The sequence below is a fragment of the Macrobrachium rosenbergii genome, chromosome 45, assembly GCF_040412425.1.
Source record: "Macrobrachium rosenbergii isolate ZJJX-2024 chromosome 45, ASM4041242v1, whole genome shotgun sequence".
NCBI lineage: Eukaryota > Metazoa > Arthropoda > Malacostraca > Decapoda > Palaemonidae > Macrobrachium > Macrobrachium rosenbergii.
In genome coordinates, this window is record NC_089785.1 from 29342232 (window position 1) to 29414161 (window position 71930).

At 38.9% G+C, this 71930-nt stretch overlaps 5 protein-coding genes and 2 pseudogenes across 7 annotated transcripts in view; 1 reads left to right on the forward strand and 6 right to left on the reverse strand.

The window, feature by feature from the left end:
- Positions 1–6443: 6443 nt before the first annotated feature.
- Positions 6444–13123, forward strand: LOC136829833 (ipis-1-like). 3 transcript variants are annotated; one of them, XM_067088809.1, is made up of 6 exons: positions 6444–6569; positions 8669–9004; positions 9492–9630; positions 10064–10307; positions 10569–10813; positions 11850–13123. In XM_067088809.1, exons 2-6 carry the CDS (start codon positions 8685–8687, stop codon positions 12147–12149), a joined length of 1248 nt encoding a protein of 415 aa, XP_066944910.1. In that variant the 5' UTR covers positions 6444–6569; positions 8669–8684; the 3' UTR covers positions 12150–13123. The 3 variants fall into 3 exon arrangements, with proteins under 3 accessions (XP_066944910.1, XP_066944911.1, XP_066944912.1); XM_067088810.1 differs by lacking the exon at positions 6444–6569 and adding an exon at positions 6590–6961; XM_067088811.1 differs by lacking the exon at positions 6444–6569 and adding an exon at positions 6594–6932.
- Positions 13124–14831: 1708 nt separating this feature from the next.
- LOC136829990 (uncharacterized) lies at positions 14832–36283 on the reverse strand. The gene is made up of 13 exons (XM_067089166.1): positions 35914–36283; positions 35660–35792; positions 35041–35284; positions 34354–34598; positions 33657–33964; positions 32424–32492; positions 31037–31292; positions 30187–30332; positions 21339–21674; positions 19918–20056; positions 17750–17993; positions 16773–17017; positions 14832–15268 (listed from the first exon to the last, which is right to left on the reverse strand). Exons 1-13 carry the CDS (start codon positions 36231–36233, stop codon positions 14975–14977), a joined length of 2979 nt encoding a protein of 992 aa, XP_066945267.1. The 5' UTR covers positions 36234–36283; the 3' UTR covers positions 14832–14974.
- Positions 36284–37731: 1448 nt separating this feature from the next.
- On the reverse strand, positions 37732–41105 carry LOC136829832 (leukocyte elastase inhibitor A-like; annotated as a pseudogene).
- Positions 41106–42102: 997 nt separating this feature from the next.
- LOC136829834 (leukocyte elastase inhibitor-like) lies at positions 42103–45047 on the reverse strand. Its single transcript, XM_067088813.1, has 5 exons — positions 44705–45047; positions 44451–44583; positions 43833–44075; positions 43149–43393; positions 42103–42758 (listed from the first exon to the last, which is right to left on the reverse strand). The coding sequence occupies exons 3-5, from the start codon at positions 43861–43863 to the stop codon at positions 42426–42428; spliced, it is 609 nt and encodes a 202-aa protein (XP_066944914.1). The 5' UTR covers positions 43864–44075; positions 44451–44583; positions 44705–45047; the 3' UTR covers positions 42103–42425.
- LOC136829991 (serine protease inhibitor 88Ea-like) lies at positions 43965–50701 on the reverse strand (annotated as a pseudogene).
- A 4568-nt stretch (positions 50702–55269) lies between these two features.
- On the reverse strand, positions 55270–58379 carry LOC136829992 (leukocyte elastase inhibitor-like). Its single transcript, XM_067089167.1, is given in 7 exon segments — positions 55270–55438; positions 55796–56040; positions 56565–56721; positions 56723–56809; positions 57196–57328; positions 57450–57779; positions 58249–58379. Coding segments are annotated over 6 exon segments (993 nt in total). The 5' UTR covers positions 57770–57779; positions 58249–58379; the 3' UTR covers positions 55270–55387.
- A 3821-nt stretch (positions 58380–62200) lies between these two features.
- The window catches only part of LOC136829993 (uncharacterized), a 10438-nt gene continuing 708 nt past the window's right edge, over positions 62201–71930 (reverse strand). The window contains exons 2-12 of the mRNA XM_067089168.1: positions 71554–71883; positions 71296–71428; positions 70682–70925; positions 69917–70161; positions 69262–69566; positions 65160–65177; positions 64353–64682; positions 64099–64231; positions 63470–63713; positions 62963–63207; positions 62201–62608 (exon numbers count right to left, since the gene is read on the reverse strand). Coding sequence (XP_066945269.1) covers positions 62303–62608; positions 62963–63207; positions 63470–63713; positions 64099–64231; positions 64353–64682; positions 65160–65177; positions 69262–69566; positions 69917–70161; positions 70682–70925; positions 71296–71428; positions 71554–71883 — 2533 coding nt within the window. The 3' untranslated portion in view covers positions 62201–62302. The remainder of the gene's footprint in view (positions 62609–62962; positions 63208–63469; positions 63714–64098; positions 64232–64352; positions 64683–65159; positions 65178–69261; positions 69567–69916; positions 70162–70681; positions 70926–71295; positions 71429–71553; positions 71884–71930) is intronic.

Sequence of the window (71930 nt, forward strand, 5' to 3'; positions counted from 1 at the left end):
ACAAGAGGAATAGAAAGGTTTGAAAGGTGTGACAGGAGGAATAGAAAGGTTTGAAAGGTGTAACAGGAGGAATAGAAAGGATTGAAAGGTGTAACAGGAGAACAGAAAGATTTGAAAGGTGTAACAGGAGAAGGTATGAAAGGTGTAACAGGAGGAATAGAAAGGTTTGAAAGGTGTAACAGGAGGAACAGAAAGGTTTGAAAGGTGTAACAGGAGAATAGAAACAGACAGGAGGAATAGAAAAGATTGAAAGGTTAACAGGAGGAACAGAAAGGTTTTTGTCAGGAGGAACAGAAAGGTTTGAAAATTGAAACAATTGTCAGTAGAGGTTTAAGGAGAGTAAGACGGAAGAAAGGGAATATGAAAGGAGGTGTAATAAAAGGAATGCAAGGGGTTTTAGCAGCTAGGGGCCTCAGGAAGGGACGATTGAAAGAGCCTTTAGAATATAATGCTGCAGTGCACTGACGGCTCTAACCCCCCTACGTGGGAGAAGAGTTGTAGTTTCACATTCACAACTGATCCCTGATCCCCTTTCCCTGCCGAGAGAGAGAGAGAGAGAGAGAGAGAGAGAGAGAGAGAGAGAGAGAGAGAGAGAGAGAGCGACCAGATTTGCTGAACAGCAGAAACACCAATATGCAGCAATTTTCCTGCCTGGAGAGAGACAGCAACCAGATTTGCTGAACAGCAGAAACACCAATATGCAGCAATTTTCTTGCCTGGAGAGAGACAGCAACCAGATTTGCTGAACAGCAGAGGCTTCAATATGCAGCAAATGTTGTGCCTCGCTGTCGAACTTCTCCTCAGCTCCAGAGGTCCTTGATTCCTCCTCACACCGTTGGACTGTGGAAACAGCCTCCCTTCAGAGGCCGTGTAACTGGAGGAACTTCTTCTTCAGAAGTTCAAGCGAAGATGCAATGCATGACTGCCCTTATGCTACTCTTCTTGTATTTTGATACATTTTTATCTATTTCTTAATTTATTTTTTCTTTCTAATAAGTGAGATCTCTTGATATTTTTTTGAGGCTTGAATTTCAAGTCAGTGGCCCCTTTAGTGGGTTTGTTCTACATGAATAGGGTTCATCTTCTGATTAATAATAATAATAATAATAATAATAATAATAATAATAATAATAATAATAATAATAATAATAATAATAATATTAATAATAATATTTTTTGGAAGCTTGAATTTCAAGTCAGTGGCCCCTTTGGGGAGTTTGTTCCATATGAATAGGGTTCATCTTCTGATTAATAATAATAATAATAATAATAATAATAATAATAATAATAATAATAATAATAATAATAATAATATTCAATAATGAAGAATAATCATTTTGGAACAAATTTCAAGTCAGTGGCCCCTTTAGAGTTTGTTCCATATGAAAGAATTCATCTAAGGTGTTCATTGGAATAAGTAAGAAATAATAATAACCTAATAATAATAATAAAATATAATAGCATCAATAATAATATTTTTGGAGCAGATTGATCATCCTTTGAACGGAACCTTTAATAATAGTTTTCCCAAGGATGTTTCAGGGACTCTAATAATAATAATAATAATATTCAGAAGATGAAGAACCCTATTTGTGGAACAAACACCCTGTTTCACTGACTAGACAGTGGGAAGAAGCTCTCAAAGTTGCTCCATTTCTTTAAGGTTTCTCTTTCCTCCTCCTAAGAAATCCTCCTCCTCCTTATCAACAAGAGAAAAACAAAAAGCATCAGTAGCAACACTTCTTCTTCTAGAGCAGATTTTCTTCAACTTCTTTGCCTCAGGAATTTTGATCGAGTTTTCCTACTTGGATGTTTCAGGGACTCTGGGACCACTGGAATGTGTACTGCCTGAGGGCTGCAGACAGTCTCAGATTTGTGGAAACACCCTGTTTCACATGACTATATGTGGGAAGACGCCTCTCTTTAATTGACAAACCAGATTTCTTTCTTTCTCTTCCTCCTCAAAGCCACCTCCTCAAATTCTTCTTCTTCTTCTTCTTCTTCTTCTTCTTCTTCTTCTTCTCTTCTTCAGGAAAACCTTCAGGTCTCTTCTGAAACTGACCTCCAAAACTTCAGGTCCTTGTTTCTTCTTGACTTCCAAAACAGACATTCTCTATCTACAAATGACCTACAAAACATCCAGGTCTCTGTCTGAAAATGCTGGAAAACAGACTGCCTGTCTGAAAGAAACCAAAACAGACAGTCAGACAGAACTGACAACCAAACAGACAGATAGTCTGGGATGATGACAGGTATCTGTCTGTTGACAGCCAAAACAGGGTCTTTTAATAAGACAAACAGACAGATTTCTGTCTGAAAAAAACAGAATCGCCACACAAACAGACAGGTCTCTGTCTACAAATGACAGCCAAAACAGACAGGTCTCTGCCTATAAATGACAGCCGAAACAGACATGTCTCTGTCTAGAAATGACAGGAAAACAGACAGGTCTCTGTCAGAATGAAATAAAACAGACAGAAGTCAAAACAGACAGAACCCTGGAAAATACCAGAATGAAGCAAAAAACAGACAGATCCCTGTCTAAAATCATAAATGACAGCCAAAACAGACAGAACCCTGTCTACCATTAATGACAGCCAAGACAGACATGAACTCTGTCTAGAAATGACAGGCTAAAACAGACAGAACCTGAAAATAAAAATGACAGCCTAAAACAGACAGGTCTGAAAATCCAAAATGACAGCTAAAAACAGACAGGTCTCTGAAGCTAAAAATCTAAAATCACAGAAGAAGCTAAAAACAGACAGGTCTCTGAATCTAAAAATGACAACCAGCTAAAAACAGACAGAACCCTGTCTAAAATCACCAGAATGAAGCTAAAAACAGACAGAACCCTGTCTAAAATCACCAGAATGAAGCTAAAAACAGACAGAACCCTGTCTGAAAATACCAGAATGAAGCTAAAAACAGACAGATCCCTGTCTAAAATCACCAGAATGACAGAAAGAGACACAAAAACCTCACGTGCCTGAACGAGATCCCTCACGCCTGACTTCAGACCAGAACACCCGAGTCATTGTACAACGTCGCGGTCAACAGAACGTTATAATTGCGCCAGAAACCAGGAATGCACATAATCGCCATTGCTTAGATGTACACCAAGGCTGCGCAGTTAAAGAACTATGCGCATGACAGGTTCAGAAGCTCAGATTTCTCGTGTTTTGGTGGATTAAATGCTCTGGAATGACAAGCATTCTCTGAACTCTTCTGCCTTAAAATGGAAGACTGCATTATCTGCGAAAAGACAAAACTGAGAAAAATGGTGGACACTTCCTTGCCTCACTGCAGATTTTGCAGATACTGCAAATGGGACCCCTTAAACAAAGCATTGAAGAATCATTCTGAAACTGCAGTAACTTGTGTATTGGTGTTTAATGAGCCCAACAGGTGGCATATCTCAATTTCGAAAATTTTGCAAACACTGCAGTTTTCCAGTTTAGGGCAGTATTCTGTAACTGGTCTAAATATGGCAGCTGTTTTTTGCAACATTCTCTGAGGTGTTCTATAACTGACCTATCTATAGCTGTTTTTTTACTAGCAGCACTTAGGAGGTCTCCTTTAAACTCTCTCTCTCTCTCTCTCTCTCTCTCTCTCTCTCTCTCTCTCTCTCTCTCTCTCTCTGCCGGTTGATCTGTTGTTAACTGTCCATAAAGATTTTCAGTTGACGATTTAAAGAACAAAAGAAAGCAACTTTCTCTCTGCAGCTCTCTCTCTCTCTCTCTCTCTCTCTCTCTCTCTCTCTCTCTCTCTCTCTCTCTCTCTGCAGGCTGATAAGATTCAAATACAGAAAGACGGAATTAAGAAACTAATTGTATTCCTGTCGCATTTTGTTGTTTTGACAAAAGCCAAACAGGTAAGAGAGAGAGAGAGAGAGAGAGAGAGAGAGAGAGAGAGAGAGAGAGAGAGAGAGAGAGAGAGAGGCCAGTAGGGGGGAGGGAGGGGGTTTATACCCCTAATTAGCGTGCACCTGCTCACCTGGGCTGCCCTTATACATCCTACCTGTGACTGTTTATTGATTGGTATGATGTCCACATTATAGTCTGGTCCCTATTTATAAAGGTGCAATGTATGGGATTCCCACTGTTCTTACTTAATGGAATTCCCTCTCTCTCTCTCTCTCAGAGAGAGAGAGAGAGAGAGAGAGAGAGAGAGAGAGAGAGAGAGAGAACAGTATTACAGGGCTTATTTCTAGAATGATTCTCTCTCTTTATTTCTAGAATGATATATCTATATATATATATATATATATATATATATATATATATATACACACAGAGAGAGAAAGAGAGAGAGAGCCTGCCCATGAGATAGCCAGTCCCAACAGCCTTTCCATAAAAAAAAAAATATATATAGATATATAAGTATGAATTAATGAATCAGATTGCATGAGCATAAGTCTAATCGAGTCTCTCACCTTTGACTCATCATCAAGTTCTTGATGAGTCAAAAGAATGAGGAATTTAGGCGAGTCATCTACTCTTTGCAGTGGGGGTGTGTGTGTGTGTGTGTGTGTATGTATATATATATACTTACACACACACACACACACACACACACATATATATATATATATATATATATATATATATATATATATATATATATATATATATATATATAAATAATCAACACACAATCACTTGTGGAACAGAAATAAATTTCTGACTCACATCAGGATCGAACCCAGGTCTTTCAATTGAGAGCAAGCAAGGCCCTGCCAGGCCAGGCCATAAGTTGGAACCTGAGTACCACTGTACCCAATGAAAAGCTAATTGCCTTGCATACTAAAAGAAGTTGGAAACCTGAGTACCACTGTACCCAATGAATTACCTGGACAGGCTAACTGCCTTGCATACTAAAAAAAGTTGGAACCTGAGTACCACTGTATCCCTTCAGTATCCCAAGAGATATTCATTACAAACTGATGCAAACAAAAATTTTAAAAAATTGAGAATAATTAGGATATTTCTTAGTAGGAAAACAGTTTCTCCTTTTGGAAGTGAGAGAGAGAGAGAGAGAGAGAGAGAGAGAGAGAGAGAGAGAGAGAGAGAGAGAGAATAATATTTCTCAGTAGGAATAAATGGTTTCTTTGGAAGTTCAAGGTAAAGAGAGAGAGAGAGAGAGAGAGAGAGAGAGAGTTCAAGAGATAAAAGAGAGAGAGAGAGAGAGAAGAAAAGAAGAGAGAGAGAGAGAGAGAGAGAGAGAGAGAGAGAGAGAGAGAGAGAGAGAGGGAAAATAATAAGAAATTTCTCTGTAGGAAAACCTTTTTTCCTCCTTGAAGCAAGTTCTCCGTAAAAGAGAGAGAGAGAGAGAGAGAGAGAGAGAGAGAGAGAGAGAGAGAGAGAGAGAGAGAGAGAGAGAGAGAGAGAGAGAATAAAAAGATATTTCTCAGCAGGAAGACCGTTTCTCCCCGTGGATCCTGGATGAGAGTTCCCAATGAAAGAATGACAGAGAGAGAGAGAGAGAGAGAGAGAGAGAGAGAGAGAGAGAGAAATACCACAGGTTTTCCATCCATTGGATTAACGTCAGAGTCCTTCGACGTCTAATTTGGGTTTTTCCAAAACAGCCCCATTGCTTCAGAGACTCCCTGAAGCTCCGGTCCACCTTTGCACAAGTCTTCGTTCGGCTTCGTTCTCTTTCCGTTCGCGAAGTCATTCTCTTATTTATTTTGTTATTTTCCCGCCAAATCCTCCGTTATTCGATCATAATAAAGCCGTAACTATATAGTTATTAAACTATATTTATCAAAAAACTAATATATTACAATTCTACGTCGTTTCTATAACCAGAACGCTGCGTTCAACTGGTACTGTAAAAGCTATGGAGTATAGGTGTAGGACTCCAGGTAATTTTGTTATTTTCGCGTCAAATCCTCCGTTATTCGATCATAACAAAGCTGTAACTATATAGTTATTAAACTATATTCTTTAAAAAACCAATATATTACAATTCTACGTCATTTGTAAACCCAGAACGCCGCATTCAACTGGTACTTATAGCGCTAGGTCTAGCAGAGTCTTGGTATATCTAGTTATACGGAAAAAGACGTGAACTTAAATCATTCTAAAGTCGTAACTATATAGTTATTAATCTATATTCATATAAAAACTAATATAATATAAATCTACGTCATTTGTAAACATAGAACCCGATGTTCAACTGGTACTTTAAAAGCTACGCATTATAGGGCTAGCAGAAAACGAACGTCATTTGTTCAAACCAAAACGCTACGGAGTATATAGGTGTAGGAGTTTAAGTATACGGAAAAAGACGTTAATTTTAAACGTATAGGTTTAGGCACACGAAAAAAAAAAGACGTTAATATAAAAAGTATAGATCTAGGCATACGAAAAAAGAAAGAGACGTCAATTTCAGACGTAACATTAAGAAAAACGGCCGAAATATGGCGGGAAAGGGCCGCCCTTCTCGGCTGGCAGCGACAGAGTCATGGGGTATTAAACCTGGGACGCGGCTCCTAAGACCTCAGTCCCAGACCGAATTAGCTTCCAAAACATCTCTTTTCCCTCCGTGTCTTTGGCCCAGCCGAGGTAATGCCATCCCCCAGACGTTAGTTTGGTCTTTGTTCTAGCCAGTGCAGTTGTTATAACCGTTAAAAAACAACGGTTGTGGATACAATTCGCAGCCAGAAGTGAAAGTAAAAAATTTCGCAGTGAACGGCAGCGCTTCCGGAGATAAGTCTGCTTGAGGAGTGGTTGTGCGTCGCGATTCAAATTCATCATATTTATTGACTTATTTCGATATTTGTGGTTCGTCGGAGGATTGTCGATGGTCCCGAGGATTGTTATTGGTCGCATCCTCCATCTTTTTCCTTGTTGTGATCGTTAATGCGCCTTCTAATCCCCGTTACGAAGGGAGGAAACAGGAAACAAAGAATAGTTCACGCTATCTATGTGTGTCGAGCTATGTGAAGATAATCAGTGTATTTAAATCATCTTCTTCTTCTTCTTCTTTGTTGTACGAATGTTTCTTTGGCTATTTTTACATAACTATCCACTATTATTCACCGAATACTTTATTTCTACTTAATTTTAAACTTATAAGTAAAAAAACAAATACTTATGAGCAATCAAACGGCAGTTTATTCTTCATCTTCTTTATATTTGTCATAATAATTTTGGTGTAGTTAAGCCAATGTATTCATCTTTTTTTATCTTTGTTAAAATAATTTTTAGTATATATATATATATATATATATATATATATATATATAGTATATACCTGGCCTTTTTTGGTATAATTAACTAACATTATCACTAAATACTTTATTTCAAGTAAGAATTTTAAAATTATAACAAAACGAATACTTATAAAAGGTGTTCAAGATACAATACACAGATACGCAAACATATATATATATATATATATATATATATATATATATATATATATATATATATATATATATATATAATTTATTGTAATAGCCACTTATAAGAAATCAAAAGGTGTTCAAGCTAGGATTTAAAAAAAAATATATAAAACCGGTTTGACTCGCAGACGTGACCATGAGATTTTTTTTTTTTAATTATAACCAGTTTGTGGTTTTCCCTTTCTCTACTGGTTATAGCTCTGTTCGATGTTTTTGTTTCATCTCTCTCTCTCTCTCTCTCTCTCTCTCTCTCTCTTTACCGAGAACTCACTTCCACGAGGAGAAACGGTTTTCCTACTGAGGAATAACTTCTTGTCTCTCTCTCTCTCTCTCTCTCTCTCTCTCTCTCTCTCTCTCTCTCTCATGTGCTTCTCATTCTTCCGATCTTTTCCCTCCGCGTAATCGTGAAAATTAGCGTGATTTTATTTCGCGAATTCGTTCACGGTCGCGATATTCAGAACTTTTTAGACGTTACTGGAAGTAACTTCCTCTCTCTCTCTCTCTCTCTCTCTCTCTCTCTCTCTCTCTCTCTCTCTCTCTCTCTCTCTCACTGGTCAGCGGTCCGAATCCTGCAAAGATGTCTTGTCTAATTTACTGTCAGGGAGGTTACCTGCTCATTATATTTATTAAAAATCTCGTAATAACATGAGTCACTCAAATGGTGAAGAAATCCACAGTGGTGTAAGTGTAATTATATATTAGAAATATATATACTTACCGAGAGCTTTCGGTTCGTGTATATATATAAATATAATATATATATATATATATATATATATATATATATATATATATATATATATATATATATAATAATCAACACACAATCATAATCAACACACAATTGAGTGCGGAACAGAAATAAGTTTCTGACTCACATCAGGATCGAACCCAGGTCTTTCACTTGAAAGGCAAGGGGCAAGGAGGCTGCCAACTAAGCCACACGAGCCATGAAGGAAGTTGGAACCTAATAAGTGTCACTGTACCTACAGCTTTACCCGGGCAGGTAATGCATACCAGCTTGTTTTCCTGCCCAGGTAAAGCCTTAGGCACAGTGGCACTTCTTTTATGACTCGTGTGGCTTACTTGGTAGCATCCTCGCCTTTCAATTGAAAGACTTGGGTTCGATCCTGATGTGAGTCAGAAATATATTTCTAGTGTATATTTACACTTACACCACTGTGGATTTCTTCACCATAATCATAAATATTATGATTATTAAACAGAATCAAACTGACTTACTCTCTCTGTCCCCAGATCGAACCACGACACAATGCACTGGCTATCATCTCTTCTCCTGCTGGGGGCCGTAGGCCTAGCCCACCTTCAGTGCCTGACTCCCAACGACAACTTCCAGGCCGCTCAGTACAGCACCGACCTGTCGGGCATCACCGACTTCGGCCTAGACCTCTACAAGCAGCTGGCTCCAGGGGATTCCCCGAGGAACTTCTTCTTCAGCCCCTACAGCATCTGGAGCGCCCTCTCGCTGGCCTACGTCGGCTCCGGCGGGGACACCCAGAAGCAGCTGGAGGCTGCTCTCAGGGTCTCTGGGAAGCTGGAGACTTTCAAACTCATGAAGGCTCTGGAGAACTTGTAAGTATGAGCGGTTTGTCTTCGAGGTGCCGGAATCCACACCTCGCTTTGTCGGTCCTTGAATCTTGGATCGTACAGCTTTCTAAGTTGTCTTTCGGCTAGCGTTAGGAACCCTGGAATCCTACCGGTTGGCCCTTGTTCCTTAACCCTGTCTTCCATAGATTAAAGCTCTGTCTGACTCTTCTTTCACCCATTCGTTAGACTTCTGGTTTCGCTCTCTTTCAAAATAAACTCTATGGGGCCTGGTCTTTTCTCCCATAGTACGTGCTTCTTGATATTTAGAATCTTTAACTGAAGTGAAATCTATTGATGACTTTCTTAATGTTTAAAAAACCTAGATAATTGTTTATACAATTTATGAATTACAATAACTCATAATTATGTACAAGAGTGATAACACAACAAAAGATTAGAATATCTTAAGGAATTGTCTTCATACATCAGAGTAAGTCTTTTTTATATTTGATGAACCTTTTCCACTTTCCAGGTACGACCAGAGAACTGCGAACAATTCCTTGTACTCCTTCAACCTTGCCAATCGCGCCTACGTGGATGGTACTCTGAACGTGAAGCAGTGTGCCAAGACCATCCTCCACAACGAACTGCGTGTCGTCAACTTCCGTAATGTAAGTACAATTTTCAGGGTTGTGTGTCCTGTCAGTGGCAATGAGTTATACACTAATTTCATTTCTATCTCCCGCCTTTGGAAGTCTCACCATACTTCCGTTCTCCCATGTTCTGTAATATCCATGAGCCTGATTTAGAAATCTTAGCCTTCAAGTTTTCTTCCTCTGTTGGGTCATATTCTTCTTGTTAACAAAAGCAAAACAGAGATTTCCTTGTCATGTGTTTGCATTTTGCTTAATTTCTGCATCAATGGAAATTAGATCAACTTTTCCACCTAACCAGTCACTCTCCTGTTTATGCATCCTCACACATAGCTGCTTTAGTTTCATCATGAGAGTGAGGTCCATCAAAGGTGACACTTTCACTGTTAAAAGATAAAACTTCCTTTAAAAAAATGCCAAAAATGAACGCACAAACCATATGTCTTTGCAGATTGGAGCCACTGCCAAGGATATCAATGATTTCGTCGATGCGACCACTAAGGGCCGCATCACCAACATCGTGTCGCCAGCGGATCTGGTGGACGCCCTGATGGTGCTGGTGAACGCTGCTTTCTTTAAGGGCACCTGGAAATACCAGTTCAAGAATTCCAACACCCAGAAGAAAGATTTCTACATCAGTCCCCAGGACACGGCCCCTCTTGCCATGATGTCTCAGAAAGGAAGCTTCAGATACGGTAAGTTTGTGGTGATTTCCAGCCGTACGGCGTTTTAGTAATGCTATTTGCCTATTGAGCACCTGATTATAGCTCAACTTCTCATTTCACCTGCTCATGAAATCCACGTAAGAATGACCATTTGCTCACTGGTGGTTTCCTATTGTATGTCGTTTTAGGGATGCTATTTTCTTAATGAGCGCCTGATTATAGCTCAACTTCTCATTGCACCGGCTCATGAAATTCACTTAGAACAACCACTTACTCCTGCTTACCCCACAGGCGAGTCAGCGAGCCTCAGTGCACGCATCCTGGAGCTGCCTTACTCTGGAGAGGACATCTCTATGTTCCTCCTTCTGCCAAGACCCGAACTGCCTTTCGACGCTCGCTTCACAAACATGGTCAACAATCTGAACGCTGCTAATCTCCAGGAGGCCCTCAACCCAAGGAACATGGCCTTCGTTGACGCAGATGTCGAAATGCCCAAGTTCAAGTTTTCGATGAAGCTGGGCGAACAACTGGCAACGGTGAGTAGTTACCGAGTGCCTTTTCTATTTTCAAAGCACGTACCTTTAATCTGACCGTTCAAAGAATCATCTGTACGACATAGCATTGTAACATTTGGGGAAAAGGGACCTCCTGTACATATTAGTAGCTACTGATGAAGCTATGTTCTTTTTATATCATTTTGGAAGAAGGGGTCATATGTCCACACTTCTTCTTACCTCTGTGCTTGAGCTGTAGCTTACAGAACCAGAGGATAATTATGTAACTGATAGACTTCCTGAAGTCTCCTAGCCTCCAGTTGGTTTAAGAATTTAAGGGATAAAGTGTATTACATTTCAGCATGTCAGCATCCTAAGTTTTAGTAAAATGAATTTGGGATTCCTGAGGCCCATTTTTGCCACATGTTAATGTGACAAGTGTTTGAATTAAAAGTGTAAAGCTCTCTCATACTTCTCACACAAAGAGTTAATGAAATTGAAATGTAAATTTCAAAGATTTGTCATGCAGCGATTAAATATTATACAGACCAGAAAGCAATTAGTGCAAGAATCCACACTGCAATGCATTGACTTTCTTTTGACCCGTTGTCATTTGTTCTGTGACCTAACCCAGTCAGGCTAGGTTAGGCCAGACTTAAGGGTCAGGTTAACTTAGAATAGAATAGGATATATAGAATTTAGGCCAAAGGCCAAAAGCTGGGACCTATAAGGTCATTCAGCACTGGAAGGGAAATTGACAGTAAGAGGGTTTGAAAGGTGTAACAGGAAGAAAACCTCAAAGCAGTTGCTCTATGAAACAATTGTTAGGAGAGGGTTGAGGAAAGTAAGATGGAAGAAAGAGAATATGAACAGAGGTACAGTCAAAGGAATGAAAGGGGTTGTAGCAGCTAGGGGCCTTAGGAAGGGACACTGCACAGACCCTCAAGTAATGCCTACAGTGCACCGTGTAAGGTGCACTGATGGCACTACGCCCCTAGAGGGCAGGTTAGGCTAGGCCAGCTCACCAACTGACACCATCACATTGTCTCAACCTAACGAAGTCTCCTTGTGTCCGCAGGCCTTCCAGAAGATGGGCATCGTCGACATCTTCGACGCGAACCTGGCCGACCTGTCCGGCTTCGACGCCGGCAAGGACATGAGCCTCAAGAAGACGATCCACAAGTCCTTCATTGAGGTCAACGAGGAGGGGACCGAGGCTGCTGCTGCAACGGCCCTCGTGTTCCTGACCCGGTCCGGGGTGTCCAAAGCGCCTCAGATCGTCACGTTCCACTGCAACGAGCCTTTCGTCTTCATCATCCACGACAACCAGACCAGAAACATCCTCTTCATGGGAGCCATCAAGAATCCCCGGGGCTGACTCTTCCAGGAATCTAGGTCCTTTTCATCTGCTGCTTCTCTCTCCCTCCTCTCCCCTCTTCTTCTTCTTCTTCTTCCTTTTTCCTTATCTTCTAGAATTCTAGGCCTTCTCCCTTACCGGAGTGCCCTGAAGTTTATCCTAAACCTCTTCTGATTTACTTTTTGTGAGGCTAGAGAGAAAGATGTCATCTGCTGCTTCTCTCTCCTACTCCTCCTCTTCCTCTTCTTCCATACCTCGTAGACTTCTAGGCCTTATTCTATACCTGAGTGCCTTGAAGCTCACCCTGACCCTCTTCTGAGATACCTTCTACAATGCTGGAGAGAAAGACATCAGTTGAAATGGAACTGGTCATGTTTTACAGTATATAATATCGAATCGTTATTTATTTAGCATGTATATCTATGTACAGAATTGATCCCACGTGGGTACAGAATACATTCCTCAACATAAGTTATGCTGTCAAAACTGATATATACAAGTGCGAAAGTCACCCACATCGTCTGTACATTTCACGTAGCGTCTGAGCATCCGAGTGTTTCCCAAACATTTCCATTATTTGTTTCAGATATTCTCCTTCAGTTCTTGTAGAGTAATGCATATGCACTTTAGATATTACTGTATTCGTATAATAGTCTGGCAGGTATATTGCGCATGACAATTTTTTTTTATACTTTGAAATATTCAGACCCAAATAACCCATTCATACCAAATTCACACTCTGTCTTGGGAGTAACTTGCACTTAACTGGGAATATATATATATCTTTTGTTATTTACTTGTAACATCAACCTTCATACACACACACACACACGCAAACCACTTTGAGCTTTGTTGTTGAACCCAGCAGTTGTGTTACAACCGACAGAAATTCTCTTCTGGAGCAAAAAGCACTGCGAGGCGTATTTGTGAGACTTTGTAAATATTGTGTGTTCTTTTGTGTACAAGAGTTCCTGAATAAATCTTTTAATTTTGTACTCCCAGTCTTTGTTTATTCTCACTCCACACTTTGGGGAGAGTTTGGTCAAGACTGTTTGACTGGCTTATCAACCTGGCATCACAAATTGAAAGTACTGTGCTGTACTGTGTGCTGTCTTTGTGCAGAGAGAGAACATGAGGTGAACTAAAAAGTTGACACTGCAGAGAACAGATTAAGAGATGAATATACAATCAAACAAATCAGAGTAAAATACAACTTTAGAAATACCTGAATATTTAAGGTGACATGAGACCACCATCTGGTCACTTGGTTTTGCATTTCAAAAACCGTTTAGCCTTTTAGTTAAAATGACAGTGGCGAGAAACACAGAAGGGTTAAAATCTGCCCGAAATGCTTAAAAACCAGAACAGGAGGGTTTAAATCTGCCCAGAATACTTAAAACCTAGAACAGGAGGGTTAAAATCTGCCCAAAATACTTAAAAACCAGAACAGGAGGGTTTAAATCTGCCCAAAATACTTAAAACCTAGAACAGGAGGGTTAAAATCTGCCCAAAATACTTAAAAACCAGAAAAGAGGATTAAAATCTGACCAAAATACTTAAAAACCAAATCAGGAGGGTTAAAATCTGACCAAAATACTTAAAAACCAAATCAGGAGGGTTAAAATCTGCCCGAAATGTTTAAAAACCAAATCAGGAGAGTTAAAATCTGACCAAAATGCTTAAAAACCAAATCAGGAGGGTTAACATCTGCCCAAAATACTTAAAAACCAGAACAGAAGGGTTAAAATCTGACCGAAATGCTTAAAAACCAAATCAGGAGGGTTAAAATCTGACCAAAATGCTTAAAAACCAAATCAGGAGGGTTAAAATCTGACCAAAATGCTTAAAAACCAAATCAGGAGGGTTAAAGTCTGACCAAAATGCTTAAAAACCAAATCAGGAGGGTTAAAATCTGACCAAAATGCTTAAAAACCAAATCAGGAGGGTTAAAATCTTACCAAAATGCTTAAAAACCAGAACAGGAGGGTTAAAATCTGACCAAAATACTTAAAAACCAAATCAGGAGGGTTAAAATCTGACCAAAATGCTTAAAAACCAGAAAAGGAAGGTTAAAATCTGCCCAAAATACTTAAAAACCAGAACAGAAGGGTTAAAATCTGACCAAAATACTTAAAAACCAAATCAGGAGGGTTAAAATCTGACCAAAATGCTTAAAAACCTATCAGGTTTCCGATAAAACAACTCATCTCTCTACAAGGAAAGAGCAAGCAGAGACATTTTCAAAATTATACTTGTGAACATTACCTCATACAATGCAGTCAAATACAACACTGAAGAAGCTCATCTTCAGTAAATAAAATAGCTTTAATATTCCTCATCACCTAGGAAAAATAAAAATAATACTGTCTAAATATATATATATATTTCTTATAAAAAAGTTAATTTAACACATACATAACCATTTTTTTTGTTGTCACTTCTTTACAATAGTCAGGCTTAAAGTATAATTTAATTTGTTTTTTACCACTGTTGAGCAGTGGAGCTGAATGGGCCAGTTTTATGTCCAAAATTGCATAAGCTGTCGAGACTGTTCACAAAATGATTATAATTATTATTAATTCGAACGACTTTAACTGGCTCACTTAAGTCACATTTCTGAATCCTCCTGGGGCTGGAGCACTTGTTCCTGGAACAGGACAGAGTCAAAGAAGTCGAACAGTCTACTCGGTCCACCAAAGATGTTGCGCCGCGCCGATTCAAGAGACGCGAGATGCTAGAAGAATTGGGGGAACGTACTCGGGCGACGCTGCCTCCGGGAGAACGAGCGAGCGGGGAGGACTGCCGCCGCCCTTCCCCTCATGCCACCCTCAGCATCCCCTCATCCCTCACCCGCGAGGGTTCTTGATGGCTCCCAGGAAGAGGACGTTGTTCGTCTTCTTGTCGTATATCAGGAAGACGAAGGGCTCATCGCAGTGGAAGATCACCGGCTGGTTGGAGCTGAAGGAGCGCACCGGGGCGAGGAGGGCGGTGGCAGCTGCTGCCTCTGTGCCTTCTTCGTTGACCTCCACGAAGGCCTTGTGGATGATCTTGTCCACGTACAGCCCATTCGTGTTCGTGAACACCGACAGGTCGGCCCTGCCTTTGTCAAAGAGGTCGACGATGCCCATGCCCTGTAACGCCTGGTGGAGAGACAGAGCAGTGGATGAAATGTGTTATCTGTATTGCAAAACTGTCAGAACTTCAGCCAGCTTCTTTATATCAAAAGGTAATCGATAATTATAATAATAATAATAATAAACAAAACTGTCAGAACCTGGGCTAAACTTCCAGAGCTTGGAAGTGAATTAAGACGAAGACCTTGATTTGGCAGCTGATATTATGTGACCGTGAAGTCCGTCAGTGATCTTACGAAAAACCATGTAAGTAATCTGTCATTTCCAACATTACGTACGTTAATTATTTGAGGCACTTTCCAATTATCTTAGGAAATACGTTCGTTAAACCAAAAGAGGTGAGGAAGGAAGGGGCTTCATAATACATTTTTTCCTCTTTCAGTTTTCCTCTCAAAGACCTGTTCCTTTTCCTGATTATTCTGATTCTCATCCACAAAGATTTTCACTCCTACGAGAACCTGTTCCCAGCCCACATATTCTTGGACTGTTAAGACTCTGTTGGAGCAAGAAGTTAAAACAGGACAGGTAAGGTGCATGTGCCCTGCAGCCTTGAGGCCCCGGCCAGTAACGTACCAAATCGACACACCTTTAAACTAGCTAAACCACTACCTTAAGGTTGAGAGCAAAAACGCAGCTGTGAGACACTGCCTCAAGCCTCGAACAAAAGACACTACACTGCAACGCTACCTAAAGCCTTGAGGAACCAACGAGAGGTCCTGTGCTACACCACCTGAAAACCCAGTCCTAAGCCATGCCTTTGTGTCACTACTGAAAAAATTTCCTGTGTTACATTGGTGTCAGAAAGCTGGAGCCAAAAGGTGCCTTTGAGACGCTGACAAAAGGCTCAATCTGAAAATGACCAACAGCTCACTTCTTTGGTCTCTGAAGCTCAGCAAGGATGTGCAACGAGAGACACATCAAAAGCTCTAATGTGGTTGGCAAGCCTGCCCACCATCTTGTCAAAATAACCAGAGCTCTCCTCATAATCCTTGCAAGTGGGTTACCAAAGGCTAAAAGCTTCAGTGACACAAGAACACATTCACCCACCAGCAAACAGTACATGGCTGGTGTTTTCTAAGTTTAACAGTACTCACAACGATGGAGAAACAAATCCACAGTTATGTATGGGCACATATATTTAGAAATTAATCTCTACAGAAAGCTATCGGGAATCAAACAGTCCCGAAAGCTCTCTGCAGAAATTTATTCTCAAATATATGTACCCATACATAACTATGGATTTGTTTCTTTTCACTTACAACAATGTTTGTGCTCCTTACGATTAAAATGTGAATTATGTTAACGATGGATAATGCATTAGCAGAAATGGAAAAATATCTTTGCCCGGATTTTTGCATGTTCGGTGATTTTCAGTCACTCTGGCACACAATCTGCACTGGAAATGAGACATCGATGGACACTTTCTTAGAATTAAAACCCTGCTCTGTAGCAGAAAACCTAAGCTTGGGAAATCAGTGCTAAAAAGATAAAAACACGAATCGCAACTCACCCTTTTCAACTCGTCCCTGAGCTCCAGGTCGAACTTGAATTTGGGGAACAGTATGTCCACGCTGGTGGGTGCCATGTTGCTGGGGTGGATCGCTTCGCGCAGGGTGGCGCTGTTCAGGTTGTTCACCATGTTGACGAACCGGTCTCCGAAAGGCACCCGAGCTTGCGGGAGGAGGATGATCATGGAGATGTCATCCCCGTCGTATGGCAGCTCGAGAAGGCGTGCGCCCAGTTTTGATGACTCTCCTGTGATGAATAGATTCTTTTCAGCTCTTATGGGGTTGAAATAGGGTTCTATACTCTGTTCTATTCATAGAATTCAGTGACTTAGTGTTCTTTTAGTTTCACTGTCTAGAAAGAACACGAATAAAGTCTTTTTAGCTTTTGAAATATGGTTGAAATAGGGCTCTATACTCTATTCTATTAACAGAATTCAGTGAATTATTATTCTTTTAAGTTGATATCTAGAATGAGCAGGTTTACACATACAGCACATAGACAGAAAGGTTTGTGAAGCATCCAATAAACACTACCCTAAATACGAACGTTATGTTCCGAACAGCCGTTCATGCCTTGAACTGTTCGCAAATTGGTCACTGTACTCTTCATGCCTGTTTAAGTACAGTATAAGTCAATACAGTACTGTACAGTATTTTATAGAGCACAGTACAGTGCTTTATTAATTGTAAATAAGAAGAAAGGTGCGCAGAACAAAACTTGAACTTACGGGTAACAAAAGGGAGTGCTCCAAATACAATTTTAATTTGCAATCAAGTTTGTTCATATCTGAAAGTTCGTAAACTGAATGTTCGTAAGTAGGGTGGTGTCTGTATAGACAATAGGTTTGTGGAGCATCTAATACTGTGGAGGTCTTATGCACATTAGAGAGAGAGGAAAACTGGCTAAATAAATAAGTTTTGCATGTCAAGGAGACTCAAACTCCCAAAGAGGCCAACCCTGACTCAGGAGGAAACTCACCGTATCTGAACCTCCCTAACTGAGACATCATGGACAGGGGAACCGACTGACTCTGAGAGATGAAGAAGTTTCTGGGCCTGGTGCTGGCCGGGTCGAACTGTGTCTCCCAAGTGCCCTTGAAGTAGGCCGCGTTCACGATGACCATGAGGATCCGGTCGAGGTCTCTTTCCGTGACGATCTCCCGAATCAGTCCTTTTGTGACCTCGTTCACGAAGCTATTGATCAGCCTCGCGGAGCGGGGTTTCTGCAATGGCGAAAGATGGCAGAGATTGTTAGATTTGGTTTTGGGTGAGCTGCCTGGTTTTTCCTGGATTACTACAATGGCGGGTGAAGAGTATCAGCATTAAATAATTAAAAAAAAATTTCAAATTGGCATTATGGTGATCCATTGAATAGAATACAGGATTTAGGGTAAAGGCCAAGCCCTGGGACTTCTGAGGTCATGCAGCGCTGAATGACAGTGAGGAGGTCTGAAAGGTGTAACAGGAGGAAAACCTTGCAGTTACACTATGAAACAATAGTTTGAGAGGCTGGAAAGTCAGATGGAAGAAAAAGAATAAGAACAGTGGTACAGCAAAAGGAATGGAAGGGGTTGCAGCTAGGGACCAAAGGGACGTTGCAGAGACCCTTAAGTAAAGCCTACAGTGCACCACGTGGGGTGCACTGACGGCGCTACCCCCATACGTGGGTGGTGATCCATTACTCCACACACAAGCACCCCATGATCTGTTACAGTTTAATTAACCACCTAATCTTATACAGTGAGTGCAGAGCTGAACTTTCAGTTTGACATTTACAGGTCAGTGATCCCAGGAGCATTTGGTTTACCCACAGGTTATTGACCAGTGGGTCTTGGAAACCTCCAAACCCAGTGGATGCTTGCAGCACAGTTTGGTAAAACTTCACTGGCTTCTAATGTTATTGGAAACTGCTCAGTCCTCAACACTAACGTTGCAAGCCAAGCAAAGCCAGAAGCAAGATAGACGTTTCTTTGATAAAAAATGTCTGAGAATGATTGTTTCATGCAGATTTGGGTAAAGAACCACCTTGATTTAGTTTGATATGAATAAAGAAAGAGCATAAGGCCTCAACAGCTCTCTTCTGGCAGATAATTTACTAGAAAAACTTTATCGCTCTCTAATCACACTTACATAATTAGATGCAGTTCTCAACTATCATAAGTGAAATTAGGTTGTACTGAACCCATAATTGAAATACATTTAAGGAGACCTATGAATTGGTCATTGACTGATACTGCTAAAGAAAAAATTTAGCTCTTTCCTTTAAGAAACAAACGAGAAACTAAGGTTCATTTGATGTGAAATCAGATTCATGTGGACACAAATTCATGTCACTCCAGTTACCTAAGGTAACCTGAGGTTAGACTGAGTTATTTTAAAGGTAGGTTTTAACCAGATTAGACTGAGTTAGTTTAAAGGTAAGTTCAGGTCAGGTTAGATTGAGTTAGTTTAAAGGTAGGTTCAAGTCAGGTTAGACCGAGTTAGTTGAAAGGCAAGTTCAGGTCAGATTAGACCGAGCTAGTTTAAAGGTAAGTTCAGGTCAGGTTAGACTGAGTTAGTTGAAAGGTAATTCAGGTCAGGTTAGAATGAGTTAGTTTAAAGATAAGTTCATGTCAGGTTAGACTGAGTTAGTTTAGAGGTGATTCAGGTCAGGCCAGACTGAGCTGGTTTATAGGTAAGTTCAGGCTAGGTTAGACTGAGTTGAAAGGCAAGTTCAGGTCAGGTTAGACTGAGTTGGTTGAAAGGTAATTCAGGTCAGGTTCGACCTGAGTTGGTTGAAAGGTAATTGAGGTCAGGTTAGACTGAGTTAAGGCAAGTCAAGCAGAGTAACACCTCAACTTGGAAATACTCAGGTGCTGTCTACAATATAAGAACTTTGTTACTTGAAAATACTCAGGTGCTGGCTATAATATCAGCTGTAAGATGCCTATAAAATACACAGATTCAGGCTATAATATGAGGTCTTTCTTAGCAGACCTTGTTACTTGAAACATTCAGGATCTTGTTACTTATCAGAAAACCAGACCCCCAGACTGTCTGATAAGTTGAGATGCCACTGAGCCCCAAAGTTTAGGTAAATGAGATTATGTCAGCTAAGTCACCCTAGAGCAAACTCAAGCTACTAAAGGAGTCTGTCTGCGCACTCACGTCGGTGAAGTCATTCACACGTATCTCGTTGGTGAGAATCTTCTCTACGCAGGACCTCAGAGTCAGCCTTTGATCGATGTAAGCCCGATTAGCCAGGTTGAAGGTGTAGAGAGAGCTGTTCTTCTGCCTTCTATCGTAACTGGAAGAAAAATATTCTTAAATCACTAATAAGATGTGTTATTGACACGGGCCTAACTTAACCTACTGGCCAAACTTCTCATATAAGTGCTGTAGGCTACAATATTATCATATTTCCTCACTTTAGTTTTCATTTTGGAATGGAATGGAATATAAAATTTAGGCCAAAGGCCAAGAACTAGGACCTATGAGGTCATTCAGTGCTGAAGGGAAATCGAGAATAGAAAGGTTTGAAAGGTGTGACAGAAGGAAAATCTTTTGCAGTTGCACTATGAAACAATTGTTGGGAAACTGATTGAGGAAAGTAAGATTGAGGAAAGTAAGATTGAGGAAAGTAAGATGAAGGAGAGAGGATATGAATAGAGGTACAGTAAAAGGAATGAAAGGGGTTGCAGCTAGGGTCAGAAGGGACGCTGCAAAGAACCTTAAGTAATGTCTAAAATGAGTTTATAATTTGCTTAATATTTCTGTCAGGTAAACTGAGCTTGTTGCATGACTGAAGACTCTGTATTGTACCAGATCTAACGTACAGTCATAGAGATGCTATTAACATATAAGACCTCTGTCAAGGGTTACTGTACTTATTATCAATATAATGTAGCAGTGTCCACAATCAATACGATTTCTGCAGTTGGAATATCTTCCTATAGAAGAGAATGCACAGTATTCTATATTTTACTAAATTTAAGACACAACTGTCATCCTCCAAAGAAACTAAGTTAAATTCTTCAGTTCTAGAACATCAAGAAAGACCTATATTCACTTAGAAAATTTGCTTTTCCTTATGATTAAAATAGACTAAGTATTCAGAAGTTCAAGGGAAGATGTAATGCATTACTACCCTAGTACAATTCAACTTTCAATTTTATTTATTTATCAATTTGTTGGTTTATTTCAAATAACTGATCTCTTTCTGCATTTCCCTTTACCTTCTGTTAATTCTTCCACATGAACACCTTAATATTCTTTGGAAGCTTCTGGAATTTCAAGTCAGTGGCCCCTGTGGTGGGCTTGTTCCATATAAGAAGGTTTGAAAGGTGCAACAGGAGGAGAACCTTTTTGCAGTTGCACTATGAATCAATTGTTAGGAGAGGCTGGAGTAAGTCAGATGGAAGAAAGGGAATGTGAAAGGAGGTACAGTAAAAGGAATGAAAGGGTTGCAGCAGCTAGGGGCCTAAGGAAAACACCTCAGTAATGCCTACAGTGCACCACATGAGGTGCACTGACGGCACTAGCACCCTATGGAGCAGGATTTTAGAAGAGTCAAAGATTCAACCACTTACAAAAGCTCCAATTCCTTCCAGAGTTTGACAGTTGACACCTTGTTCGACAACTTCAGAGTAGCTTCCAGTTCCTTCTGCGTGTTGCCCCCCGAGGCGAAGTAGGCCAGCGTCAGGGCATTCCAGATGCTGTAGGGGGAGAAGAAGAAGTTCTGGCTGGAACTCGGAGGGGAGAGCCTCTTGTACAGGTCCAGACCGAAGTCCATGATGTGAGAGAGGTCGGTGCTGTAGGTGGCCCCTTTGAAGTCGTCCTCAGGAGTCAGGCACTGGGGCTGTGCCACTCTGACGGCTGCCAGGAGGAGCAATGACGTCACCCACAACATTGTCGTTGTTCTTCTTCTTTATCTTACCAACCTGGAATAGAAATTGAACTGTAGATTGAAATATCACCACTGAGAGCATCAAGGCTCCTTGATGGATCCATCTGGCTCCAAGGCAGCTAGGGAGCGTCTGGGCCTGACTGCTATTCTTTGACGCTCACACCAGCACCTAAGCGCAATTAATAGAATAGAACATAGAATTTATGCCAAAGGTCAAGCACTGGGACCTATGAGGTCACGTTTCAGGAACTGTTTGAAATGGCAGGGAGGAACAGAAACGTTTGAAAGGTTGACAGTAAAAGGTTTGAAAGGTGTGTAACAGGAGGAACAGGAGGAACAGAAGTTGGAAAGGTGTGGCAGGAGGAACAGAAACGTTTGAAAGGTGTAACAGGAGGAACAGAAGTTTGAAAGGTGTAACAGGAGGAACAGAAGTTTTTGAAAGTGTGTAACAGTTTGAGGAACAGGAGGAACAGAAGTTTGGAAAAGGTGTGGCAGGAGGAACAGGAAACGTTTGAAAGAAGTTTGAAAGGTGTGACAGGAGGAATAGAAAGATAACAGGACGAATAGAAAGGTTTGAAGTCGTAACAGGAGGAACAGAAAGGCTTGAAAGGTGTAACAGGAGGAATAATATTATTATTATTATTATTATTATTATTATTATTATTATTATTATTATTATTCAGTAGATGACCCCTATTCACATGGAACAGAAAGCCCACTCAAGAAGCTTCCAAAGAATATAAAGGCGATAATTAGGAAGAAGAGATTCAACTCATTAAAAAAGAAAAAATAATTTTGCTCATTTTTTTTAATAAACTACTTTACTGCTATAAAATCTTATGTTAGTTAATTCATTATTTTTTTTTCTTTAAGTTGGTGGGATCTCTTTTTTCCGTATTTTCCCTCATCTCCTCTTACTTGTTCTTATTTATCTCCTTAATATTCTTTGGAAGATTCTCGAATTTCAAGTCAGTGGCCCCTTTGGTGGGCTTCTTGTTCCGTATGGATAGGGTTCTTCATCTTCTCAATAATAATAATAATAATAATAATAATAATAATAATAATAATAATAATAATAATAATAATAATAATAATAATAATAATAATAATAATAATTTTTGGAAGCTTGAAAAATAAAAAATAAAATAATAATAATAATAATAATAATAATAATAATAATAATAATAATAATAATAATAATAATAATAATAATAATAATAATAATAATCTTTAATAATAATAATAATTTTTGGAAGCTTGAAAAATAAAATAATAATAATAATAATAATAATAATAATAATAATAATAATAATAATTAATCTTTAATAATAATAATAATAATAATAATAATAATAATAATAATAATAATAATAATAATAATAATAATAATAATACCTCTTTTAAAAATAACAAAAACAGTTAATAAATATCCAAAGTATTTACCAAAAAATAGATATAAAAATCATGAGAAACTAAAAAAAAAAAAAAAATCAGTCTTATTATTTGTTCATAATATTTTCTTTGGAATACTTTTATATATATATTTTATTGACTCCTATGAATTGTGATCTAGGATTGAAGTTATGACGGGAACAGGGCATGAAGCCTGCAACCTCATCCTAAATAAAAAAATAAACAGATGTCAGAATATATATATATATATATATATATATATATATATATATATATATATATATATATATATATATATATATATATTATAATTTACATCACGGAGGATAAGTGTTTCCCAAACGGCTCACTGGGAAAAACCCAAACGTGAGTATTCCTTTGACCTTCGTCCGTTCAGGCCTTGAAAATAATAAAAAAAATAATGATGGTTGGAAAATTCCAGCAGGTACGTTTGGAAGAAATGCATTCAATGGAGATTCGAGTATAAGTGTTATATGTATGTATGTATGTATATATATATATATATATATATATATATATATATATATATAAATTTATATATATATATATATACTGTATATATATAATATATAAATGCATTTAAATATATATCTACATTCATTATACATGTGTATTTATATATATTTACATAAATGTAATTTGTATATATATAAATACATTATATGAATAAATAAATATATAAATATATCATATATTCCGCGTGCGTGCGTGCGTGCGTGCGTGCGTGCATGCAGGCGTACAAACGGGCAAAAAAATCTTGATCCAAACACGTTGCGCCTACGCTCGTAGACTTGACCTAACTTTCACTAGCTGTGCAAAAGGCTTATACTTCGCATTCCCTTTTACTCAACAACTAATAAATCACATTCTAACTTCATTCGCTCATTAATCCACTAAAATTACATATAATCATACAGATGTATCGGTTCCCATTCCAAGTTCCATTTGGAACTGGAACAATCCTGAAAATCCTTCTAAGAAAAGTGGCAGGAGAAGAAGAAGAAGAATTGAGTAACAACCAAAATCTTCAACAAAAATGTGTACCACCTTTAGAGGAGCTCACCTTAACATTAGCCCCCTCTGTACAAGGTCATATCTCAGCCTCTCTCTCTCTCTCTCTCTCTCTCTCCCCCTCTCTCTCTCCCCCTCTCTCGTGTGGGATTATTCATAGGCTTGTGGATTATAGGCCTACTTTTTTTTCATTTAGTTTCTATTTCTGTCAGCACCTGAATATATCTAGGTCTAATGTTTTGACATAGCCTACTTTCTCTTTCTCTCACTCACTCACTCACTCACTCCTTCTGTCTCTCTCTCACTCCGTTTCTCTCTCTCTCTCTCTCTCTCTCTCTCTCTCTCTCTCTCTCGTGTGGGATTATTTATAAGCCTAATGATTATAGGCCTATCTTTTTCAATTAGAGCCTACTTCTGTCAGTACCTAAATATATTTAAGTCTACTGTTACGACATACAATCAGCAACCGAAGGCCTCTGAATTACTTATCACTTTTTCCAAGATATTAATGAAATATTTATTAAATTCATCATGTAAATTAATGGAAAAAATATCTATTTGTCTGTTAATTTATTCATTCATCAGCAAAATTCTGTGAATTATTGTGGACGCAGAATGACACTATTAAAGTTAATCTGAACTGAATTTCAATGACATAGGTCTAAGGAATAGCTTATATAACTGACGACTCACTCGATCTGAATAGTTAACTACTTTTGATAGTCCTTTCACACTAATCCACAAATATAGAAAAATAGTATTTTTTACATTCATCCACAAAGAGTATACAAAAAGTATATAGAAGGAATTTTTTTTAATGTAAAATATATAAAAAAATTTTTCTAGAGAGAGTACGTTTAAAATTTTCTGTTTAATTCTATTACAACAACTTGTTTTCACAGGCAAAAATACATTGTTTTTCACTCCACAACAGGTAAATCGTCGCCATAATTATTAAAATTAATAAAACCGACATAAATACATGAAAAAGATTTTTTCCTGCGAGCAAAAATTTTCAGAACAGTTTTCTATCGTGAAATTCAACCCAACATTTTTTTTTTGTCAGAGGCATTAAACAAGACAGCAATTATATGTTGTTTCTCACTCTACAACAGATAAATCGTATATAATCCATAATAAAAAAAAATGTATGAAAAGATTTGAGGAAGACTTTTTCCTTGCAAGCAGAAGGTTTAATACGTACAGCTTCTAATCACGAATTAAAAAAAATATAAAAAGGTTTCCTTACGGGAATATGTTTAACTAAGTTTTATATTTATTAATTTCATCACAACAGTTCCTTTTCTCGGGTGAGAAACAGTTTGAAAAGCAGCAATTGCATATTGTTTTTCACTTCAAAACAGGTAAGTCGTAGCCATAATTATTTAAATTATATAATCCACAAAAATATAAAAAAAATGTATAAAAATGTATTTCACTCTAAGTAATATTTTTTAAGCTTTCTTTTCGGTATTTCTATCCAGGCAAATTCTTGTCATAGGTATAAACGCAGTTCGAAAACGCAGCAATTATATATTGTTTTTCATTTCACAACAGGTAAATCGTAGCCATAATTATATAATCCACTAAAAATATAAAAATGTATAAAAACGTATTTCACCCCTAGGGAATGTATTTAACAGTTTTCGTTAATTTTATCCCAACAATTTCTTATCATAGGTATAAACACAGTCTGAAAAACAGGCTAATTATGCATTGTTTTTCATTTCACAACAGGTAAATCGTAGCCATAATTATATAATCCACTAAAAATATAAAAATGTATAAAAACGTACTTCACCCCTAGGGAATGTATTTAACAGTTTTCGTTAATTTTATCCCAACAATTTCTTGTCACAGGTATAAACACAGTCTGAAAACAGGCTAATTACGTATTGTTTTTCATTTCACAACAGGTAAATCGTAGCCACAATTATTGTAAACTAATTAAAACCAAATATTCCAAAAACTCGAATCACTATCCCCCCAAACTCACCTGCTCTCTGCTGACGTTCACTTGCCTATCCCAGAACGCCACCCGCCCAAAAGTTATACTGAAAGAACTCCCTTTATCTCGCTTCTATTTTAGTTTTTTAAGTTTTTACGGAGGAGACAACAGCCCTCTAAATATTCTCCATTATTTTTCGCGTCTTCCCGTAACCTTTCGCCCGTCTTTGTGGGACGGAACCGCTTTAGATCTTGAAATTTAACGTACCGCTTTCGCCCGACCTTGGACGATTTCCACCCCGAGTGGCTTCTGCGCATGCGCGGCCCGGATGGCGGCGGATGGTGGAGATGATGGAAGACTGTAAACTAAGAACTTGAAATCCTCACTTTTACTTCGCGTTTTTAAGTACGATTCTGATCCCGACGAAGGCCTGGCGCCTTGAATAACTAGTGTGTGACTTAATCCTTCGTTGGGGGAACACTAGGAACTTGGTAAAGTCCAAAAACGTAAAAAATAACAATGAACAAAAATGGATCGATCTGCTTCGCTCCAGCAACAAGAGGAAATCGAACTCAAGGAGCTGGAAATACCGAGATTTTTCCTCGTATTTTTTTTTAACCTTCACCTCCTTCTTCCTCCTCCCCCCCCTCCTCCTTCTTCTTCTCCTCCTCCTTCTTCTTCTTCTTCTTCCGGTTGTCTTGGGGGAGGAAGAACCCACACGAAAACCTGCTTAGACTACGCCTTTTTGTTTTTAATTTTCGTTCTAGTTACCAATCCGAGACGCTCACGGACGGCCAATTTAATGATTGATCGTTTGCATATCTTTCGTAGCTTGGCGTTTCGTTAGGAATAAGGTTGTTTCCGTGGGAAAACGGATGATAACGTGTTTTTTTTTTTCCCTGAAAAATGGACTCAAATACGTATGATATGTTGTTATACGTTTTCCCAAAAAGTAAAAGTAAGTATAGCTTAGTTTTACCAGACCACTGAGCTGATTAACAGCTCTCCTAGGGCTGGCCCGAAGGATTAGACTTATTTTCCCAAAAATGGATGAGGTTATTTTTTGTCACTTGGTAAAAAAAAATAATAGTTTTTCCTTAATTTCTGTAACGTACGTCTTGGAATTCAAAGGACTGATTGAATTTCCGCTTGGGTAGTTTACAACACACACACACACTTGACGACAGAGCATCCCTCTCTCTCTCTCTCTCTCTCTCTCTCTCTCTCTCTCTCGTGTGCGTCAGCAGCCATTGCTCGAAGGAACGCAACTTCTACCATACAATATTCCTGTCTGTTTCTCTCTAACCACTGTTGTCTCGATTCACGTACAATCACCACTACTTGCATTGCCATGCAAGCATTCCGATCATATACTCATAATGTTCCACCGAATCTTCTGTATCAAACTGTATGTATGTTTCTGTCTGTGAAGACGCCAAACGTCTCGCCATTTCGCATACATTATGCTGCTGCATTGTATTCATTAATCTGTCTCGAATCTCATGCAAATGTCCATACGTGGAATTTCCTGGCCTTTCCACTGATATATGTTTTATCATTGTACGTTTATTATGTCTCTCACAACCGCCATCCGTTTGTCTGTCGACAAGCACAGATGTCCGAAATTCATTTCTCACTATAATGTGGTTCGGATTCCACAATAAGCTGTAGGTCCCGTTGCTAGGTAACCAGTTGGTTCTTAGCCACGTAAAATGCTAGGAGATAACCAGTTGGTTCTTAGCCACGTAAAATGAGTCTAATCCTTCGGGCCAGCCCTAGGAGAGCTGTTAATCAGCTCAGTGGTCTGGTTAATATATACAACAACAGAAGAGGGGGCGGGGTTACAGTTTGCTAATCTGGACAGCATGTTATTTAAAAAAAAAAAAAGACATTGGCAAAGGATCAAGGGATAATCCAGGGTGGATATTAACATTCCTGGTAGACGTAGCTTCAATAAACATAGTCTCTTGCAGATTTCTTTTCCGACGGTCGTTGACCTTGTAGATTAGCGTTGACTTATCCCAGTTCATCGCATGGCCTGTCTTAAGCCAGTGACCCGCAATGGCATTATTTGATGATAGCAGATTCCGGAATCTGCTATCATCAGTCAAACCAACAATATGAACTTGTCAGGAGGACACTGGATATCGGATGACATCGACGGGTTAATCCTGACCTCTTCTGAAGAAGGTGTTCCAGGAGACGCGACCACCCAGATGCATCGTCAAACGGGAGTTAATGAGGCCAAAAGCCACTAGGGAATTGTTTATTTTCCCTTCTTGGGAAACGGTCACCTACATACCATCGGAGACTTAATGCCACACCTACATATGCTTTGTATACATACCCTTGTAACATTTCTGCTTTGTATACATACCCTTGTAACATTTTATCTGTCCGTATTTTACCAGTGAACTGGGGCACAGAAGGAAGTGCGCGAAATATATGGTTGCAACATTCAAACTGTAATTTATTGGCCTTTTTTTTCTTCATATTATACTGTGGTATTAGAGTAGAAGACAATCATATATATATATATATATATATATATATATATATATATATATATATATATATATATATATATATATATATATATATATATATATGTTCAGTCAACATGCGTAATCAGTCATTACGAGTAATGACTGAAATTTCAGTCATCACGCGTAATGCACTTAGGGACATTTGATCCCCCAGGAGCTAGTACTAAACACGGCAAAATACATTTGACCCCCAGGGACTAGTACTAAACCGGCGAAACAGTGTGGGTGACTCACTGTTTCGCCGTGTTTAGTACTAGCTCCTGGGGATCAAATGTCACCTAAGTGCATTACGGCGTGATGACTGAAATTTCAGTCATTACGCATAATGACTGATTACGCATGTTGACTGTAACATATATATATATATATATATATATATATATATATATATATATATATATATATATATATATATATATATATATATATATATATATATATCTATATATATATATATATATATATACTGTATATCTAGTAGGCCTACAGTATAAATATACATATATATATATATATATATATATATATATATATATATATATATATATATATATATATATATATATATATATATATAACATAGGTGAGTCTTTCTATGCAAAATAACAAACAGTTGTTCCTATAAACTTGACTAGCCTAAACTATAGGCTGTGGCAAACTAAAATTTTCGCCAGCTAGTTATAGGATTATATGTTCGTTTTATGCAATCTAACGTCTTAGTGATTGAATTTTCGTGTATATTAGGTTAATATATATAGTATAGGTGAGCCCATCTATACAAAATAATAATAAAACCTTAGACTGTAAGGCTGTCAGTTATTGTTCTAGTGGCTTGTTTTACGTAATATAATGAATTACCAATTGATTTTCCCATAAAAAAGTCCAAAATTTAACTGTACATAGCATAATTTCTATTTATTGAAAATTGAGGCATGGAAAAATAGCCAAAACACGTAAAAAAACCGACGTCAAAAATTTTTTCATATATTTTATATAATGAACAATATAATGTTAGTATAGACTGATATTCAGAGGATAAAATAATCATTTTACATATAAGTAAATAAAAATATATGGACAGGAAACAAAATAAATACATTTCCAATACCTCGTGGATGTCACATCACAGAATAAAAACTCAACCTGACAAATGAGACTAACCGTCCATTTTTTGTTTGTTTACATTCGTCAGTTCGACTCCTCTTCTTCTTCTTAATAATAATAATAATAACAATACCTTCTGTTGTTCTTCTGAGTAAAATAATAATAATAATAATAATAATAATAATAATAATAACAATACCTTCTGTTGCTTCCTAATGAACGGCATAATATTCAATGGAAAATTGAATTTCAAGCCAATGGCTCCCTTGGTGGATTTGTTCCAGATGAATAGGGTTCTTCGTCTTCTTAATAATAATAATAATAATAATAATAATAATAATAATAATAATAATAATAATAATAACGACAACACAAATATTCTTGTCTTACCATAACTGAAGTCCGCAACCTGACTCATCACGTCGGCTGAGGCGGCATTGCTCGGAGCAACAGAGAAGTCTCGGCTTTGGGTTGACGGATTTCTGAACCCTTTCTTCCAGAGGCCCTTGAAGTAGACGGCATTCACAAGGTCCATACTGGCTGAGCGGATGAGGTCTTCCGTCACAACGCTGCTGATGAGGCCTCGCGTCTTCTGGCTGACGAAGGCGTTGATAGCACCAGCTGCAGTTTTAGCCTGAGGTAGTTTAGGTTGACATTCACACTGGCTTCCAGTTTGACACACAGTTACTCACACCATCAGACTTCTAAAGGCTGTTTTAATCTCTAATGTTGTATATTTACATCAACCTCACCCTTTTGAAGAGTTTTGGGCCTAATTGTGACCACTCCCTACCCATATCAAAGAGATCTCCATGCAAAATTGAAGTTATAATCCTCCAACAGTGAATACTGTCCACATGAATACAATATCTAGATACAATGTGCACAACAGTTTGCTGTGCAGTATTAATCAGTTGTCTTTATAGTTTTTCATAGGCCCTCTCAGCCACAGAGTGATCATATAGCCTGACAGGCTACCATACACAAAGTAAATCATGGAAATTTTATACTCACATTGTAAAAGTTAAGGATGCGTAGCTTATCCGGGAAAACAGTTCTGGACACTTGGCAGCAAAGTGAAGGACTCGTTGAAGTAAGTTCTGTTGGCCACATCGACATGTATGCTGACACTGCACTGTCGTTTGTATCTGGAAAGGAATAGTACTGTGCTAAAGATAGTTCATTAATAGAAAGAAAGACAGAATTGGTAGTCTATCACATTTCATAACTGTTTATCTCTGACTCATTTTATTTCTGCACTCACAAAAGCTCTAACCCTTTTGACAGTCGGTGCACAGAAGGCTTATCAACCACATGCAATCCTTTTGCCAGCTGTGCCTGGGTATTGCCTGCTGCCCCAAAGTACACCATGACCAGGGATGCCCAGATGCTGTAGGGGGAGAAGATGAAGTTCTCTGAAGGCTTCTCCAGGGTCAGTTGTTTGTAGAGACTGAGTCCAAAATCTACAATGCCAGAGAGATTGGTGTGTTTGTCTAGAGGTGGAATGTTGGCACTGGGCATGAAGCACTGGAGTTGGGGACCTCCTATGCCCAGAAGAAGCATCAAGGATTTGAGCCAGATCATGGTGCCAAGTCTGTAATAAGAAGATATTCATCTTTTAGTCTCATGTGCATCAACATCAACACTACTCTGTTCAGGATGGCAGCTGCACAGTTTAATAGTTCAGCAGTTTTACAGGCAGAGGAAGGAAAGACCTCTGGAATTTTGGAACTGTGATATGTAATTCTTTGGTGCACAGTTTCCATTTACATACTAGCTTCTACTCCACTGAAGATTGCTCTGGATATCAAATTATGATAAACGTACACATGAAAAAACAACAGTAATGAGAGTGGGTACAACCTATCTCTTTGTGTTATGTACCAAAGACCACAAGAATAAAAATCTTTCTAACACTGAATTCAAGCTCACACTCACCTGTAGGACAGAAGTAGTCAGAGTGTGCTTGCTGCAGGCACACACAGCCAAGAACTCCAAGGCACTAATCGTGGACACTTCAGGAAGCCCTTGTTTTGTAAACATCTCATTTGGAGTACGTGCCAGATGTATGATTATTACTCAGCATAGTTGGGTGAGTGGATACGTGTTACATTTCTAAACAGATCGGTATTTTTCACTCACATCTCTGTCCTGCTTTATACGATCTTAACGAACCCCAAATATTAGAAGGAATAACATTCATTAAGAAACATAAACCATCGTAACGTCTGACATTCCCTGCGAAACAGGATGATGAAAGTGGAAAAACCTTAAGAACTATGTGGCAACTCAAAAATCATTCTTCTTCTTCTTCCCAGATTGATTTGTGAGTTTCCTGAATGTGCCATCAGTCAGTTAGCAGCTGATTCTTCAGAAGTTCTTCTGAAGATTTATTGGAAAAGGCAAAACAAGAACGATTTCTCTCTGCATGAAATGTCTCAGTGGGAAGTGAAAATAAAAAAAAAAGTGTCTCTCTCTCTCTCTCTCTCTCTCTCTCTCTCTCTCTCTCTCTCTCTCTCTCTCTCTCTCTCTCTCTCTCTCTCTCTATATATATATATATATATATATATATATATATATATATTGATGGCTCGGTGGTATGGAAAAAAAATCGCTGGAAGTCGTCGCTTTCCAACCAGTAGGCAGTTTGAATCCCAGTGGTGACAAAATTCTGGCAAACTAGTTTTAAACAATACTAACATGGACTTAACCCAACCTAACTAACAATAGCATAGAAAGGTGTGTCCACTTTACATCAATCCCATCATCATAAGGTAATGGCCACTCCTCTTCACTTTCAAGGAACAGCAGAAGTTTATATGCTGTGTTCCAGAGTTTGCAATTTTTCTCAACGCTCTGCTTTTGTTATCAAGGTTTCTGGCTCCAATGCACAACTCTGCACTTCCAACTAAACTAGCGTTACTGAGGCAGACTTGATTCTCCCGAGTTCCTCTCAGATTAATTAACAGTGTCACCTTCACATAAAATTAAGTCTCCGGTCTTCAAAAATGTGTCTTCATTCCAATGCTCCCGGAACATTTCCTGACAGCTGTATTCTTCTCCATTGCCCTGTGACCTACAAATCTGCTGGATTCTTCTCCTATTGTCTTGTGACCTACAAATCTGCTGTATTCTTCTCCATTGCCTTCTGACCTAAAAATCTGCTGGATTCTTCGCCATTGCCTTGTGACCTTAATATCTGGTGGAGCTAAATTCCTGGTGGAGGCATCAGAACTAGAGATGTTCATGCCGAGTAGTCTGTGAGGACCTCGTGGTGTCTAAGAGGATTATCTAGGTTACCTTAGGGGGTCGCTTGTTACAGACACAGTCCACTAAAACAAACAAACAAATGAACTACATTGTTAGTTCGATGGCGAGTCTACAGATGACAGCACCATAGACACTCTAAGAGACACTGCTGAATCGAAGCTAAAGACTGCAGTATAAGTATTCTGTGATGACAACACTCTGTAACGAAGTGGGGATGACACCTGCTCCTTGGTCACGTAAACTTCAAAGCTCTGATATAATCTTTGCTAATGAACTGAGTAATGCTTCTTCTAAGCAAAGTGTTAGGAGGACTGAAAGTAGGAACATGCCAGTCATTATTTTAATCAATCAGAAACTAATCCATCTAAAAATTTGACTCTTATAACATTACTTCATATACCTGAAACTTTTTTTGTGAGGGATACAAGTATGCATACATGTATATGTTTATGTATGAAATTACTTTATATACCTGGGAAGGAGTGTGCATGTGTGTGTGTGTGTGTGTGTATAGGGTAGACGGACGAAATTAAGAGACAGTGGAAAGACAATGCAGATATACAAGACACAAAGTGTCCATCGATATTTGTAAAGGAAAAGTTTTTATGAAAAAGGCCTACATTGTAGATCACTCGCTGTGGGTCATTTGAAGGTTTTCCTGTCAGAGAATCTCATAACAAACTAGGACTAGCTCTGCAAATGCCTGGGATTTTTGATGTCCCCAATGAAGAGAACATTGTTCGTCAGTCTGTCGAAGACCATGAAGACGAATGGCTTGTTGCAGTGGAATTCGACAGGTTTTGGAGGTTTCATAAGAGCTATATCTGGCACTATAAAGAGAGCTGTTGCAGCTGCAGCCTCTGTTCCTTCTTCGTTGACGTCTACATAAGCTTTGTGGATGATGTCTGACACGGCCAACTTATTCTTAGAGCTGAACTGGCTCAGGTCAGCCCGACTCCCATCAAAGATGTCCACAATGCCCATCTTTTTCAGTGCCTTGGAGGAAAGGAAATGAAATGATTATTATTATTATTATTCTATGCCTGGGGAAAGACATCAGAATTGTGTATTTGAAAAACAAGCTAAGTCACCCTTGTTGCTCAACCTCACAGATCAAGAATCAAGGAGTCTTGTCAAGAAAGCCATTGTTTTGGCTTCATTGATGACCACAAAATCAACTTCTGACCAAAGCCAGTGCTGCTTACAATTAATAATCAATGGACCAGTCATGTAGCTAGTATAATGGTACCATACCTAGGCATTCCCCAGACCCATTGATGGTCCAATTTAATGAGAAGCCAAAAGGAAAAGCAAAGATATAAGTGTCTAGCAAACATTGGCAGTAAGCCAACAAAGTAACAACATTACGGCTGTGTCATACTCACAGTCACCAAGTTCTCGGACAGCTCTCCACGGAATTTAAACTTGGGGAGAAGCACGTCCACGCTGCGAGACTGCAGCTTCCCGGCACTGATGGCATCCCTGAGAACAGCACTGCTGAGTTTCTTGACCACACTGGCGAGAGAACGTGCTCCATTCCCGTTAGCATTAGGCAGAAGAAGGATCATGGAGAGGTTGCTCCCAGCGTAGGGCAGCTCTAGAACACGTGCGCCAAGTTGACTTGATTCCCCTGTTCAAGTCAAGTCAGATATGCATTCAGTTATTCAAATAAATTGACAATAAATATAACTTTTGCTATTTTCACATAATACACAAAAAACGTTGATTTTAAAATTGAAAAAGCCTCAATAAAAGATTACAACTTAGATAATCACGGCCTGTGATGTCTGTCAAGGTCAGCAAGCCTTGTTTATACAGTTGGTTGGGTGGTGGATTAAAATCAAGAATCCTGTATGCTGACACATGACCCTGCATGCAAGTGTTAAGAGGAATATGGGGCCTTGTGTGGAGCAATTAATTTGACTTTACTACCCAAAGGTGGCCTTCTCTTCTGGTTAAAGAACTAAGTAATAATAATAATAATAATAATAATAATAATAATAATAATAATAATAATAATAATAATAATAATAATAATAATACTGTAACGTAACAGTATGCTCAAGTCTTACCATAACTGAAATCTGCAACTTGACTCATCATGTCGACTGAAACGGTATTGCTTGGAGCAACAGAGAAGTCTCGCTTTTGGGTCGACGACTTTGTGAACTCTCTCTTCCAGAAGCCCTTGAAGTAGACAGCATTCACAAGGACCATGCTGGCTGAGTGGACGTGGTCTTCCGTCACGATGCTGGGGATGAGGCCTCGTGTCTTCTGCTTGACGAAGGCGTTGATGGCTCCAGCTGCAGTCTTAGCCTGAAGAAGGTTGGGTAGACATTTACACTGGCTTTCTGCACCTCAGTCTGATTCACCGTCACTCACACCAGCAGACTTCTGAGGGCTGGTGTAATCTCAAAAGTCTTGTATTTATAATATTTTCACTCAACAACACTTTAGACTTGTTTTGGACTTTCAGTGACTCCTACTTGCTCATATCAAACATCTGCATGTGAACTTTATACTACATGCCTATAAATAATCAACAAACGCCACTTACACATAATATCTGTATACATTACCTACATCAATTAGTGCAACAGTAGCAGTCTATTGTTTTTATGGTTTTTCATATGCCCTTTCAGCCTGACAGACTATCATACACAAACCAAATCATGAAAACTTTATGCTCACATTGTTGAAATTAAGGATGCTTAGCTCATCTGGGAAAAGGGTGAGGACGCAAGGTAGCAAAGCAAAAGACTCATTGAAGTAAGCTCTGCTGGCCACATCGAGACTTATGTTGCCATTGTTCTGTTGTTTGTATCTGGAAAGGAACACTAGGCTAGAGACAGTTCATTTACAGACAGACAGACAAGTAGATAGAACTGATACTTTATCACATTTCATAACTGTTTATCTTTGATTCATTTTACTGCTGTACTCACAAAATCTCCAGCCCTTTTGACAGTCGGTGAGCAGAGGGCTTATCAGCCACATGCAATCCTGCTGCCAACTGTGCCTGGGTATTGCCTGCTGCCCCAAAGTACACCATGACCAGGGCTGCCCAGATGTTGTAGGGGGAGAAGATAAAGTTCTCTGAAGGCTCCTCCAGTGTCAGTTGTTTGTAGAGACTGAGTCCAAAATCTACAATGCCGGAGAGATCTGCGTTTTTGTCCAGAGGAGGAACGTTGGCATCGGGTGTGAAGCACTGGAGATGGGCACCTCCTATGCCCAGGAGGAGCATCAAGGATTTGAGCCAGATCATGCTGTTAGGTCTGTAATAAGAACATACTCATCTTTTAGTCTCATGTGAATCAACATCAGCACTACTATGGGCAAGGAAAGCAGTTGTACAGTCGAATAGTTTAGCAGCTTTATAGGCAGAGGAGGGAAAGACCTCTGGAAGTTTGGCACTGTTCTATATATATATTGAACTCTTCGGTGCTTAGCTTCCACTTACATACAAACTTCTCTTCCACTGAAGATTGCTCTGGATATCAAATTATAATCCACATAAACATCAAAAAAAAAATAATAAGTGAAGGCATAACCAGATCTTTGAGTCATGTTCCAAAGAGCACCAAAACAAAAATCTTTCTAATGATGAATTCAAGATCACACTCACCTGTAGGACAGGCGCACTCCAGCCAAGAACTCCAAGGCACTGATTGTGGACACTTTCAGAAGGCCCTGTTTTATACACACCTCATTTGGAATACTTGCCAGATGTACAGCATAGTTGGGTAAGCTGCTACATGCCACGTTTCTAAACAGATCATTATTTTTTGCTTGTGTTTCTGTTCCACTTTTATACGATCTTAACGAACCCCAAACATCAGAATAACAGTCATTATGGAAATATAAACACGTCGCAACGCCTGACATTCCATCAAAACAGGTTGAAAAAGTAAAAAAGCTTAAGAAGCATGTGGCAACTCAAAAATAACTCCTCTTCTTCCAGATTGATAATTGTTTTCCTGAATGTATTGTCAGTCAATGAGCAGCTGATTCTCCAGAAGCCCTTTAGAAGTTTTAGCAGGAAAAGAACCATTTCTCTCCCCACAAAATCTCTCCGTAAGAAATATAAATAAAAAGTGAGATTCCTATGTAAACAGAATTCTTAAGGTGACAATAAAACAACTACCCAACCACTTACAATTCGATCTTGAGTTACTTTACACAGCCATAAGATCCACAGTAAGACACATAATCAGATGTCTACACTAACAACTTGAAGGTAGACTATCATCAGTGGTATTAGTCTTCTCTAGGTTGGGCTATCAATATACTAATCATGAAAATGTTCAAGATTCCTACTTTGTACTCCATATATAACCTAATATCAGGTTAATACAAACACACAACAATATTTAAAGAATGAAATAACAATTACACATCTATCCCAAAAAAAAGTATAAGGACAATAAAATAAAACTCCATCTCATTACCTTGTGGTGGTGACTTGTCACGCTCTATCCACTCAAACTAATGAACAACGCTAACTGCTCTTCTTTTGTTTGTTTACGTTGTTAGTTCGATGGCGAGTCTACAGGTGGCAGCACCATAGAGACTCTAAAAGACACTGCTGAATCGAAGCTAAAGACTGCAGTATAAGTATTCTGTGATGACAGCACTCTGTAACGAAGTGGGGATGACACCTACTCCTTGGTCACGTAAACTTCAAAGCTTTGATATAATCTTTGCTAATAAACTGAGTAATGCTTCTTCTAAGCAAAGTGTTAGGAGGACTGAAAGTAGGAACATGCCAGTCATTATTTTAATCAATCAGAAACGAATCAATCTAAAAATTTGACCCTTATAACATTACTTCATATACCTGAAACTTTTTGCGAGGGATACAAGTATGCATACATGTATATGTTTATGTATGAAATTACTTTATATACCTGGGAAGGAGTGTGCATGTGTGTGTGTCTGTGTGTATAGGGTAGACGGACGAAATTAGGAGACAGTGGAAAGACAATGTGGATATACAAGACACAAGGTGTCCATCAATATTTGTAAAGGAAAAGTTTTCATGAAAAAGGCCAACATTGTAGATCACTCGCTGTGGGTCATTTGAAGGTTTTCCTGTCAGAGAATCTCATAACAAATTAGGACTAGCTCTGCAAATGCCTGGGATTTTTGATGTCCCCAATGAAGAGAACATTGTTCGTCAGTCTGTCGTAGACCATGAAGACGAAAGGCCTGTCGCAGTGGAATTCGACAGGTTTTGGAAGCCTCTTTAAAGATGTCAATGGCACTATAAAGAGAGCTGTTGCAGCTGCAGCCTCTGTTCCTTCTTCGTTGACGTCTACATAAGCTTTGTGGATGATGTCTGACACGGCCAACTTATTCTTAGAGCTGAACTGGCTCAGGTCAGCCCGACTCCCATCAAAGATGTCCACAATGCCCATCTTTTTCAGTGCCTTGGAGGAAAGGAAATGAAATGATTATTATTATTATTATTCTATGCCTTGGGAAAGACATCAGAATTGTGTATTTGAAAAACAAACTAAATCACCCTTGTTGCTCAACCTCACAGATCAAGAATCAAGAAGTCTTGTCAAGAAAGCCATTGTTTTGGCTTCATTGATGACACCAAACTAACTTCTGACCAAAGCCAGTGCTGCTTATAAATAATAATCAGTGGACCAGTCATGTAGCTAGTATAAATGGTACCATATCTAAGCATTACCCAGACCCATTGATGGTCCAATTTATTGAGAAGCCAAAAGGAAAAGCAAAGATATAAGTGTCTAGCAAACATTGGCAGTAAGCCAACAAAGTAACAACATTACGGCTGTGCCATACTCACAGTCACCAAGTTCTCGGACAGCTCTCCACGGAATTTAAACTTGGGGAGAAGCACGTCCACGCTGCGAGACTGCAGCTTCCCGGCACTGATGGCATCCCTGAGAACAGCACTGCTGAGTTTCTTGACCACACTGGCGAGAGAAAGTGCTCCATTCCCGTCAGCATTAGGCAGAAGAAGGATCATGGAGAGGTTGCTCCCAGCGTAGGGCAGCTCTAGAAGATGTGCGCCAAGTTGACTTGATTCCCCTGTTCAAGTCAAGTCAGATATGCATTCAGTTATTCAAATAAATTGACAATAAATATAACTTTTGCTATTTTCACATAATACACAAAAACATTGATTTTAAAATTAAAAAAGCCTCAATAAAAGATTACAACTTAGATAATCACGGCCTGTGATGTCTGTCAAGGTTAGCAAGCCTTGTTTATACAGTTGGTTGGGTGGTGGATTAAAATCAAGAATCCTGTATGCTGACACATGACCCTGCATGCAAGTGTTAAGAGGAATATGGGGCCTTGTGTGGACCAATTAATTTGACTTTACTACCCAAAGGTATACTTATATTCAGAATAATAATAATAATAATAATAATACTGTAACGTAACAGTATGCTCAAGTCTTACCATAATTGAAATCTGCAACTTGACTCATCATGTCGACTGAAACGGTATTGCTTGGAGCAACAGAGAAGTCTCTTCTTTGGGTCGACGACTTTGTGAACTCTCTCTTCCAGAAGCCCTTGAAGTAGACAGCATTCACAAGGACCATGCTGGCTGTGGACGTGGTCTTCCGTCACGATGCTGGGGATGAGGCCTCGTGTCTTCTGCTTGACGAAGGCGTTGATGGCTCCAGCTGCAGTCTTAGCCTGAAGAAGGTTGGGTAGACATTTACACTGGCTTTCTGCACCTCAGTCTGATTCACTGTCACTCACACCAGCAGACTTCTGAGGGCTGGTGTAATCTCAAAAGTCTTGTATTTATAATATTTTCACTCAGCAACACTTTAGACTTGTTTTGGACTTTCAGTGACTCCTACTTGCTCATATCAAACATCTGCATGTGAACTTTATAACATATTCCTATAAGTAATCAACAAAGGCCACTTACATATAATATCTGTATAAATTACCTACATCAATTAGTGCAACAGTAGCAATCTACTGTTTTTATGGTTTTTCATATGCCCTTTCAGCCTGACAGACTATCATACACAAACCAAATCATGCAAACTTTATGCTCACATTGTTGAAATTAAGGATGCTTAGCTCATCTGGGAAAAGGGTGAGGACGCAAGGTAGCAAAGCAAAAGACTCATTGAAGTAAGCTCTGCTGGCCACATCGAGACTTATGTTGCCATTGTTCTGTTGTTTGTATCTGAAAAGGAATACTAGGCTAGAGACAGTTCATTTACAGACAGAAAGACAAGTAGATAGAACTGATACTTTATCACATTTCATAACTGTTTATCTTTGATTCATTTTACTGCTGTGCTCACAAAATCTCCAGCCCTTTTGACAGTCGGTGAGCAGAGGGCTTATCAGCCACATGCAATCCTGCTGCCAACTGTGCCTGGGTATTGCCTGCTGCCCCAAAGTACACCATGACCAGGGCTGCCCAGATGTTGTAGGGGGAGAAGATAAAGTTCTCTGAAGGCTCCTTCAGTGTCAGTTGTTTGTAGAGACTGAGTCCAAAATCTACAATGCCGGAGAGATCTGCGTTTTTGTCCAGAGGCAGAACGTTGGCATCGGGTGTGAAGCACTGGAGATGGGCACCTCCTATGCCCAGAAGGAGCATCAAGGATTTGAGCCAGATCATGCTGTTAGGTCTGTAATAAGAAAATACTCATGTTTTAGTCTCATGTGAATCAACATCTGCACTACTATGGGCATGGAAAGCAGTTGTACAGTTGAATAGCTTAGCCGCTTTATAGGCAGAGGAGGGAAAGACCTCTGGAAGTTTGGCACTGTTATATATATATATATTGAACTCTTCAGTGCTTAGCTTCCACTTACATACAAACTTCTCTTCCACTGAAGATTGCTCTGGATATCAAATTATAATCCACATACACATCAAAAAATAAAAATAATAAGTGAAGGCATAACCAGATCTTTGAGTCATGTTCCAAAGAGCACCAAAACAAAAATCTTTCTAATGATGAATTCAAGATCACACTCACCTGTAGGACAGGCGCACGCAGCCAAGAACTCCAAGGCACTGATTGTGGACGCTTCAGAAGGCCCTTGTTTTATACACACCTCATTTGGAATACTTGCCAGATGTACAGCATAGTTGGGTAAGCTCCTACGTGCCACGTTTCTAAACAGATCATTATTTTTTGCTTGTGTTTCTGTTCCACTTTTATATGATCTTAACGAACCCCAAATATTAGAATAACATTCGTTGTGGCAACGTAAACACGTCGCAACGCCTGACATTCCATCAAAACAGGTTGAAAAAGTGGAAAAAAGCTTAAGAAGCATGTGGCAACTCAAAAATAACTCCTCTTCTTCCAGATTGATAATTGTTTTCCTGAATGTATTGTCAGTCAATGAGCAGCTGATTCTCCAGAAGCCCTTTAGAAGTTTTAGCAGGAAAAGAACCATTTCTCTCCCCACAAAATCTCTCCGTAGGAAATATAAATAAAAAGTGAGATTCCTATGCAAGCAGACTTCTTAAGGTGACAATAAAACAACTACCCAACCACTTACAATTCGATCTTGAGTTACTTTACACAGCCATAAGATCCACAGTAAGACACATAATCAGATGTCTATACTAACAACTTGAAGGTAGACTATCATCAGTGGTATTAGTCTTCTCTAGGTTGGGCTATCAATATACTAATCATGAAAATGTTCAAGATTCCTACTTTGTACTCCATATATAACCTAATATCAGGTTAATACAAACATACAACAATATTTAAAGAATGAAATAACAATTACACATCTATTCAAAAAAAGTATAAGGACAATAAAATAAAACTCCATCTCATCACCTTGTGGTGGTGACTTGTCACGCTCTATCCACTCAAAACTAATGGACAACGCTAACTGATCTTCTTTTGTTTGTTTACGTTGTTAGTTCGATGGCGAGTCTACAGGTGGCAGCACCATAGAGACTCTAAAAGACACTGCTGAATCGAAGCTAAAGACTGCAGTATAAGTATTCTGTGATGACAACACTCTGTAACGAAGTGGGGATGACACCTACTCCTTGGTCACATAAACTTCAAAGCTTTGATATAATCTTTGCTAAGAAACTGAGTAATGCTTCTTCTAAGCAAAGTGTTAGGAGGACTGAAAGTAGGAACATGCCAGTCATTATTTTAATCAATCAGAAACGAATCCATCTAAAAATCTGACTCATGTATCATTACTTCATATACCTGAAACTTTTTGTGAGGGATACAAGTATGCATACATGTAAATGTTTATGTATGAAATTACTTTAAATACCTGGGAAGGAGTGTGCTTGTGTGTGTGTATAGGGTAGACGGACGAAATTAGGAGACAGTGGAAAGACAATGTGGATATACAAGACACAAAGTGTCTATCAATATTTGTCAAGGAAAAGTTTTTATGAAAAAGGCCTACATTGTAGATCACTCGCTGTGGGTCATTTGAAGGTTTTTCTGTCAGAGAATCTCATAACAAATTAGGACTAGCTCTGCAAATGCCTGGGATTTTTGATGTCCCCAATGAAGAGGACATTGTTCGTCAGTCTGTCGTAGACCATGAAGACGAACGGCTTGTCGCAGTGGAATTCGACAGGTTTTGGAGGTTTCTTTAAAGATGTCTGGCACTATAAAGAGAGCTGTTGCAGCTGCAGCCTCTGTTCCTTCTTCGTTGACGTCTACATAAGCTTTGTGGATGATGTCTGACACGGCCAACTTATCCTCAGAGCTGAACTGGCTCAGGTCAGCCCGATTCCCATCAAAGATGTCCACAATGCCCATCTGTTTCAGTGCCTTGGAGGAAAGGAAATGAAATGATTATTATTATTATTATTCTATGCCTTGGGAAAGACATCAGAATTGTGTATTTGAAAAACAAGCTAAATCACCCTTGTTGCTCAACCTCACAGATCAAGAATCAAGAAGTCTTGTCAAGAAAGCCGTTGTTTTGGCTTCATTGATGACCACAAAATCAACTTCTGACCAAAGCCAGTGCTGCTTACAATTAATAATCAATGGACCAGTCATGTAGCTAGCATAAATGGTACCATATCTAAGCATTACCCAGACCCATTGATGGTCCAATTTATTGAGAAGCCAAAAGGAAAAGCAAAGATATAAGTGTCTAGCAAACATTGGCAGTAAGCCAACAAAGTAACAACATTACGGCTGTGCCATACTCACAGTCACCAAGTTCTCGGACAGCTCTCCTCGAAATTTAAACTTGGGGAGAAGCACGTCCACGCTGCGAGACTGCAGCTTCCCGGCACTGATGGCATCCCTGAGAACAGCACTGCTGAGTTTCTTGACCACACTGGCGAGAGAACGTGCTCCATTCCCGTTAGCATTAGGCAGAAGAAGGATCATGGAGAGGTTGCTCCCAGCGTAGGGCAGCTCTAGAACACGTGCGCCAAGTTGACTTGATTCCCCTGTTCAAGTCAAGTCAGATATGCATTCAGTTATTCAAATAAATTGACAATAAATATAACTTTTGCTATTTTCACATAATACACAAAAACATTGATTTTAAAATTGAAAAAAGCCTCAGTAAAAGTCTACAACTTAGATAATCACGGCCTGTGATGTCTGTAAAGGTCAGCAAGCCTTGTTTATACAGTTGGTTGGGTGGTGGATTAAAATCAAGAATCCTGTATGCTGACACATGACCCTGCATGCAAGTGTTAAGAGGAATATGGGGCCTTGTGTGGACCAATTAATTTGACTTTACTACCCAAAGGTGGCCTTCTCTTCTGGTTAAAGAACTAAGTAATAATAATAATAATAATAATAATAATAATAATAATAATAATAATAATAATAATAATAATAATAATAATACTGTAATGTAACAGTATGCTCAAGTCTTACCATAATTGAAATCTGCAACTTGACTCATCATGTCGACTGAAACGGTATTGCTTGGAGCAACAGAGAAGTCTCGCTTTTGGGTCGACGACTTTGTGAACTCTCTCTTCCAGAAGCCCTTGAAGTAGACAGCATTCACAAAGGACCATGCTGGCTGAGTGGACGTGGTCTTCCGTCACGATGCTGGGGATGAGGCCTTGTGTCTTCTTTGACGAAGGCGTTGATGGCTCCAGCTGCAGTCTTAGCCTGAAGAAGGTTGGGTAGACATTTACACTGGCTTTCTGCACCTCAGTCTGATTCACTGTCACTCACACCAGCAGACTTCTGAGGGCTTGTGTAATCTCAAAAGTCTTGTATTTATAATATTTTCACTCAACAACACTTTAGACTTGTTTTGGACTTTCAGTGACTCCTAATTGCTCATATGAAACATCTGCTTGTGAACTTTATACTATATGCCTATAAATAATCAACAAAGGCCACTTACATATAATATCTGTATACATTACCTACATCAATTAGTGTAACAGTAGCAGTCTATTGTTTTTATGGTTTTTCATATGCCCTTTCAGCCTGACAGACTATCATACACAAACCAAATCATGAAAACTTTATGCTCACATTGTTGAAATTAAGGATGCTTAGCTCATCTGGGAAAAGGGTGAGGACGCAAGGCAGTAAAGCAAAAGACTCATTGAAGTAAGCTCTGCTGGCCACATCGAGACTTATGTTGCCATTGTTCTGTTGTTTGTATCTGAAAAGGAATACTAGGCTAGAGACAGTTCATTTACAGACAGAAAGACAAGTAGATAGAACTGATACTTTATCACATTTCATAACTGTTTATCTTTGATTCATTTTATTGCTGTACTCACAAAATCTCCAGCCCTTTTGACAGTCGGTGCGCAGAGGGCTTATCAGCCACATGCAATCCTGCGGCCAACTGTGCCTGGGTATTGCCTGCTGCCCCAAAGTACACCATGACCAGGGCTGCCCAGATGTTGTAGGGGGAGAAGATAAAGTTCTCTGAAGGCTCCTCCAGTGTCAGTTGTTTGTAGAGACTGAGTCCAAAATCTACAATGTTAGAGAGATCTGCATTTTTGTCCAGAGGCGGAACGTTGGCATCGGGTGTGAAGCACTGGAGATGGGCACCTCCTATGCCCAGAAGGAGCATCAAGGATTTGAGCCAGATCATGCTGTTAGGTCTGTAATAAGAAGATACTCATCTTTTAGTCTCATGTGAATCAACATCAGCACTACTATGGGCAAAAAAATGGAAAGCAGTTGTACGAAAAGAAAGATGAATAGTTCCAGCATATTTTAATAGGCAGAGGCATATTCTAAAGGGAAAGACCTCTGGAAGTTTGGCACTGTTCTATATATATATTGAACTCTTCGGTGCAATTAGCAATTTCCATTTACATACAAACTTTTCAACTCACTGAAGATTGCTTTATGGATATCAAATTATAATCAACATACTTTTTATCAAAAATAAAATAATAATAAGGCATAACCAGATCTTTGAGTTGTGTGTTTTGTTCCAAAGAGCACCAAAACAAAAATCTTTCTAAATGATGAATTCAAGATCACAGGATTCACCTGTAGACTCAGGCATGCTTCTTCAGCCAAGAAGAACTCAAGGCACTGATTGTGGACACTTCAGAAGGCCCTTGTTTTATACACACCTCATTTGGAATACTTGCCAGATGTACAGCAGTTGAAAGTTGGTAAGCTCTATCACGCCACGTTTCTAAACAGATCATTATTTTTTCGTTTTGTTCAATTTTGTTCTGTTCCATTTTTATATGATCTTAACGAACCCCAAATATTAGAATAACATTCGTTGTGGCAACGTAAAAACACTTCGCAACGCCTGACATTCCATCAAAACAGGTTGAAAAAGTGGAAAAAGACTTAAGAAGTTATGTGGCAACTCAAAATAACTCCTCTTCTGGAAAGATTGATAATTGTTTTCCTGAATGTATTGTCACATCAATGAGCAGCTGATTCTCCAGAATCTTTAGAAGTTTTAGCAAATAGAACCATAGGAAATAAAAATAAAAGAAATATAAATAAAAAGTGAATTCCTATGCTTTAAACAAAGACAATTCTAAGGTGACAATAAAACAACTACCCAACCATCTTACATTCTTCTTTCGATCTTGAGTTACTTTACACAGCCATAAAATCCACAGTAATATCACATAATCAGATGTCTCCTCACTAACAACTTTTGAATCTTAGACTATCATCAAAGACAGGTATTAGTCTTCTCTAGGTTGGGCTCATCTTTACACCAAATATACTAATCATCCAAAATAAATGTTCAAGATTCCTACTTTGTACTCCATATATAACCTAATATCAGGTTAATACAAACATACAACAATATTTAAAGAATGAAATAACAATTACACATCTATCCCAAAAAAAGTATAAGGACAATAAAATAAAACTCCATCTCCATTACCTTGTGGTGGTGACTTGTCACGTGACTCTATCCACTCAAAACTAATAAACAACGCTAACTGATCTTCTTTTGTTTGTTTCGTTGTTAGTTCGATGGCGAGTGGAGGAATCAGAGGTGGCAGCACCATAGAGACTCTAAAAGACACTGCTGAATCACCTTGTGGGGTTACTAAAGACTGCAGTATGAACAAAATTATTCTGTGAGTTTGACAACACACCTGGAGACTCAAGGATATAAATGTGGGAATGACACCTACTCCTTGGTCAGAATAAAGCTCATTGCTTTCATATAATTCCTTTCTTTACTATGTATTAGGTTGAATAAAAATGCTTCTTATTTAATCAAAGTGTTTATGAGAAAAGGACTCATATTAAGTAGGAACATGCCAGTCATTATTTTAATCAATCAGAAATGAATCTTAATCTAAATTTTGACCTTTTTTTATAACATTACTTCTGAAGAAGTATACCTAGAGGGCTGTTTTTAGAGGATACATATAAAACAACTTTTACATTTACAGTATATAACACAAATATAAAATTATTTGGTGCACCTTGATAATGTGGAGGTTACATGCATGTATTTATGTGTGTGTGTGTGTATGTAAGTATGAAATTGCTTGTCATAACTGGACAGGTGTGTGCTTGTGTGTGTGTATGTGTGTGTGTGTGTATGTGTGTGTCAGGGATTTCATTAAGTCAGACAGATGAAAAAGGACAATGTAAAATATACAAGACAGAAGATGTCTATCAATATTTTCATGAAAATGTTGAAAAGTTTTTATGAAAAGGGCCAACATTGTACTACATTATCAGGCTCAGTTGCTGTGGGTCATTTGAAGGTTTTCCAGTCACAGAATCTCATAACAAATTAGGACTAACTCTGCAAATTTGCAGGATTTTTGATGTCCCCAATGAAGAGAACATTGTTCGTCAGTCTGTCGTAGACCATGAAGACGAAAGGCCTGTTGCAGTGGAATTGGACAGGTTTTGGAGGAGTTCTTTAAAGATGAGAATCTGGCACTATAAAGACAGCTGTTGCAGCTGCAGCCTCTGTTCCTTCTTCGTTGACGTCTACACAAGCTTTGTGGATGATGTCTGACACGGCCAACTTATCCTTAGAGCTGAACTGGCTCAGGTCAGCGACTTCCCATCAAAGATGTCCACAATGCCCATCTTTTCAGTGCCTTGGAGGAAAGGAAAATAAATATTATTATTATTATTTTATGCCTTGGGAAAGAACATCAGAATTGTGTATTTGAAAAACAAGCTAAATCACCCTTGTTGCTCAACCTCATTGATCAAGAATCAAGAAACAAGTCTTGTCATTGCCATTGTTTTGGCTTCATTGATGACTGACCAAACAACATCTGACCAAAGCCAGTGCTGCTTACAACTAATAAATTGCTGGACCAGTCATGTAGGTAGTATAAATGGTACCATATCCAAGGATTACCCAGACCCATTGATGGTCCAATTTATTGAAAAGCCAAAAGGAAAAGCAAAGCCATTAAATAATTGACAGTAAGCCAACAAAGTAACAACATTGTAACCAAGCCATACTCACTTTCACCAAGTCATCAGACAGCTCTGCACGGAATTTAAACTTGGGAAGAGCACGTCCACGCTGTGAGACTGCAGCTTCCCGGGCTGATGGCATCCCTGAGAACAGCACTGCTGAGTTTCTTGACCACACTGGCGAGAGAACGTGCTCCATTCCCGTTAGCATTAGGCAGAAGAAGGATCATGGAGAGGTTGCTCCCAGCGTAGGGCAGCTCTAGAACACGCGTGCGCCAAGTTGTCTTGATTCCCTGTTCAAGTCAAGTTATTTTTGCATTCAGTTATTCAATTTAATTGACAATAAATTTAACTTTTGCTATTTCACAAGATAATACACAAAAAAATTGATTTTAAAAATAAAAAAGCCTTGATAAAAGAATACAACTTAGATAATCACGGCCTGTGATGTCTGTCAAGAGTTAGTGAAGCCTTGTTTATACAGTTGGTTGGGTGATTGATTAAAATCAAGAATCCTGTATGCTGACACATGACCCTGCATGCAAGTGTTAAGAGGAATATGGGGCCTTGTTTCCTTCAATTAGGATTATCAACTTTACTTTCCATCAGGCCAAAGGTGGCCTTCTCTTCTGGTTAAAGAACTAGTGTCTTTAATAATAATTTAATAACAAATATTAATAATGACTCTGTGCCTGGTTAATAACTAAACAGTACTGTAATAATAACAGTATGCTCAAAGTCTTACCATAATTGAAATCCGAAACCTGGCTCATCATGTCGACTGAAATTTTACTGCTCGGAGCAACAAAGAAGTCCTTCTTAATGGTGTTTGACTTTTTGAACTCTTGTTTCCAGAAGCCCTTGAAGTAGACAGCATTGATGAGGACCATGCTGGCTGAGTGGACGTGGTCTTCCGTCACGATGCTGCTGATGAGGCCTCGTGTCTTCTTTGACGAAGGCGTTGATGGCTCCAGCTGCAGTCTTAGCCTGAAGAAGGTTGGGTAGACATTTACACTGGCTTTCTGCACCTCAGTTTGACACACTGTCACTCACACCAACAGATTTTAAGCAGGCTCTTGTAATCTCTAATGTCTTGTATTTATATCATTTTCACTCAACAACACTTTTGACTTGTTTGGGACTTATTCTGATCCCTTCTTGCTCATATCAAACATTTCTACATGCAAGCTGTAGGGTGTAATCCTTTAAAGAATCAATAAAGCCACATACATATAAAATCTATATACATTGTCAACATCAATTGGCCCAGTAGTTTTAATCTGCTGGTTTTTGTAGTTTTTCACAGCTACTTTGATCATGAAACCTAATAACTACACAATTGCACCTAAAACATGAAAATTTCATACTCACATCATTGAAATTAAGGACACGTAGCTCATCTGGGAACACGGTCTGGACACAAGGCAGCAAAGCGAAAGAGTCGCGGAAGTAGGCTCTATTGGCCACATCGAGACTTATGTTGGCATTGCTCTGTTGTTTGTATCTGAAAAGGAATACTATGATAGAGACAATGCATTTGCAGAAAGAAAGATAGATAGATAGAACTAAAACTTTATCACATTTCATAGCTGTTTATCTTTGATTCATTTTATTGTTGTACTCACAAAATCTCCAGCCCTTTTGACAGTCGGTGTGCAGAGGGCTTATCTTTCACATGCAATCCTGCTGCCAGCTGTGCCTGGGTATTGCCTGCTGCCCCAAAGTACACCATGACCAGGGCTGCCCAGATGCTGTAGGGGGAGAAGAAGAAGTTCTCCGAGGGCTTCTCCAGGGTCAGTTGTTTGTAGAGGGTGAATCCAAAGTCTGCAACGCCAGAGAGATCTGCGTTTTTGTCCAACGGAGGAACATTGGCATCGGGCGTGAAGCACTGGAGGTGGGCACCTCCTATGCCCAGGAGGAGAATTGTGGATTTGAGCCAGATCATGCTGTTGGATCTGCAATCAGGAGGTATTCAGTATTTGTCATCCAATCTCATGAGCATGAACATCAACACCACTCTACAGTAAACGTTGCTAAATATTGAACCATAGTTAATATTCAACAAAAAATATTATCCTCGTCTAATTCCAAGATTACTTTTATTTGATATGATTTATTTTATAATTCAATAGAACAAGTGAAAGATTTTTATTTGAAATATGCCCAAAAAATTCCTCAAATATGTTCAAAAAATTAAAATAAACGCTCTAGAAGAGGTCCATTGGAGTCTGAACTGCTCTAAGAACCCAAAACAAAACATCTTTCATTTTCCTATGTGGAATGCAACTAGATAACATATCTTAGTGTGAAAGAATATTACCAGTATTAAAACAATTATAAATATAAAACAGAAAATGGCAATTATTGCTAATTCATAAATATTTTCCCATTATTCAATACAATTTAAATGGTCATGTCTTTGCTCATAATTTAAGAAGAATAAAAATATGGCAACTCTACATCTACCTCATCACTTGGCAAATCTATTTATAATTACTAGATAATCACTCAATGGTTTGAATAAACTTCATGCTTTCTTTTTATTCACACACAGACTTCAATTCCACTGAAGATTGATCTTGATATTGAAATGTAATAAGCACTCACATGACAGAAAGCAAAAATAATAACAATAATAAGAATCAAGAAACTTATATGTGTGTGTTTTGTTCCAAAGAGCACCAGAAAAGGAATTTTTGCCACTAAACTCAAGATGATGCTCACCTCTGAATATTGCAGGAGTTTGATGCTGTAGGATTGAAGGGATACTGGAGAAGTCAGGATATGCTTGCTGCAGGCAAACACAGCCTAGAATCGCAAGGCAGTGATTGTGGATGCTTCAGAATGCCCTTGTTTTATACAGACCGCATTTGGAGCGCATGCCGGATGCACGATGATTTCACAGCCATGCGAGTTGCTCTGCGCTATCACGTACCACATTTCTAAACAGTTGAATATTTTTCACTCACGTTTCTGTTCAACTTTGTACTGTCTTAGCAACCTAAACATTATAATGACATTCATTATAAGCACTTACACACGTGGAATACCTTTCATTTCTTCAAAATATGATGATAAGAAAAACACTTTTAAGAACTACGTGGCAACTGTGAAAAACCTGATATTCTTCTTCTTCCCGAAATGATTCGTGTTTTCCTGAATGTCCTTTGCTGCCTCGGAGGCTTTAATAGGAAAAGCACAACGAAAATAGTGATTTCCCTTCACACAAAAACTCTGTCAGTACGACCTTCATGATGACATAATTGTTATGCTGACGTAAGATCGGAGGGTCTTAGAGGAGAGTATTCTGCATATCTGAATTACTTAAAGGAATATCAATGTATATTGTTACTATGTGTATGTGTTTGTATGAAAATTTATAAAATATATATATATATATATATATATATATATATATATATATATATATATATATATATTTGAACCTCTTTTCATTCATTAGTTTCTTTAATAAACAAAAAATCAATAAAAACAAAGAGATCTGGACTGAGAAAATCCGGCAGCAACTGAGGCAGACAGAAGAGGAATTTTGAGTAATACAAAAAATTTGTCTATAGCTAATTTATTCTTTGCATTTCCCTTGTAGTCACTTCTTCCTGATGAACACTCAATAATATTCATTGAGGCTTCATAAGTTTCAAATCATGGCCTGAATGGGCTTGTTCCATATGAATAGGGTCCCTTTGAATAAACTAATAATACCAGAATATCGATAATAAGGCCTTCTTTCTAATGCAACATTTCAATCTCCTCAAACACATCACAATCACATTTATAAAGAAGTAGCACAACAAAAATGTTTCATCTTCTCAAAACCACAATCATCAATTCGATGTGGTTGAAAGTGTAAATTTCTTAAGGCACTAAAAGGCAAACAATTATACAGTATTTCATATGAAAGAATTAAAAAATGTGCGAATTTTTTTTTATAAACAATCGAATTTTCTGTACGGCGGCTACACAAGTATAATCAAGGCCACCGAAAACATATTATCTTTCAGTGGTCTTGCTGCATTGTATAATGGATATGACTATGGTCCATGAAATTTTAACCAAGCCACTTGGTCTATATCTTAATCGTTGCCAGAAGCATGATTATGACTAACTTTAACCCTTAAATAATATAAAAAAAACTACTGAGGCTAGAGGCTGCAACATTGTTACAGTTTGATGATTGAACTTGATGATAAACAGACCAATTTGCAGCCCCAGCCTCAGAGTTTTTAAGATCTCGGACAGAGAAAGTGCAACAGAAAACTTCGGATCTCTCTTTCAGACAAAGTCAGGGAAAATTATTTTTTTACAGAAAACTAAAAACCCATGAAAACCTATGGTTAAGAATTATCTGCTGAAAATGCTGATGGACACTCCACACTCAGGAAATAGTGGCACCTTGGATATTCCGTGTTTACAAAACCTGAAAACATACAACGCTCACGAAGCTGCCATTCTCAAACACAGAAAGCTCCAAAAACCGGAGGTCCTCAACATAGCGCGGAGAAAGTTGAACAGCTGGCTCAGACTTGATGTGATACTCGTCCTTAACCCTGCATGTCCAGAGTCCCAAAACAACTATCCATCACAGACTTCATGACTGATCAGAAGCCCCATACTGCTTAGTAAGACTGTTCAGGTGTCCATACCTTTACTGACTCTCTGTCACTCTTTCTTTGCCATCACCTCACTCTTCTTCCATAAGACAAGAGTTCAAACGACCTTCAGTGGCAAACATTCGGTAAACAATTGTTCTGTTTGTCCCAGAAAATGTCTTACCACTCCATGGAAACCACAATATATACAGTATATATATAAATATATATGCATATCTGTGTGTTTATAATTCCACCTCTGTGCCTCATCAGAATCTAGGAGAATAAAATAAGTATATAAAAATCTCGGATCAACATCCTCTACCCTACCCAGCCAATCAGAACCGAACAGAACTGGAACCTGTAAGTTCTTTATATCCGAATTTCATTTCAGTTGTACTGATGTATACTGTAATGTCTAAGACATTCTTTTTCTTATTAGAGGGAGAAGAGATTTAATGGTATGCAGATATGAAAGAAGGGTTTAAAATCAATAGAAGATCAAAATATCAATGAATTTAATACCTTCGATTCTCCTCACTGGAAGTTGGGGCATCTTCATACGATCTTCTTGTCGTAGTCGAGGCTTTGCAAAGACAAGTGAATCATAGAAGTATGAGGAAATCAGTACCTCAAGAGGTCACTTCCTGGCAACACTTCCATCATCTCAGTACAGGACCAAATACGAAAATAAATAGCAAAAAAATAAATAGCACAGTAGCCATATTGTCTATCAATCCACATCAAACTGTGACCACCAAACCAGCCATCATGAACTAATACTTGGGGCATGATATCCTGACCAGAATATTTCGACGAAACTCTAACAAATTAGTTTTAAACATGGCTAACATGAACACAACAACCAATGGTAGAAATGGCTCCTCAGTGATAAAAGTTCCTCCACTTCAATCCTCTTCACTACCAAGGAACAGCAGACGTTTATAGGTTGTGTTACAGAGCTCACAACTTCTCTCCATGCTTTCCTCTGCTACCAAGGTTTCTGGTTGCAATGCACAACTCTGCACTTCAGTCTAAACTATATTCACTGTGACAGACAGGCTTGATTCCTGCCAAGTTCTGTTAAGATTAATGAACACTGTCACCTTCACACAAAAAGGTGTCCAATCTTGAAAAATCTTCAAAAGTCTGTCGCTACTGTGAGCATTATCTCTTCCAATGCTCCCAGTACAGATTTCTGTCTCCAGCATTCTTCTCCATTGCCTTGTGACCTGCAAATCTGCTGTATTCTTCTCCATTGCCTTGTGACCTGCAAATCCTCTGTATTCTTCTCCATTGCCTTGTGACCTGCAAATCCACTGTATTCTTCTCCATTGCTTTGTGACCTGCAAATCCACTGTATTCTTCTCCATTGCTTTGTGACCTGCAAATCCTCTGTATTCATCTCCATTGCCTTGTGACCTACAAACCTGCTGTATTCTTCTCCATTGCCTTGTGACCTACAAACCTACTGTATTCTTCTCCATTGCCTTGTGACCTACAAACCTCTCCATTCTTGACCTAAACAGATCATTATTCTCTCCATTGCCTTGTGACCTACAAACCTACTGTATTCTTCTCCATTGCCTTGTGACCTGCAAATCTGCTGTATTCTTCTCCATTGCCTTGTGACCTACAAATCTGCTGTATTCTTCTCCATTGACTTGTGATCTCCAAATAACTGGAGATAAATTCCTGGTGGAGGAATCAGAACTGAGGTTTCATGTTAAGCAGTCTATCAGGACCTTATGGTGCCAAAGTAGATAATCTACATCACCATGTGGAAGCCACTTGTTACAGACACAATCCACTCAGACTTTTAAACAAAATTAATTGCTCCTTTCTTGTTTGTTTATGTCATGAGTTTGATGACGAGTCGACAGATGGCAGCACCATAGAGACTCAAGGATATAAATGCCTCAGAATCGAAGCTAAAGACTGGTAAATGTATTCAGTGACACTTCTCAAAATACAATGAAAGTGGAACATTAGCTCATTGTTCATATGGGTTTCTTTCTTTTATACAAAATGTATTTGGTTGAATAAAAATATAAACAGCCAATTCATATTTAATCAAATATAAAATGTTCTATGAGAAAATTTAACTAATATTAATCTTCCCATATTATATAAATACAGAATCTTCTGGTCACTTCTTACCAGATACGTATATAATTGCAATGGCCACAGTGCCATCTTAACTTCTCCAATTGTTCGCAATTTTTTGGATACATTAGCCACTAGAACACCTCAATGTCGAGAGATCAAGAGGGCATTGTGGCTGTTACAATACCATATTTTCATATAAAACAACTTTTACACGTAGATGAGCACATAACACAAATACAACATTACTGGGTGCACCTTGATAATGTAGAAGTTATATGCATGTATTTATGTGTGTGTGTGTGTATATGTGAGTATGAAATTGCTTGTCACACCTTGGCAGGTGTGTGCTTGTGTGTGTGTGTATGTCTGTGTCAGGGATTTGATTAAGTGAGACAGATGAAAGAAGGCCTCATAGTAGAAAATATTTACGGCAGAAGATGTCAATCAATATTTGTCATGAAAATGTTGTCATGAAAAAGTCTTAAGAGTAATGTGGAGGACACTGAGGATATAGAACTACATTATACAGGCTCAGTTGGTGTGGGTCACTGGAAGGCTTTCCAGTCACAGAATCTCACAACAAATTAGGACTAACTCTGGAAATTTGCAGGATTTTTGATGTCCCCAATGAAGAGGACATTGTTCGTCAGCCTGTCATAGATCACGAAGACGAAAGGCCTGTCGCAGTGGAATTGGACAATTTGCGGAGGAGCCCCAAAAGATGGGGCGGAGAAACCGATGACAGCTGTGGCAGCTGCAGCCTCTGTTCCTTCTTCGTTGACGTCTACGTAAGCTTTGTGGATGATATCTGACACGGCCAGCTTATCTTTAGAGCTGAACTGGCTCAGGTCAGCCAGAATTCCCATCAAAGATGTCCACAATGCCCATCGTTTTCAGTGTCTTAGGGAGAAGGATAAATAATATTATTAATATTACTTTTTATGTCTTGGGAAGAAGTTTGATATTCTTTATTAGAAAAATAGGCCATATCACCCCCTTCTATCAGTCTCATTGATCAAGATACAAGAAACAAGAGGTTTCATCACATAATCTATTGATGTTAAATTACTGACCAACTACTCTAGTTATGACCTGAGCCAACTTTTACTTAACCTTGCTGAGCACTGGTCCTGTGGTTTGCATCCAAGGATTAACCAGACCCAATGTAGGTCAACTTTACTTACTGAAAATCCAAAAAGCAGAGCCATTAAATAAGGACTGACCAGAGCAACAACGTTGTAACCAATTCATACTCACTTTCACCAAGTCATCAGCCAACCCTGCACGGAATTTAAACTTGGGAAGGAGCAAATCCACACGGCGACTCTGCAGCTTCCCGGGGCTGATGGCTTCTCTGAGAGCAGCGCTGCTGAGTTCCTTGACCACGTTGGCGAGAGAACTTCCTCCATTCCCGTTCGAACTAGGCAGAAGGAGGATCATGGCAAGGTTGCTCCCAGCGTAGGGCAGCTCTAGCACGCGTGCGCCAAGTTGTCTTGATTCCCCTGTTTAAGTCAAGTTATTTTTACATTTACTATTTCATTTAATGATGAATTTGGCTTTTGCTATTGTCACCAGATAATAAGAGAATTAAAAATGTTTTAAAAAATAAACATGCCTTGATAAAAGATACAACTGAATAAAATCAAGGCCTGTGTTGTTTGCAGAGTTAATGAGTTTTGTCTATACAGTCAGCTGGTTGGGTGATTGATTAGGAATAAGAATTCCCTATGCCATCATAGGCCATTGCATTCATTCCTCTTAAGCAGCCCCTACTTGAGTTTTCCTTAACTCTTATATGCTTTTTTCCTTCAAGTTGAAGGACTATCAACCCTCTCCTTTCCATCAGGCCTGGTAGACTATTCCATAGGCCTTCACCCAGAGGGTTAAAGCCAATAAAGGTTAGTGTCTTTTGTGTGTTTTACATTTCATGCCATTTACAAACAAATCCTTCATTGCACAGTGACTCAGTAGTCTTGTTAAAGAACTAGACCATATTAGCAATGAAAACAATATACTCAAGACTTACCGTACTTGAAATCTGAAACCTGGCTCATCATGTCAATTGAAATTTTATTGCTTGGAGCAACAAAGAAGTCCTTCTTATTGGTGTTTGACTTTTTGAACTCTTGTTTCCAGAAGCCCTTGAAGTAGACAGCATTGATGAGGACCATGTTGGCCTCTGCGGACCATATCTTCAGTCACAATGTTGCTGATGAGGCCTCGCGTCGTCTCTTTGACGAAGGCGTTCATGGCTCCGGCTGCATTCTTAGCCTAAGGAAGGTTGGGTAGACTTTTACACTGGCTTCCTGGACCTCAGTTTGACACACTGTTACTCACACCAACAGATTTATAAGTAGTCTCTTGTAATTGCTAATGTCATGTATTCATATCAGCCTCACTTTTTGACACTTTTGACTTGCTTTGGGACTTATTCTGATCCCTTCTCCCTCATATCAAACATTTCTACATGCAAACTGTAGGGTGTAATCCCCAAGAATCAATACTGGCCACATACATATAAAATTGATATACATTGTCAACACTAGTTGGCCCAGTAGTTTTAAGCTACTGGTTTTTGTAGACCCTTCACAGCTACAGAGTGATCATGAAGTCTAATAACTACCAGATGCACACTAAAACAGCAATTTCATACTCACATCATAGAAATTAAGGACACGTAGCTCATCTGGGAACACGGTCTGGACACAAGGCAGCAAAGTGAAAGATTCGTTGAAGTAAGCTCTGTTGGCCACATCAAGACTTATGTTGGCGTTGTTCTGTTGTTTGTATCTGAAAAGGAATACAATACTAGAGACAATGCATATACAGAAAGAAAGATAGATAGATAGAACTAAAACTTTATCACATTTCATAGCTGTTTATCTTAAATTTATTTTATTGTTGTACTCACAAAATCTCCAGCCCTTTTGACAGTCGGTGTGCAGAAGGCTTGTCTTTCAAGCGCAGTCCCTCCTCCAGCTGTGCCTGGGTATTGCCTGCTGCCCCAAAGTACACCATGACCAGGGCTGCCCAGATGCTGTAGGGGGGGAAGAAGAAGTTCTCTGAAGGCTTCTCCAGTGTCAGTTGTTTGTAGAGGGTGAATCCAAAGTCTGCAACGCCAGAGAGATCTGCGTTTTTGTCCAACGGAGGAACGTTGGCATCAGGCGTGAAGCACTGGAGGTGGGCACCTCCTATGCCCAGGAGGAGAATTGCGGATTTGAGCCAGATCATGCTTCTGGGTCTGTAATGAGAAGGTATCCAGTATTTGTCATTCATTCTCATGCTAATGAATATCAACACCACTGCATTAAACATTGCTAAATATTGAACTATAAACTAGAAAAATTATACAACAGAAATAAAAATATAAAACAGAAAACGGCAATTATTGCTAATTCGTAAATATTGTTCAAAGTTTAGAACAGAAGAAGAACATGGCAACCCTACTCTATCTCATCACTTGACAATTTTAATTATAGTTACTGAATAATCACTCACTGCTTTTAATAATTACATTCATGATTTCTTTCCAATCCAAACACACTTCTATTTCATAGAAAATTGCCCTGGACATTAAAATAGAAGAAGCATAAACAAGACAAGACAGAAATAATAACAATAATAAGAATAAAGAAACCATATCTGTGTGTTTGTGCCAAAGAGCACCAGAAAAGGAATTTTTCTATTATTAAATTGAAGATGATACTCACATTTGGATATTGCAGGAACTGAAGGGGTACAGAAGAAGTAAAGTTGTGCTTGCTGCAGGCAAACGCAGCCTAGAATCGCAAGTCAGTTATTGTGGACGCTTCAGAGAGCCCTAGTTTTATATACATCACGTTTGGCATACATGCCAGATGCACGATGATTTCACTTGCGAGTTGCTCTGTGACGTCAAGTACCACATTTCTAAACAGACAGAATATTTTTCACTCACGTTTCTGTTTCACTTTGCATCGTCATAACAAACTCTAAACATGAGAATGACATTCATTATACACACATGCACACAGAGAATATCTTTCATTGCTTCGAAATATGACGATCAACGACGGAAAAAACTTTTTTAAGAACTATGTGGCAACTGTACAAACCTGATCTTCTTCTTCCCAAAATGATTCACGTTTTCCTGAATGTCTCGTCAGTTAGCCAGAACTTTTTCTTTCCTTTACTGCCTCTGGGGATTTAGTAGGAAAGGCACGACGATAATAATAATTTTCCTGATTGAAAACTCTTGAGGACATAATCAAGTTGACGTCAGAGAGAAGAGTTTTAGATAATTATTGGAAAGGAATGTATGTACATGTATATATCTATATATTATTATCTCTCCCTCTCTCTCTCTTTATATATATATATATATATATATATATATATATATATATATATATATATATATATATATATATATATATATATATGCATTAAGCTACAAATGTCTTTTAATATCCAATTCGCTCTACCTCAGAAATAATATATTTTCATATATGTTAATGAAGGGAATTTCTTTAGTTGATAATAAGTTCGTCATCCTGTGGGCTTGAACCACAGAAGACAAGAACTCAGGACTACAGTGATGCCTTTAACCACATGGCCAACAAGTGAGGTATAAGTTTATACCGACTCCCACTTACAAATCACCGTCGAACTCAGGTATTTGTATTTAGAATCGATATCAACCCACCTCTTTGCTGACCATGTAGTCATTTGTCATACACGCAGCCATATTATGAATGAATTTTATCACATCATTGTGATTCATATACAAGCATTAAGCTACAAATGTCCGTGTGGTTAAAGGCGTCACTGTAGTCCTGAGTTCTTGTCTTCCGTGGTTCGAGCCCACGGGGACTTACGAACTTATTATCAACTAAAAATTCCTTCGGTAACATATATGAAAATATATTATTTCGAGGTAGAGCGAATTGGATATTAAAGGATGTTTGTAGCTTAATGCTTGTATATGAATCACGGTGATGTGATAAAAATTCATTCTAATATATATATATATATATATATATATATATATATATATATATATATATATATATATATATATATATATATATATACACATACTAGCTGACCAACCCAGCCCCACCTGGGATAACTCTGAATGCTCTGAATGACAACCAATAAAATCTCTCTCTCTCTTTCTTTCTCTCTCTCTAACTCACTTTTTCCCTCTTTCTCCTGCCTAACACCCCCTCCACTCTATCTCTCACTTCCTCTCCCTCTCACCAACCTGGCACTACCTGGGATAACTCTGAATGACAACTGATAAACTCTCTCTCTCTCTCTCTTTCTCTCTCTCTCCTCCCTAACACCCCCTCTACTCTCTCTTTCACTTCCTCCCTCGCTCTCTCTCTCTCTCTCTCTCTCTCTCTCTCTCTCTCTCTCTCTCTCTCTCTCTCTCACTCTTTCATTCTTTCATTCTCTCCCTCTCTCTCCAACCCTCCCTGTCTCTGTCCCTCTTTCTTCACCTTAACAACCCCTCTTCTCTATCTCTCACTTCCTCTCCTTTTTACTCTCTGTCACCCCTTGCCCAACCCCCACCCTTTTTGGTGCCATTGATGTCTTACCTACACAGTATTCTTTTCCACACAGTGAGTCATATGTATGTCGAAAGCAGGTACAATGAATTCGTAAAGTTACCAAGTCTAAGGGTATACCCAGCCCCGTTTCCCAAGCAGAACCAGCACTATTCCAGGGAAGCCCTTCCCACTCCATCCCCTTTGGTGCCCTTTCGTGCTAGTGATGTCTTACCCAGCCAGTTATGATTTCAAGATAGTAAGTCATACCTATGTATACCAAGTTTGGTTAAAATTGCTCAATGCATTTCAGAATTATGCTGGCACATATATACATGCAAACACACACACACACACATTCATACATCCATTTTCACATATTTAGATAAATGTGTGTGTGTGTGTTTATAATTCATCCTCTGTGTCTCACTAGAATCTAGTCAAGGCTTTGTAAAAACAAGCGAATCTAGGAAGTATGAGGAAATCAACACCTTAAGAAGTCACTTCCTGGCAACACTTCCATCATCTGCAGTACAGGACCAAACACGGAGACAACTATCACAGTAGCCATAATATCTATCAATACAAGTAATACAAGTAACCAACAAAACAACCGACATTAACCAATATTTAGGGCATGATATATTGGCCAGAATATTACAAATAACCTGTAGTAAACTAGTTTTAAACATGACTAACATGAAGAAACTCAGTGATCAAAATTTCAATCCTCTGTGTTACAGAGCTCACAACTCTTCTCCATGCTTTGCTCTACTACCAAGGTTTCTGGTTCCAATGCACAACTCTGCACTTCAGGCTAAACTATACTCCACTGTGACATTCAGGCTTGATTCCCAATAAGTTCTGTTTAGATTAATGAACACTGTCATCTTCACACAGAAGTAGGTCTCCAATCTTCTAAAATCTTTCGCTACTGTGAATATTATCTCTTCCAATGCTCCCAGAACAGGCTCCCTGTCCACTGTATTCTTCTCCATTGCCTTGTGACCCACAAATCTGCTGTATTATCCTCCATTGCCTTGTGACCTGCAAATCCACTGTAGTCGTCTCCATTGCCTTGTGACCTGCAAATCCACTGTATTCTTCTCCATTGCCTTGTGACCTATAAATCTGCTGTATTCTCCTCCACTGCCTTGTGACCTACAGATCCGTTGAATTCTTCCCCGTTGCCCTGTGACCTGCAAATCCACCGTATTCTTCTCCATTGTCTTGTGAACTATAAATCTACTCTATTCTTCTCCACTGACTTGACCTACAAATCAACTGGACTTAAACGCCTGGTGGAGGCATCAGAACTGGAGGTTTCATATTAAGCAGTCTGTTAAGACCTTATGGTGTCTAAGCAGATCATCAACCTTACCTTGTGGGAGCCACTTGTTACACACACAATCCACTGGGCATAACAACCAAATTAACCACTCTTCTTTTGTTTGTTTACATCATTAGTTCGATGACGAGTCGGCAGATGGCAGCACCACAGAGACTCTAGCATACAAATGCCCTGGAATCGAAGCTAAACACTGCGGTAAATGTATTCAGTGACTCTTCTCAATACATAACGGAAGTGGAACAATAGCTCATTGTTCATATGAATTTATTTCTTTGATACAAAATATATTAGGTTGAATGAAAGTATAAACAGCCAATTCATATTTAATCAAGTAGAAAATTTACCATGAGAAAATTTAACTCATACTCTTCTTACCATATTATATAAATACAGAATCATCTGGTCACTTCTTACCAGATACATATGTAACTGTAATGGCCACAGGGCCCTCCTAACTTCTTCAATTGTTCACATACTTTTGGGTATATTTCATTTTCATATAAAACAACTTTTTTACATAGATGAGCACATAACACAAATATAACATTATTGGGTGTAGGCTACCTTGATATTGTAGAGGTTACATGCATGTATTTATGTGTGTGTGTATGTAAGTATGAAATTGCTTGTCATACCTGGGCAGTGTGTGCTTGTGGGGTTGTGTGTGTCAGGAATTTCATTAAGTAAGACAGATGAAAGACGGCCTCATACTAAAAGATATTTATGGCAGATGTTTATCCTTATTTGTCAAGGAAATGTTGTCAAGAAAAACTCTTAGAGTAATGTGGAGGACATTGAGGATATTTGCCTACATTATACAGGCTCAGTGGCTTTGGGTCACTGAAAGGCTTTCCAGTCACAGAATCTCACAATAAATTAGGACTAACTCTGGAAATTTGCAGGATTTTTGATGTCCCCCATGAAGAGGACATTGTTCGTCAGCCTGTCGTAGATCATGAAGACGAAAGGCCTGTCACAGTGGAATTGGACAATTGGCGGAGGAGGTGCAGCAGATATGATGGAAATGACGACAGCTGTGGCAGCTGTGGCCTCTGTTCCTTCTTCGTTAACGTCAACATAAGCTTTGTGGATGATGTCTGACACGGCCAGCTTATTCTTAGAGCTGAACTGGCTCAGGTCAGCCAGATTCTCATCGAACATGTCCACAATGCCCATCGTTTTCAGTGCCTTAGGAGGGAGGATAAATATTATTATAATTACTTTTTATATCTTGAGTAAGAACTTGATATTCTCTACCATACAAATATGCCATACCACCCTTCTTGCTCTGCCTCATTGATTAGGGTACAAGAAACAAGAGGTTTCATTGCATAAGCAACTACCTTGATTCATTACTGACCAACTACCCTAGTTATGACCTGAGCCAGTGTTTCTTAACTTCACTGAGCAATGGACCTGTGGTTTCCATCAAGGATTAACCAGACCCAATGTAGGTCCACTTTAATGACTGAAAATCCAAAAAGCAAAGCGATTAAATGTGGATTGACTGTAGCAATAATGTTGTAACCAAGTCATACTCACTTCCACCAAGTTATCAGCCAGCTTTGCGCGGAATTTAAATTTGGGAAGGAGTAGGTCCACACGGTGACTCTGCAGTTTCCCAGGACTGATGGCTTCTCTAAGAGCAGTGCTGCTGAGTCCCTTGACCACACTGGCGAGAGAACTTCCTCCATTCCCATTCGAATTTGGCAGAAGGAGGATCATGGAGAGGTTGCTCTCAGCGTAGGGCAGCTCTAGCACACGTGCACCAAGTTCTCTTGATTCCCCTGTTTAAGTAAAGTCATTTTAGCATTTATTCTTTCACTTAAAGATGAATTTAGCTTTTGCTCTTTTCACATAATAACGACAAAAGTCAACAATAATCCAAAAATAAACCTTGATAAAAGAATACACTAAAAAAGTCAAGGCCTGTGTTGTTTGCAAAGTTTGTGGCAGCATAGGCCATTGCATATATTCTGAAAATTCCCTCCTCTTCTGGTTAAAGAACTAAACAATACTAACAATGAAAACAATACACTCAACACTTACCGTAATTGAAATCTGAAATTTGGCTCATCATGTCGACTGAAATTTTATTGCTTGGAGCAACAAAGAAGTCCTTCTTATTGGTGTTTGACTTTTTGAACTCTTGTTTCCAGAAGCCCTTGAAGTAGACGGCATTGATGAGGATCATGCTGGCGGTGTAGACAATATCTTCCTCCACGATGCTGCTGATGAGGCCTCGCGTTGTCTTGTTGACGAAGGCGTTCATGGCTCCAGCTGCATTCTTTGCCTGAGGAAGGTTGGGGAGACTTTTACACCGGCTTTCTTGACCTCAGTTTGATCCATTATCTCTCACACCAGCAGATTTATAAGTACGCTCTCGTAATTCTAATGTCATGTATCCATATCAGCCTCACTCACTGACACTTTGCACTTACTTTGGGCCTTATTCTTATCCCTTCCCCCTAATATCAAACATTTCTACAAGCTAGCTGTAGGGTGCAATCCCCCAAGAATCAATACTGGCCACATACATATAAAATCTAAGTACATTGTCAATGCTGGTTGGCCCAGAAGCTTTAAGCAACTGGTTTTTGTAGACCCTCACAGCAACAGAGTGATCATGAAGCCTAATAACTACCAGACACCCACTAAAACAGCAATTTCATACTCACATCAAGGAAATTAAGGACACGTAGCTCATCTGGGAACACGGTCTGGACACAAGGCAACAAAGCTAAAGAGTCATTGACATAGACTCTGTTGGCCACATCGAGACTCACATTGGCATTGTTCTGTTGTTCGTATCTGAAAAGGAATACAATACTAGAGACAATGCTTATGCAGGAAGAAAGATAGATAGATAGAACTAAAACTTTATCACATTTCATAGCTGTTTACCTTAAATTTATTTTATTGTTGTACTCACAAAATCTCCAGCCCTTTTGACAGTCGGTGTGCAGAAGGCTTGTCTTTCAAGCGCAGTCCTGCTGCCAGCTGTGCCTGGGTATTGCCTGCTGCCCCAAAGTACACCATGACCAGGGCTGCCCAGATGCTGTAGGGGGAGAAGAAGAAGTTCTCTGAAGGCTTCTCCAGTGTCAGTTGTTTGTAGAGGGTGAATCCAAAGTCTGCAACGCCAGAGAGATCTGCGTTTTTGTCCAACGGAGGAACGTTGGCATCAGGCGTGAAGCACTGGAGGTGGGCACCTCCTATGCCCAGGAGGAGAATTGCGGATTTGAGCCAGATCATGCTTCTGGGTCTGTAATGAGAAGGTATTCAGTACTTGTCGTTCATTCTCATCTAATGAATATCAACACCTCTGCATTAAACATTGCTAAATATTTAACTATAAACTAGAAAAATTATACAACAGAAATAAAAATATAAAACAGAAAACGGCAATTATTGCTAATTCGTAAATATTGTTCAAAGTTTAGAACAGAATAAGAACATGGCAACCCTACTCTATCTCATCACTTGACAATTTTAATTATAGTTACTGAATAATCACTCACTGCTTTTAATAATTACATTCATGATTTCTTTCCAATCCAGACACACTTCTATTTCATGGAAAATTGCCCTGGACATTAAAATAGAAGAAGCATAAACAAGACAAGACAGAAATAAAAAAAATAATAACAATAATAAGAATAAAGAAACCATATCTGTGTGTTTGTGCCAAAGAGCACCAGAAAAGGAATTTTTCTATTATTAAATTGAAGATGATACTCACATTTGGATATTGCAGGAACTGAAGGGGTACAGAAGAAGTCCAGTTGTGCTTGCTGCAGGCAAACGCAGCCTAGAATCGCGAGTCAGTTATTGTGGACGCTTCAGAAAGCCCTAGTTTTATATACATCACGTTTGGCATACATGCCAGATGCACGATGATTTCACAGACGAGCGAGTTGCTCTGTGACGTCAAGTACCACATTTCTAAACCGACGAATATTTTTCACTCACGTTTCTGTTTCACTTTGCATCGTCATAACAAACTCTAAACATGAGAATGACATTCATTATACACACATGCACACAGAGAATATCTTTCATTGCTTCGAAATATGACGATCAACGACGGAAAAAAACTTTTAAGAACTATGTGGCAACTGTACAAACCTGATCTTCTTCTTCCCAAAATGATTCACGTTTTCCTGAATGTCTCGTCAGTTAGCCAGAACTTTTTCTTTCCTTTACTGCCTCGGGGGATTTAGTAGGAAAGGCACGACGATAATAATAATTTTCCTTCACACGAAAACTCTTGAGGACATAATCAAGTTGACGTCAGAGAGAAGAGTTTTAGATAATTATTGGAAAGGAATGTATGTACATGTATATATCTATATATATTATCTCTCTCTCTCTCTTTATATATATATATATATATATATATATATATATATATATATATATATATATATATATATATATATGCATTAAGCTACAAATGTCTTTTAATATCCAATTCGCTCTACCTCAGAAATAATATATTTTCATATATGTTACTGAAGGGGAATTTTTTTTAGTTGATAATAAGTTCGTCGTCCTGTGGGCTTGAACCACAGAAGACAAGAACTCAGGACTACAGTGATGCCTTTAACCACATGGCCAACAAGTGAGGTATAAGTTTATACCGACTCCCACTTACAAATCCCCGTCGAACTCAGGTATTTGTATTTAGAATCGATATCAACCCACCTCTGCCATGCTGACCATGTAGTCGTTTGTCGCACGCAGCCATATTATGAATGAATTTTTATCACATCATTGTGATTCATATACAAGCATTAAGCTACAAACGTCTGTGTGGTTAAAGGCGTCACTGTAGTCCTGAGTTCTTGTCTTCCGTGGTTCGAGCCCACTGGACGACGAACTTATTATCAACTAAAAAATTCCCCCTTTGTGGTAATATATATGAAAATATATTATTTCGAGGTAGAGTGAATTGATATTAAAGGATGTTTGTAGCTTAATGCTTGTATATGAATCACGGTGATGTGATAAAATTCATTCTATATATATATATATATATATATATATATATATATATATATATATATATATATATATATATATATATATATATATATATATATATATATATACATACATACATATATATATATATATATATATATATATATATATATATATATATATATATATATATATATATATATATATATATATATATTTTTATATATATTACATACTAGCTGACCAACCCAGCCCACCTGGGATAACTCTGAATACTCTGAATGACAACCAATAAATCTCTCTCTCTCTTTCTCTCTAACTCACTTTTTCCCTTTTTCTCCTGCCTGACACCCCCTCCACTCTATCTCTCACTTCCTCTCCCTCTCACCAACCTGGCACTACCTGGGATAACTCTGAATGACAACTGATAAACTCTCTCTCTCTCTCTCTTTCTCTCTCTCTCCTCCCTAACACCCCCTCTACTCTCTCTTTCACTTCCTCCCTCGCTCTCTCTCTCTCTCTCTCTCATTCTTTCATTCTCTCCCTCTCTCTCCAACCCTCCCTGTCTCTGTCCCTCTTTCTTCACCTTAACACCCCCTCTTCTCTATCTCTCACTTCCTCTCCTTCTCACTCTCTCTCTGTCACCCCTTGCCCAACCCCCACCCTTTTTGGTGCCATTGTTGTCTTACCTACACAGTATTCTTTTCCACACAGTGAGTCATATGTATGTCGAAAGCAGGTACAATGAATTCGTAAAGTTACCAAGTCTAAGGGTATACCCAGGGCCGTTTCCCAGGCAGAACCAGCACTATTCCAGGTAAGCCCTTCCCACTCCATCCCCTTTGGTGCCCTTTTGTGCTAGTGATGTCTTACCCAGCCAGTTATGATTTCAAGATAGTAAGTCATACCTATGTATACCAAGTTTGGTTAAAATTGCTCAATGCATTTCCCAGTTATGCTGGCACATATATACATGCAAACACACACACACACACACACACATACATTCATACATCCATTTTAACATATTTAGATATATGTGTGTGTGTGTGTTTATAATTCATCCTCTGTGTCTCACTAGAATCTAGTCAAGGCTTTGTAAAAACAAGCGAATCTAGGAAGTATGAGGAAATCAACACCTTAAGAAGTCACTTTCTGGCAACACTTCCATCATCTGCAGTACAGGACCAAACATGGAGACAACTATCACAGTAGCCATAATATCTATCAATACAAGTAATACAAGTAACCAACAAAACAACCGACATTAACCAATATTTAGGGCATGATATATTGGCCAGAATATTACAAATAACCTGTAGTAAACTAGTTTTAAACATGACTAACATGAGGACCGCAATCCATTGTAGAAATGCCTCCTCAGTGATCAAAGTTCCTCCATTTCAATCCTCTGTGTTACAGAGCTCACAACTCTTCTCCATGCTTTGCTCTACTACTAAGGTTTCTGGTTCCAATGCACAACTCTGCACTTCAGGCTAAACTATACTCCACTGTGACATTCAGGCTTGATTCCCAATAAGTTCTGTTTAGATTAATGAACACTGTCATCTTCACACAGAAGTAGGTCTCCAATCTTCTAAAATCTTTCGCTACTGCCAACATTATCTCTTCCAATGCTCCCAGAACAGACTCCCTGTCCACTGTATTCTTCTCCATTGCCTTGTGACCTACAAATCTGCTGTATTCTTCTCCATTGCCTTGTGACCTACAAATCTGCTGTATTCTTCTCCATTGCCTTGTGACCTACAAATCTGCTGTATTCTTCTCCATTGACCCACAGATCCGTTGAAATCTTCCCCGTTTGTGACCTGCAAATCCACCGTATTCTTCTCCACTGCCTTGTGAACTATAAATCTGCTCTATTCTTCTCCACTGACTTGACCTACAAATCAACTGGACTTAAACGCCTGGTGGAGGCATCAGAACTGGAGGTTTCATATTAAGCAGTCTGTTAAGACCTTATGGTGTCTAAGCAGATCATCAACCTTACCTTGTGGGAGCCACTTGTTACACACACAATCCACTGGGAATAACAACCAAATTAACCACTCTTCTTTTGTTTGTTTACATCATTAGTTCGATGACGAGTCGGCAGATGGCAGCACCACAGAGACTCTAGCATACAAATGTCCTGGAATCGAAGCTAAACACTGCGGTAAATGTATTCAGTGACTCTTCTCAATACATAACGGAAGTGGAACTAAAGCTCATTGTTCATGTGAATTTATTTCTTTGATACAAAATATATTAGGTTGAATGAAAGTATAAACAGCCAATTCATATTTAATCAAGTAGAAAATTTACCATGAGAAAATTTAACACATATTAATCTTACCATATTATATAAATACAGAATCATCTGGTCACTTCTTACCAGATACATATGTAACTGTAATGGCCACAGGGCCCTCCTAACTTCTTCAATTGTTCACATACTTTTTGGGTATATTTCTCACTACAAAACAACTTTTACACATAGATGAGCACTTAACACAAATATAACATTATTGGGTGTACCTTGATATTGTAGAGGTTACATGCATATATTTATGTGCGTGTGTATGTAAGTATGAAATTGCTTGTCATACCTGGGCAGTGTGTGTTTGTGGGGTTGTGTGTGTCAGGAATTTCATTAAGTAAGACAGATGAAAGACGGCCTCATACTAAAAGATATTTATGGCAGATGTTTATCCATATTTGTCATGGAAATGTTGTCAAGAAAAATTCTTAAGAGTAATGTGGAGGACATTGAGGATATATGCCTACATTATACAGGCTCAGTGGCTTTGGGTCACTGGAAGGCTTTCCAATCACAGAATCTCACAATACATTAGGACTAACTCTGGAAATTTGCAGGATTTTTGATGTCCCCCATGAAGAGGACATTGTTCGTCAGCCTGTCGTAGATCATGAAGACGAAAGGCCTGTCGCAGTGGAATTGGACAATTGGTGGAGGAGCTGCGATAGATGTGATGGAAATGACGACAGCTGTTGCAGCTGCAGCCTCTGTTCCTTCTTCATTAACGTCTACATAAGCTTTGTGGATGATGTCTGACACCGCCAACTTATCTTTAGAGCTGAACTGGCTCAGGTCAGCCAGATTCTCATCGAACATGTCCACAATGCCCATCGTTTTCAGTGCCTTAGGTGGAAGGATAAATATCATTATAATTACCTTTTATATCTTGAGTAAGAACCTGATATTCTCTATCATAAAAATATGCCATATCACCCTTCTTGCTCTGCCTCATTGATTAAGATACAAGAAACAAGAGGTTTCATTGCATAAGCAACTACCTTGATTCATTACTGACCAACTACCCTAGTTATGACCTAAGCCAGTGTTTCTTCACTGAGCAATGGACCTGTGGTTTCCATTCAAGGATTAACCACACCCGATGAAGGTCCACTTTACTTGCTGAAAATCCAAAAAGCAAAGCCATTAAATAAGGGCTGACCAGAGCAACAACGTTGTAACCAAGCCATACTCACTTTCACCAAGTCATCAGCCAGCTCTGCACGGAATTTAAACTTGGGAAGGCGTAGGTCTACACGGTGAAGCTGCAGCTTCCCAGGGCTGATGGCTTCTCTAAGAGCAGTGCTGCTGAGTCCCTTGACCACGTTGGCGAGAGAACTTCCTCCATTCCCGTTCGAATTTGGCAGAAGAAGGATCATGGCCAGGTTGCTCCCAGCGTAGGGCAGCTCTAGCACGCGTGCGCCAAGTTGTCTTGATTCCCCTGTTTAAGTCAAGTTATTTTTACATTTACTATTTCATTTAATGGTGAATTTGGCTTTTGCTATTGTCACAAGAACATAACACAAATAAAAATGATTTAAAAAGTAAACATGCCTTGATAAAATACAACTGAAAAAAGTCAAGGTCTGTGTTGTTTGCAGAGTTAAAGAGTTTTGTCTACACAGTCAGCTGGTTGGGTGACTGATTAGGAATAAGAATCCCCTATGCCATCATACGCCATTGCATGCATTCCTCTTAAGCAGTCCCTACTTGAGTTTTCCTTTTAACTCTTACATGCTTTTTTCCTTCAAGTTGGAGGACTATCAACTCTCTCTTTTCCATCAGGCCTGGTAGACTGTTCCATAGGCCTTCACCTAGAGGGTTAAACCCAATACTAGTGTCTTTAGTGTGCTTTACATTTCAAGCCATTTACAAACAAATCCTTCATTGCACAGTGACTCTGTAGTCTGGTTAAACAACTAGACTATACTAATAATGACAATGCTATACACAATACTTACCGTACTTGAAATCCGAAACCTGGCTCATCATGTCTACTGAAATTTTGTTGCTCGGAGCAACAAAGAAGTCCTTCTTCTGGGTATTTGACTTTTTGAACTCTTGTTTCCAGAAGCCCTTGAAGTAGACAGCATTAATGAGGATCATGCTGGCCGTGCGGACGATATCTTCCGTCACAATGTTGCTGATAAGGCCTCGCGTCGTCTTGTTGACGAAGGCGTTCATGGTTCCAGCTGCATTCGTAGCCTGCGGAAGGTTGGGTAGAATTTTACCTCAGTTTGACACACTGTTACTCACACCAACAGATTTATAAGTAGGCTCTTGTAATTGCTAGTGTCATGTATTCAAATCAGCCTCAATCATTGACACTTTTGACTTGCTTTGGGACTTATTCTGATCCCTTCTCCCTCATATCAAATATTTCTACATGCACGCTGTAGGGTATAATCCTCCAAGAATCAATACTGGCCACACATAAAATCTATATACATTGTCAACACTAGTTGTCCCAGTAGTTTTAAGCAACTGATTTTTGTAGACCCCTCACAGCTACAGAGTGATCATGAAGCATAATAACTACCAGATGCACACTAAAACATAGGAATTTCATACTCACATCAAGGAAATTAAGGACACGTAGCTCATCTGGGAACACAGTGTGGACACAAGGCAACAAAGCCAAAGCCTCGTGGACATAGACTCTGTTGGCCACATCGAGACTTATGTTGGCATTGCTCTGTTGTTTGTATCTGAAAAGGAATACAATACTAGAGACAATGCATATACAAAAAGAAAGATAAATAGATAGATAGAACTAAAACTTTATCACATTTCATAGCTGTTTACCTTAAGTTCATTTTATTGTTGTACTCACAAAATCTCTAGCCCTTTTGATAGTCGATGTGCAGAGGGCTTGTCTCTCAATCGCAGTCCCTCCCCCAGCTGTGCCTGGGTATTGCCTGCTGCCCCAAAGTACACCATGACCAGGGCTGCCCAGATGCTGTAGGGGGAGAAGAAGAAGTTCTCTGAAGGCTTCTCCAGTGTCAGTTGTTTGTAGAGGGTGAATCCAAAGTCTGCAACGCCAGAGAGATCTGCGTTTTTGTCCAACGGAGGAATGTTGGCATCAGGCGTGAAGCACTGGAGGTGGGCACCTCCTATGCCCAGGAGGAGAATTGCGGATTTGAGCCAGGTCATGCTGCTGGGTCTGTAATGAGAGGGTATTCAGTACTTGTTATTTATTCTCATGTGAAT

Coding starts and splice junctions, on each gene's coding strand:
- LOC136829990 (XM_067089166.1), bottom strand. CDS start 36,233: ATGATCTGGCTCAAATCCTTGATGCTCCTCCTGGGCATAGGAGGTGCC. Junction 35,285..35,659: donor GCATCCTTAATTTCAACAAT/GTGAGCATAAAG, acceptor AACCTTCTTCAG/GCTAAGACTGCAGCTGGAGC. Junction 15,269..16,772: donor TCAGGGACGAGTTGAAAAGG/GTGAGTTGCGAT, acceptor TCTCTCCACCAG/GCGTTACAGGGCATGGGCAT.
- LOC136829834 (XM_067088813.1), bottom strand. CDS start 43,863: ATGATGAGTCAAGTTGCAGATTTCAATTATG. Junction 43,394..43,832: donor AGTTGCAGATTTCAATTATG/GTAAGACTTGAG, acceptor TGACTTGAACAG/GGGAATCAAGTCAACTTGGC. Junction 42,759..43,148: donor TGTCCGAGAACTTGGTGACT/GTGAGTATGGCA, acceptor CTTTCCTCCAAG/GCACTGAAACAGATGGGCAT.
- LOC136829833 (XM_067088809.1), top strand. CDS start 8,685: ATGCACTGGCTATCATCTCTTCTCCTGCTGGGGGCCGTAGGCCTAGCC. Junction 9,631..10,063: donor GTGTCGTCAACTTCCGTAAT/GTAAGTACAATT, acceptor ATGTCTTTGCAG/ATTGGAGCCACTGCCAAGGA. Junction 10,814..11,849: donor TGGGCGAACAACTGGCAACG/GTGAGTAGTTAC, acceptor TTGTGTCCGCAG/GCCTTCCAGAAGATGGGCAT.